Consider the following 63,955-nt stretch of genomic DNA (forward strand, 5'->3'; position numbering starts at 1 on the left):
AGCTGCCCGCACCTGCACTCCCGGTTACCTCCTGATTTCACGAAACAAGAGGTGTGTTCCGCCTGCTGGAGGCAGCCCCAGGAGCACAGGCATATCTCCTTAATGCTGCCCTTCTGCTTCCCTCCCATCCCACGCTGTTTTCCAATTGCCCTCCGGGTCAGGAGCTCCTCAGTGTGCTTCTGTCCTGCTTTTATTGAGCTTCCCTTGACAATTTTTTGGCATCATATGCATGTGACACCCCCCTCCTCGTGGAACAGAGCTCCACAGACAGAAGCATGGGTAAGAGTTCTTGCTGTTGTTTCATCCCCTGTGCTTCCACAAAGCACGTGGCAGGTCTCAGGCCAGCTTCCATAGATGCCCAGAGCTTGTGCTGCTGCCCACAGACCCCTTGAGGAAGAATACTAATGTCAACGGCAGTGACTGCTCAAACCACAGCCCCTTGTCTGAGCTTTTTTAAGTTATGGGAAGAAATTGGCCTCCTACGGTGTGTGTTTGCCCAGGACACCCTGTGGGCTCCCTCTCCACCATGATTTATTGATGAGACAAACCAGGAGGAAGCCAGAGAAGAGAGATTTGCTATCGACCTCGCTGCAGGACAGAGGAGGCATTTCGCTGTGCAGAGAGACAGGTTAGAATTGAAACCCACTGTCCACAACATGCCCAGAAAGAGGATGCCCACAAAGAGCCTGTCAGCAACCCCCATGCCCACTGCTTTGTGCTGCTAACACAGTCAATGCAGCACTGAGAGCGTGCCCCTCCACTCCAACACCTTCAGCTCCTACCTGTGCTCACCCTCAGCCAGTCACTGCGTGAAGGCTCAGCAACGTGGTCAGCATGGCCAATTTTTTGCCATTCTCTATCCAAGGCTATGCTGTGCCTGGGAGCAAGGGGTCCACGTTGCCCCAGCCACTGAGATGGCTTCTGGATGCAGAGGGGTGATAACGTTTCTTGTAGCCTCCTTGTATCCATTTCATCCCCTCCTCCACGATGGCAGGGTCACCACATCAGACTTGGCTGGAGAACAAGCACAGGGATTCTCCAAGCACAGAGGAGAACAAAACACCCAGGACTCAATGTAAACCAGAGCAGGGTCCAGACCAAAGGCACACTGCAGGGATGCTGGTATCAGAGTTCCAACACAAGCTCCACACTGGAGCACACCCACCCTAGACAGCAGCAATGATTATCAACTGATGCACTTGCAGCTTCCCAAACAAGTTTTTTAAGATTCACCTGTCCCTAACTGTAGCAGCCAAACAACATAGAGAGATGAGACAGGCATATATACATATATATATGTATGTATAATTTTCTTCTTAAAAATCAAAATATTAAAAGCACAGGAGGTACTGGGATTTCACTCTGGGCTGCATTTGACGAGCAGTGGGGAGGGAGCTGCCTATTGCCCTGCCTTGCTGTGTGCCAATTCGTTTCTCTGACCTCCAGTCTTTGCCTTGAACAGCACCTTTGTTTTGCTCAAGGCAACTCTCCCACTGCCAGCAAAAAAGAACTGAGGCATGGCAGAGGGAGAGCAGGCTGCTCTGTAGCTCTCTCTAGCAACCCATGGGGACCCTGGGGTCATGACCATGGGAAGACTCGGCACTCATAAGGTGATGGAGGGCCTGGGCTACTGCAGGGACCATGGGCTAGCCACAGGCAATTTCACAGGTGATTTAGGCCAGAGCCTGAGGCCCTTCCCCAGCTCCTCTGTTTGATCACAGCAGCACTGATATGGCATCAACACATCCCCTTCCAGCCCAACACAGATAACACTGCTGAAAACAGCAGACTCCTCCTCTCCCAAACACATGCAGACAAAGTCATGGGCCAGGCCCAGCTCTCTTCAGGATGATCTTGTGTTTGTTTGATTTCTTGAACGGGCTGAAAGCAAGTTGTGCAGAGTCAACGATGACACACAGGGCAATCTAAAAAAACAAAACAATAACCATTTGGGGCCTGCTCCTGCAAAGAACAGAGCCCATAGCCCAGCACTGAGGCTTGGACACGACTGACCCACAGCATTGGGTGTACTCTGGCTGGGAACTACACGTGACCACACCAACGCATCTGGCTCGCTCTCCTGACCAATCTCCATCATCAGCTCCCCAGTTTCTCTTAGGTTGCTCCTGGTTCACCTGCAGTGAGTAACAAGGGGAGGAAAAGCCAACATTTTGGCCACCAGAGCTCCACACAAAGACCATTGTGCTCACACGGATCACTACGTGGCACAATTCAATAGAATTTTATTTTCAATAAATATACAATTCTGCATCATACCAGACAATATGCTGTGTAAAAATAAAAGGTACTGAAGCAACCAACAGGACAGCTTGACCGCAGCTAAGTTCACTTGGTGACCTGGAGAACTACCTGGGTTAAACACACACAAGACAGAAAGAGCCACCGCAGTCTGTGAGAGGATGAAAATCGTGTCTTTTGGGTCATCTTCACCGCAAAAGCCCCCGCAGCAGGTTTCTTTTGCATGACACAGGTTTGAAAAGACACGAGCTGGGCTTCCCCGGTACAAATGCTATTGGCAACGTTTACTTTGCTATATCACCACTGGATCTACTTGGACACACACAGACTGCTATCGAGAGTGGCAGGTCTCGCCGCCGACGCAACACCGGGGCTGCTGGACGTGGGGCCAGGCACGTGCCCCGGCACACAAATGCACGTGTACATACTAACAGGAGCTTAATTCCGTTACAACTAGTACAAGGACAAAACTGGAGTCGGAATCGATTTCACCACAGGTTCTACCGCTTAAAAAAATATCCTAGTCTAATTTACCACGTTCACCGACGAGAGCACACGGGTACTTTACATCTCCGGGAGGATGAGCCATGGATTTGGGCTGGAAGGACAGCGGAGGCGATGCCCAACTCCTCCACCCGCTCGGCGCTTCCCGCGGCACCTCCGCACGCAGCCCACGCTGCCCGCCAAACAGATGAGGGTGGCCAGGGAATGGGGAACGGCCAGAATCCAGCGGGACAGGGCTGGATGGCCAGGCCACTGCTGGCCCCAGGGCAATGGCCAGAACCCAGCAGGACACAGTTCGCAGAGGCCCGTGTGGCCGGTTGGGTGCCAGCAGCCGCTTCAATCCAACGGAGCTGCCATGGGGTGCGTGTAGGGTGTGAGGTGGGGTGATTCTGTCAGCGGTTTGTTGTTTTCCTCTTCGCCCGCCTGCTTGGCCTGGCTGCTGTTAGTCCCCCACCTCATGTCACCTCCAAGGACGCTGGAGAGACGCGGTCGCACTCCTCCCGGGACCGCAGGCTGTGCCACTGCTCCACGGCCGTCCGGTGCGCGTTGAGCATCCGGCGCCAGTGGTTGGACTCGGGGGCACCCGTCGAGTACTGCCCGATCACAATCCTCCCAATGAAGTCATTGCTGCTCTTCACGTTGTGCCCGTACACTGGGGAGAGCAGAAGCACAGGTCAGTCACGGCAAACGCATCGCTTATGTACCCAGAGCCCTGCTGCCAGAAAGCCAAACATCCTGCAGATGTGCCCTCACACAGCACGTCAGGCTCTGGAGGTTTTGGTGTTTGAAGCCAGCACCTCAGAAGTGTTAGAGAGACTGAATCAGGAGTTTGGAAAGAATAAGATGAGCTGTACTACAGATTGAAAAACAATTCACATAAACAGGACACAAATCCAGCTATAGTATTTAGCAACAAGAGGTGTTCATGCTAGAACCATAGCATGGTTTGGGTCCATAATGATCATCTTCTTCCAACCCCTCTGCCATGGGCAGGGACACCTTCCACTAGATGAGGTTGCTCCAAGCCCTATTCAACCTACCTCTGAAGTAGAATTACACTGTGTAAAGAAATGCCAAAAGCTCTGCCTGGACATGGTGAAAGCAGCCAAGCAGCCTGTGCCTGGGTAAGAGATGGGGCAGCATCTCAAACTGTCCTCCTCCAAACGCAAGTGTCATGAACCACTCTAGTGCTAATCAACACCCTTCCTGCCTCAGAGACAGGAATCACACACATACAGGCCATCAGCAGGATGTTGATACAGATTTTTTTTGCCATAATTGTCACTGCAGCTACTTCTTAAGAGTCTAGAAAAGTAAACAAGGGAGAGATCAACCAAACACCCTGTCCTTTGGATTATCCCAGTCTCCTGGAACAAAAGATGGCAGCCAGGAGCAAACTCTAATGATGGGCCTGATCCCAGGAAAGGCTGCATGCCCCCGCCTCACAGGAGCAAAAGCACTTTGTGTTCTGTGAGTTCAAGCCTTGCCTCAGCTCATTAGAATGTTGAACAAAAAGTCTGTGCAAGCTGAAGCCAGGATACCCACAGGCACTGGCTGAAATAGGAAGGATTAAAAAAATCTTTTCAGGAAAGGGAGGGATTTTTAAGAACAAATGTCTGCAGGGGCTCCAAATCCACCCAGGCTTGTGCAGCAAGAGCAAGTTCAAAGGGGGAGTGGGGCTGGCATGGAGCCACGAACCAAGCACAGAGCCGAGAGCTGCCAACACTGCCACAGCCACGGCCCTGCTCCAGCACCAGCTCCCCAGGCTGCAGGGAATCAGCACCAGCTCCCCTGGCCGCAGGGAATCAGCACCAGCTCCCCAGGCTGCAGGGAATCAGCACCAGCAGCTCCCCTGGCCGCAGGGAATCAGCACCAGCTCCCCTGGCCGCAGGGAATCAGCACCAGCAGCTCCCCTGGCCGCAGGGAATCAGCACCAGCTCCCCTGGCCGCAGGGAATCAGCACCAGCTCCCCTGGCCGCAGGGAATCAGCACCAGCTCCCCTGGCCGCAGGGAATCAGCACCAGCTCCCCTGGCTGCAGGGAATCAGCACCAGCTCCCCTGGCCGCAGGGAATCAGCACCAGCTCCCCTGGCCGCAGGGAATCAGCACCAGCTCCCCTGGCTGCAGGGAATCAGCACCAGCTCCCCTGGCTGCAGGGAATCAGCACCAGCTCCCCAGGCTGCAGGGAATCAGCACCAGCAGCAAAGCCACATCGGGATCCCTTACAGCACCACTCCCCATCTTTGTTGGGGCTGTGTATTTCTTATAATAACATATCCCACAATGAGGTAGCATTATTTTAAGGTGGCATCCAGCATCTCCATCCTCTCCCTGCTTCGCTAAGGCTGGTTCCTAACTACTACACTGGTATGGAATCTTGCTCTGGCTGACTCAAGGGCCACATGCCACTGCAGTCCCAAAAAACAAGCTGTGCAAGGTTACCTCTCACTTTATACCTTTCCACAGCTCTGACACACAAGTTAAGGGTAGAGATCATAGAATCATTTTGGTTGGAGGAGACCTTTAAGATCAGAGTCCAACCACTAACCTCACACTGCAAACCCACCACTAAACCATGTCCCTCAGCATGTCAGCTATGTATTTGAAATGTCTCCAGGATTGGTGACTCCACCACCTCCTTGGGCAGCCTGTGCCAGTGTCAGCCCTCTCAATGAAAAAGCTCTTCCTAATCTCCAATCTAAACCTCCCCTGGCAAGTTACCTGAGAATAGCATTGGTAATGACAGATCTCCAAGTGCCCAAATCAGTTCTCAAAATAATTGCACTGAAAGGAATAAGAGTAGTCTGAAACTTAGAGCATTGTGAGTCTATCTTCACATCACCATTACAAATGTACTGGGGGTACATCCTCTTGTTAGGAAGACTGCATCTCTTCTGCTTGTTGCCATCACCTAGGGGTGATGCCAGTGTCTCTGTGTGACGTGCCACCAAGGATGCACCCCTGCCAAGAGGCCAGGTTGGTATTATTTGGGAAGGTCACCTTTTGAGGATGTGGTGACGAATTTCCAGCCATCCATCTCCAACTAGCACACAGCTTGTCAGTTACTAATGAGTTCTGCTACAAGGCAATGGATCACAAGTGTAGCAAGCATGCCTATGCTAAATATCCTGCTATGATTTATTATCCTAATGAAATAAAATGTGACAAAAATCACATGAAAGTACCCCCAAACCAAAGGCTTCCCTAATTTCTATATAGGACATTTTTTTCCCCAGAAGAAAAGATGATGAAGTCTAATCCTGGAGGCAGTACCAAGTAATTCAAACCAAGAAGCCTTAAAGCCCATCAATTAATCATAGATAAATTAAGGGTGGGGAAGTACCCCAAGCATACCAACTCTTCAAAAGTAACCCTTCTCAGGACTGTAAAAGGAGCAGGTGTGCTAAATAAGGGGACTTATTATTTTAACGTTGATTCAAGTATTCTGAACTCCTGTAAAGCATCTTGCTAATCTTATTGTGCCAGGTAATTAGCATCTTGATTCCTTTAGGGTATTAACGTGCTAATTATACAAGCATTGTTGTTTCTATCATTAACTAGTTTAGATACCACAGGGGTAGACTTATTGCTCAAGAACAGGGAAGATATTTTTCCAAGGCCAAATGCTTGTTCACACACAGACCATATAAGGTGGCACTAGGTTCAACCCCAGGTTTACAAACTCAGCTGCTGGGGTGAAGCTCTTTCTCAAAACATGAGAGTATGCCAAAAATCTGAGTTCACACATCACTTTACAAGCCTTTAAACCTCAAGGACACGCCTTTCTTGGAGCCTAATTGCTTTATTCCACTCTTAAAATGACCAGTATTTGCAGAGCAAATTTGCTGATGGTTGAACTGCACTGAGCTGTGGTGTGGACCTTACCCAGGAGAAGGTGCTAAAGTTGATATTGTGAAAACAAGCTCTTTGCTCACATTCAGAAGCACAATTTCCCCTGTTGCTGTCACTGGTTCTTCCAAGAACAATTTGGAAGTGAAAATTGCAGGAGCCCATAAGCCCAGGTGAGAAGCTGAGAGCAGAGATAGGTTTCTTGCTGCAACTCACTGCACCATGAGCTCTGTCTGAACCTGCTTTAGCAGGGGGCTGAACTCCAGAGGTCCCTTCCAACCCCAACCATTCTGTGACTCTGTACAATTCTGTGACCCATGTATCACAGCTATAGTCCCACCTGCAATGGAGCCAGTTCTACACAAGCTCATTCCTTCAGCCTCAGGAGGAAAAAAGCTCCTGCTCTTTCATTTCAGCTTCTTCCACAACAGGAAGAGGTGGAGAAGCCCCTGTGGTCCAGCCCACAGGACAGCGGTTGGGTGCTGCACCACACTGAGCCCTCGTTATGGCACAAGTAGAGTTCCTGATGAGCTGTGTTCCTGATGTCTGAGCATCCCCTTGCAGAGTCTGAAAGGAGCTCAGAGTAAATTTCAAGATTAAATCTCCTCTCATCCACAAAACACTCCTAGTAACTCTGTGGAGCTGCTCAGAAGCAGAAAATGAGGTAATTATCATATGGAGTTTTGAGACTGACTCAGATTCTGGTTGTGGACAGGTAGACACTGTTTTCCACTTAAGAAACCTATTTTCCTGACAGAAAACTACACACCTGATCTCATGAGCTTTTTTCCCACCATCGCAGTAATTTACACAATAGCAACATCCATTTCCAGGCTAACACAGAGCAAAAAGCAATTAAGGAAGCAGAGGTCAAACCAATTCCTTCTGCAGCTGCTCTTTACTGAGGGATGCATTTGGAAACAGAAAAGCTTCTTTCAAAAAAATGTCTCTTTATAATAGAAATGCTGAAATATAGAAGAAAATTGGGTTCACTTATGTCCATTAAAAGGGTTGGATTCTTGACGACAAGTAATGTGATTGTGGTGGCTTAACCCCAGCTGGACACCAGATGCCCATCAAAGCTGCTCTATCATTCCCTTCCTCAGCTGGACAGGGGAAAGAAAATATAATGAAAGCCTCATGGGTTGAGATAACAACAGGAAGATCACTCAACAATTACCATCATGGGCAAAACAGACTTGACTTGGGGAAATTAGCTTAATTTATTATCAATCAAATCAGAGGAGAATAATGAGAAATAAACTCTAATCTTTTCACATTCTATGCTTACTGATGCAATGCTCCTAAGTGATCCACACCAAACTGATGGGAGCCTGGGTGCTCATGTTCTTTACGGGACTCCTGTGATGAAGGGTGGCTGGGTCACACCCCAGCCTGGCTACTGTGCTCCCTGAAGGGCTGAGCAACATGGCACAGTGCCTACTGGCACTGCACAGCCCAGACCTGCACCCCAGCAGTGGCAAAGACTGACAGGAGATGTGATGGGACTTGGAGCTTCAACATCTGGCTCCATGTGCAGCTCCAGCCTGAGCTTTCCCATGTCTCCTACCAGCCTCAGTCATGTGGATCTACTGTCATTGTCCATCAGTATGTTGCTATGTAATCTGGTACTTGCCTCTGATCCAGGAGGTTGTCTGGGAGGTATCAGCCCTGGCACCAGTCAAAAGACCCTTTGCCTCTACACTGAGGCTTGCAAACCTGTGCAGAACACGACTGCAAAGTATTTGTGCTTAGGAGTTACGTGCAATAGTAAAGTTTAAGCTGGCATTTCAGGTACTAATTCACCCTGTGGCTGCACACATTAGCAGCCTTGAAATGACCAGGAAGGGGCACCAATACAGAAGATTTCCTTTCACCAGCCTATGTGACAGGAGCCAAGCTTTATGCAGAAGCACCTTGCTCAGCTGGGGCCACAGAGCATCTGCCATCTCCTGGCAGCCCTCTGCCAGACGTGCCGGGTGGTTACTCAGCAGTTATGGCTGTGCAGTGCCTCTGCTGCCACCCTTCTGCCACCCTGCTGGCAGCAGCAGCAAGAGCACCCTGTAGTCAATGGCAGCCCCAGCACAAGTAATTCAACTTTTCTTCAGTCATCTACATCAGTTACCCACAATGCAATTAAACCCATTAAACTCGGAGAGAAGAAAAATAACGGGCAGGAACGTGCCTCTGTTTTTCATCTGCCTTCCTACTCAGGCTAGACATCAAGCAGAACATCTTCACCCAGTTTATACCAGTTTGCCACGAGCTTATTTACAGCACACCACCACCCACTCTCTGACAAACCGCCCCTGAAGTCATCTTCTATTTATTCATTTTAAAATGCAATTTGGTTGCCTCCTGCATATTTTAAAATGCCTTAAATAACAGAGCACCCTGGGTGCAGGTCACATGCAGCCCTTCATCACACACCATTGCAGCCTGAAGTGCTGGGCTACCACTGCACAGGCACTTCCCACCGCCACAGCCAGCCACAGCAACCAGCTCCCCAGAGGAAGAAACCCTGGAGGAGTGACAAGGCCCTGCCCTTCTCCTTTACACTACAGGATAAAGATGTTCAATCGAAATACCAGAGAGCAAAAACCCAGCTTCATTTTTACAAGTGGCCTAGAGGAGAATATTGGGTTCTTGAGTCAAGTATCAGGCATGAATGTCATTAAAAAATATCCTACTTGCTACTATAAACTTGCAATTGCTGTTGGCACAGCCTGAAAAAGATTCATCTATACCACTGGGTCACCGAGCTAGGAACTGAATAAACACCTCCATGGTAAATAATGTCACTGCAAGGGCTTGGCAGCAGAGGCTCAGCCAACCCCACAGCCCTGGAATGTGCCTGCTGCCCACTGACCTTCTGCTGGGAGCCACAAACCCACCCCAGAAACCCCCAGCCATCAGCACCCATCAGCTCCAGCATATCCTTGGACTGCTGCCAAACCAGGGGAAGAGGCAAAAATAAAGTGCCTGAGGCCACAAACAGGCAATTGAGCATCAGAGTCTCCCTGAGGACATGGGTTTTGGGAGACCACTGGGTCTCTCTGGCAGAAACCACAATCCTGTTAGCACTGACCCATCAACACTCCCAGCACTTCCCCACTTCAGGCTCAGGGCTTGGCAGAGTCTGAAGAAGTGCCCTATTCCACAGGCAGGCACCACTGGTGCAGGCAGCGCCTCGGCCTCATCCTCTGTGGGCAGAGACACTGCCCAGGCTCTCCTCTGCTGCCTGCTGAGTGCTGCCTGCAGATACTGGGTCCGGGTTAAGCAGGTCTGAAAGCCACTTCTGAACTGCTTAACATCAATATTAAAAAGCTGTTTAGCACAAAGAAGGTGCTGCTAGGAGTGGGCAGCAGCAGGAATAATGATGCACACTGAGAAGGCCACAGGTATGGACCAAATTCTGCCCCTTGCTCCTTGAGCGTGACCCAGAATATTTAGTAGAGAGAAGCACAGGAGAAGATGTATTTCACATTTATCAATTTAATCTCCACCAGGCTCTGGTGCACACATAAAACTAATTTCCCAGCACCTCTTCCTTGAGGCTGCTCCCTCAGCATTTGCACCTGCCCAGCTCCAGAGGCAACTGGAACCAGGGAAGTGCATGACCGAGTCCTGGCCACACACAACCCCACCACTGCTCCAGCAGCCAGTTGCTGCTCCAAGGGGGAGAACGCTGCCACATCAAGGAAAATGCATTTGGAAAAGCATTTTCCTCCTGGCCCTCCTGTGAGGGCAGTCCCGGTGCTCTGGCTGGGGCAGCCTGGGAAGGCAACTCTGCAGAGGCGTCTGGTGGTGCACCCCGAGCCCAGCGCTTGGCTAATGGGGGAGAGGAAAGTCCCATGGGAGAGAGCTGGTCCCCAGGGAGCAGGGGAAATGCCCATGCACAAGCATGTCCTGCAGAGATCTCCTGGACACATGGGGAGCCCCAGATCCAACAAAGCACACGCATGGCTTCATGCACATTTATGCACCTCACACCAACACACCCCGCCACCAACGCTGTACAGCACCTGGAAACCAAGGCAGGGAGGGCTGTGTGGGACAGGCAGCCTCTGCCATCACGTTCATGGCCAGCACAATAGACATAGCCAGTTCACCTCCAGACACTGCCCTAACATCCAGAGTGGCTACTGCCACTGAGATTTTTCCTCCTTTGATAAACAGAGAACTGTGATCTTGCGAGACGCTTGAACAATTCCTTTTACTCTGGCATGAGCCAAAGGAGATGAAATGACAAGGCCATGAGAGGCAGGACAATGCTGAGATTTTGGCAAAACGAGCAAGCACTGACTATCAGCCTGGAGAGAGGAGGGTTTGCTCCTTTCTTTAGGAGAAAAGGATTCTCCAAAAATTCTAGAGAGCTCCAGGACAAGCAGTTTCTGCCGTGTCTTCAATGAGGTACAGTTATGAACTAAGCTGGTGCGCTTGAAGAATCTAATTTTGCCTTCCAAGCAAGCAACAGATCAGCTCAGAAAGCATCAGCACCTCGTTGCTCTCACCAGGATTAATAGCGTTTCACTCCTCCTCGTTAAAGCAGTGAGTCTGCTGCAAAAAGCTAAATCCATCCCTGAAGCATCTTCCCTGAGCGATCACGAACCAGGATTGGGGCTGCAGTGTCTCACTCCATGTCTCCGACCAACCCTCACTGTCTGCTCTAGGCTGACAAACAGCACCTGTGCTGGAGCCCAGGAAGCCACAGATGGGGATCTGGAGGATGGAGAGCAATGAGGAGGGATCCCACTCCTCCCAGGAGGGTTTTGAAGCCTGTGCAGCCACAGTGGAGGGCCCTGCCTGGCAGGGCAGTCTCCAGGTCTCCCTCTGCCAGCACATCTCCCTATGCCCCTCTCCCACTACCCCAAGAGCAGGAGATGTCCTCACAAGACAGGCTTACCTCATGACCTGGAGCAAAGCAGTTGGGAGCACTCTGCTCTCCCTAGACCCAAGCACAGACCATATGGTGTCCAGTGCATAAATACATGAAGTATTTTATAATGCCATACACAAAGGCCAAATTAAACAGGTATAAATCCCAAGGAAAAACATTGCTGACATCAATGTTTTTCTTCTTTCCCTTTGGCTAAGATAGGATTACACAGGTTTAAGCACAGATTAGATTCTGCTTCTGAGCTCCAGATATGTGGAATATACAGACAATCCAATACTTCAGAAACAACTGAAACAACTTTCTAGCAGCAAGTCACCTAATTATCTATCCAAGAGATATTAGTCCCCTCAACATGAGAGCATTTCAAAACAGAAACAACTTCCTCCAGTGTTCCAGCATGGGGAAAAAAAGTTTCATTAGCCTCATAGACTAGAGGACATTTTTTTAACCCATATATGTGCAAAAGACAAAGGATCTGAATATATGGGGGTTTTTTTTGCAAGAAAGAAAAAGCAATTGGAGAAAGGAGAGATGAGCTCTGGAAACAGCAAGTCAAAATGTATATGTGTAATGACCTCAAACACATCAGGATTTCCATCCCTGCAAACAGGCACCTAAAGATGTTGCTGGCATCTGAAGCTCATGCTCTCACATAGCCAGGCAGATCAAAATTCAGGTGTTTTTCTGGAGAAGCCTGAGGGCAAAACTATTGCCAGCCTTCAACCTGCTCAGCTAATTGGGACATTTGGAAATCAGGTTGTTAGTTTAAAAAATGCCATTGAAAAGCCTCACTATCTCTGCATCCCATTCATGGGACTTAGACAAATCTCATGCAAGTGCAGGCAAACATCAAAAGCATCACCTTGTCTCTGATGTCTACCTCACAAGTCTGAGCATCAGAGCTGATGGGGGGGAAAGAAATAGTTTTAAGGTCTGAGGAGCTTCCTATCTTCTCAACCAGGACTCAGGCCACCTGACTTCCCAACTTTAGGACTCATTCGGAGTGATTCCCCGTTAGTCTTATTTCCAGCTGCAATGGCTAAGTGTGGGTCTGTGAGCCTTTGGTGCAGCAGTTGCCCCTCTGCCTAACCTGGGCTCACTTGGAAGAGGAGGTCTGGAGCTAACATCTACCCGCAGCTTTAGCCCATCTCCATACAGCTTCTACCAGGTCAGGGCTCCTCCCTATCTCCACTACCAACGACTGCCTCAAAAACTCCGTCACATGGATCAAGAGCCTCCAAAATGTTTTATATCAAACAACCAAAAAATGCTCACTAGACAACATATAAAACCAAACTGGTCTGTACTAGAGCACCTTCAACATCCCCAGGAGTGAAGGGTGGCAGAGGGTCAGAGTTGTGCTCCCAGGGACTGTCTGTGCCACTAGCAACCACTTATTCCAGATAAAGAAACGTCCAACAAGAAGCTGGGATTTCAAGGAAGACCCAGTTCCTCTCCTCTCAAGCTGTGGTGCCATGAAAGGAATATATGTGCTCTAACAGGCAGTATTCCTTCATAATAAAATATTTCAGTGAAAGCAAATCAAACTAAACTACCCAGCACTCCACCATTAGCAACATGCACCAAAAATGACTTCTTTCCTCTCTAAAATTTCAGACTTAACTAAGAGGTCCTTTGTGCTAGTTTTGGCTGTGATAGAGTTAATTGTCTTCACAGTAGCTGGTATGGGGCTGTGTTTTGGATTTGTGCTGGAAACAGTGTGATAGCACAGGGATGTTCTGGTTATGGCTGTGCAGTGCTTGCACAGTCAAGGGCTTTTCTGCTCCTCATCCCACCAGTGAGTGGACTGGGAGGGGATACAGCCGGGACAGTTGACCGCAACTGACCCCCCAGTATGGACATTCCAAACCATATGGCATCAATTTAATCAAGTACTGCCTATTAACTGCAAGTTAATTAGAGCCCTGGGATAAAGCATGAAAGTTATCCAGGGGTCTGAAGACGTGCTGTTACAGCACTCGGTGGAGGGAGATGCCTGATGGTATCATCAGCCCTCTGCAGCTGAAACTCTGAGTACAGATGTGTGAAGTCTCACTGTTCAACAGTGCTCTCTGAGGAGCTCAGATACTTAAATAAATAAAATGGGGAAAAAAAAGGTCATAAATATCTTTATAGAAGTCAGAGACATGGTCAATTTTTAAAACATTGAAGAGAATCATATAAAATCCTACAAACGGCTGCATCCTCACTCAGTGTGTACGATAAAGATCCCACCAGCTGTCACACACACAGAAGGCAATCTCTCCATCACCAAGTAAACACTGTCCCAGCCCACTTTCCTCCCCTGGGAAGGGCATCCTGTCCTACTGGAGCCACAGCCATCGCTCACAGGTGAACAGTGCAGTGGGACAAGCCCCACCTCCGCTCTCCATCACACACCACCAGCCCTGAGGTTTGTCCTGGCTACACTCAGCCAGGTCAGACAGCAATGCAGCTTTTCCCTCTGCATTTGCACAGACAGTACCCAGAACACAGACATTATTTCTCCCTCTTTGGGGACCCTGCTTGCTTCACAAACCCTACAGATTCTGTCCTGTAAACATTTACAAGAGCTTATTTAGATGGAGAAGACTCCAAACAGTCACCACAGGACCTCAGGGAGATGTATATTCCCTATCTGTGAGCAGTGAAGGCTGTATTTTTTTTATGGGAAGTGATCAAAAGATGTTAACGAGTCACCAAGATGCGGTTTGCCCTGGAGCGTTGGCGGTTTTTATTGGGCCATCTGGGCTTTACTGCAATGCAAACAGCATTACCAACAACTGTTATTAACAACACCATAATCATTAACAAAATGCCACAGGGCTCGGATTTCAGGTGTCATCTCACCTCCTGCTGCACAGCCCAGGCTTTCTGAAGGTTTCTGAAGGTTAGGCTGGGATGTAGAGGGCAGCCTGACCAAAACTCATCAGCAGGGAGAGCTGCTGGTGTCTCTAGGTGCCCAGTATCCACCCTTCTGAGCCAAGAGGCTGCAGTCACACCTCAAGTATCTTTTGTTTTTCTGCTTGGAAATGACCTCTAGCAGTAGCTGACAGCCCTGCTGCCAGGGCCAAACTCCACCTTCACCTTAGTGTGGGACAAACAATAATTAGCACCTTTGTTCACAGGTATACATGGTTAGGACAATGCACAGCCCAGCCCACTTCTCTGCAAGAAGTGACTTCTTCCCAACCCATGACTTGCACTCAAGCAGAAGTTAGCACATGGGAGATATCAAGTTGCCAACAAACAAAAAGTGGGGAAAAAAAGAACCACCCAAAAAAGTGTGTTTCTGTTACAGTGTGTACAGGGATGCTCATTACCTACACAACATGTTTGATGGAGTGAATGGAAAAGATATCTCTTCTCCACTAGCTGTTGCCTCACTCACCATCTTTCTTGCATCGGGACATTACACTTGTCATGAGCATCAGTCACTTTCCTGGTTTTAGCTTCTTATGGTGAGAAGCTATGAACAGATGATAGCTGAGCAGTGATCCTGACCCTGGATGCCTCCTCCTGGAAGGGACATCTCCACCTGAGCTCATCTCATCTCATTTTAAGCGCTAAACTGGGACATGTGAGTTAGTGGCAGATTCAGTAAGCATCTGGGGTAAGAACAGAGGAGGAGGTAGAAAGACAGCATATACAAGGCGTCCTGCACCAATATGGAAAAAGCAGCATTTTGGTCTGTATATGCCAATAATTTGTGTTGAATCCTAGTACGGCTAAGGAGGAGGAAAGATCCAAGAACCATCCCAAATCCCCACCAAATCTTGGCTAGAGCAGAGCTCACTCTGTGCAGCCCATCTTGGAGGCACCCACTGTCCATCTAGTCCAGCTGCACCTCACAAAGTCCACTTCTCCAGAGCAGCACCAGGGAAGCAGGGAGCAGCACTATGCTTTACAGAAATCCCTCTATCCACAGTGTCTGCACACACAGTCTTTGACAAAGTCACAGCAAAAGGGTGCATAAATTCTTACTAAAGTGTGCTAAAACCAGACAGTTTAATTCAAGATGCACAGGAGAAAAACACACAAGGGAAAAAAAGAGATAATCTTATGTTGTCTAGATAGTGTCTCACTTTGCAGTGTGGTACCAGTTGTATAGAGGGAGCCAGGGGCCTCAGCTGACAGGGACTGGCACAGCTCCACTGCTTTCCAGTGAAGCCAAGCCAATGTAAAGACAGCTGCAGACTGGGTCCAAAATATGAAGCCACAAAAAAGGTTCCTTTAAATTATTGAAGATATACTCACCTCTGGCTCCTGTGACTGCTTTTGCAGCTCTCTCTCCATTCAAAGCATCACCACCCCCCTTTCAAGCAGGATTATTTTCCTTTTCAATTGGACTTTGACTCAACAGCAAATTTAATTAACTGACCTAATGGACTAGAGCTGTGGATTAAAAAAAAAAGAGAAATAAAAAACAAGTCCTATAAAACACCCAACAGAAAGAACCACTACTGCAGCCAAAAAAAACCAGAACAGCAAGTAAAATAATTAAAAAGAAAACTAGAGAAAAAAAAAATGTGGCTGATGCTCCTACTTGGGAGAGATACAAGATAATAAAAAGATCCTCAGGTTGTGAGGTACTGCTTCTCTCTGCTGGCAACCATTTCTCTTTATTGCCTTTTACCAGAAGATCCCAAAATGCTTTACAAGCTTTGAAGCTGTGTAATACCCTGACTTGCCAAGAAGGCAGCTATGTGGGGAATACCACCATCCCCATCCCAGAACTTCAGACAAGTTGATGCTCATTTTATTAAAACCTCATAGATGCAAGCGAGAAACAACTGGTGCTGAACTCCCTGCTGAGGTCACGCTTCCACCAACATCCAGAGCATCTCCACCACTTAGGTGAATGCTGAACATGGCTCAGCATCTTCACCACCACCACGTGCCCTGAACCACCTTACTGAGTCGGGATTCCAAGCTCCTCGCAATGAGGTGGGCTCTTGGCTCCTCTAACAACAGGAGACAGCACACATACCGAACCAGCAGATGACTGCACACACAACATGACCAACACTTCTGGCTCCTGCTAAATATTGGCTCCACAAACCAGTTATCTCAAACACCAGAGTCCCAGCCATGGCAGAAGCAGGCCAAGCCGTTCCAAAGCCATGTGTCACCCACCCTTCAGTGCAAGAGCAGCCATGAGGCCCTGGCCCTGCTGCTCCTCCAACAAGCTCTGCACACTTTTTCCCAGCTTTGGGGCTGCTGGTGACATTTCAGGCCTGGAATTATTTACTGCAACGTTCAAAGCAAGCAACCCACCCCTTAAAGTGAAGCACCACTTAAAAGCACACAGCTGAAATCCAACTGCATTTCACACAGTTACAAATCTGCTGACTTCCCAGGGGCTTCTGAGAATACACCCATTTGCCTGGGAGAGAAAATCATCAGACATCCACTCATCAACACCAACTTCATCAGCCGTGGCGAGGAGCAGCATATTCCACTCATGCTTCTGCCTGCACAGAGCTGCTACTCTGTTTGCCTTCTCTCCTTCTATTAGGGAAAGGGGAAAACAAAGAAAGGAGTATTCCACACCTGTCACAAGATCACCTGATGGAAGCCTCCAAGAACAAATTCATCATCACACATGCAAAGGACAGTCAGGGTGACATGCATGCAAAGCAGTGATTAACTATAGACTTCTTGCTGAGGGAATTTCTGGGTATGAAGGACAAAATTTAAACTGTTAGTCAGAGACATTTTTGTTATAACTTGTTTGGAAACTAATGGGTTGGGATGGGGCTCCTTGTAGCAGCTTTGACACCTCTCTCTGCTGTGTAAGAAATACAACTTAAAAATACTTCAAAATATATGTCCTTTCAGATGTAGATTCATTTCCAAGTTGCCAAAAAAAGTGTTTGTGAAGCATAGGAGCCCAGAACAGCATAGGTCCCACCACTGAGCACATCTGCTCCTCCAGAAGGCAAGAAGGTCTGGCCCTGCTCCTGGCAGTGGCTGAGCTCCACAGCACACACAGGCTGGGTGAAGTTACAGGGCAGGAGGGCAACCCACCACCTCCTCAGGGTCCCTGCAGCCCTGCTCAAGGCCTCACACTGAGGAATGGCAGAAAAGGCCACCAGGCACAGCGGGTCCATGGCCTCAGTGGAACCCCACCGCTGCCACCCAGCCCTGAGTGCAGCCAGGGACTCAGCCCCATGCTCTGCCACTCCTGCTCCGAGCAGCACACCCAATTGCCAACATCTACTGACTGGTTTTCTGCCTGAAGAATAAAAATAGGATATTTAGAAACTGTTTACAAATGAGAACTCCTGTCACAGACAACCATCTCTGGTGCTGACAGATGTCTCGAGTGAGTATAGCTCTGGGACTCCTCCTGGCCCATGGTCTGTGTTCTGGCCTCCCTCAGCTCTGCCACACCTGGCTTTGTACTGAGTGCCAGGCCTTTAAAAACAAAGGCATGAACAAACCTGCTTACAGAACAGGTGATGTCAGTGTCAGGTACCTACAGCTGCATCATCTCACTGGCAAATCCTGTCAAGTACCAGGAGTTATCTTTGCCAGTGGCTGGGCTCTGGGATCATTCAATACTTCCCTCTCATTCTTCTAATTTCTGACTTGATGCCCAAGTTGGTTGTTGCTGACAAGTACAATTAATACCTCCTCTTCTGCACAAAAGCATTCCCAATAGCACCACTGAAGCCCAGGACCATGAGGTGTGCTCCCAGTTAGGTGGCAACGCTGGGAACAGCTTCTGCAGATGACAGAGTGCCAATTAAGCTTCCCTGAAGACCCCAGCAATGGTCAGCCCTTGCAGGGTGGCTGCTGGGACACACCGTCCTGCACAGGCTCATCTTCACACTCACAACTTCATCCTTGTTCACCTCAGAGACAGCCACAACCGTGGCACCACATTTACCTGTGAACACTAGGCTGGCATTCTCCAGTTCTTCCTGTGGAACCTTGAAGCTGAAGGACTCGTTGTAGAAGGGATCTATCGTCCCCCGCATGCAGGAGGTCTTCTTCGTTTTTGTTAGCTTCAATCCATGGACAAGCTGGATTTTCACAAAGGGATCTGACAAAATACCACAAGACACAGGCTCTGCGTTATGGGCATCGTGAGTCAGCCCTTCAGGTTGGCACCACAGGGATGGACTGTGCTGGAAAATGGCATTTGGAAAGGACTGGGACTTGGACCACAGCGCTGCTCGTGGGGATTTGCGGTGGAAACTGAATCAGGCAGCTGGATTAAAAATGCACCCTGCCAAACCCACAATTAATGTCAGCCTTGATAGAGGCCAAGTGTGCTGTTCTTTTTGGGAAATGCCAATATTCTGGCAGCAGCAGTGGCTGGGGCAAGGAACATGGGAAAAACACCTGAGGACATACGCATGAAGCAGTTACCAGCCAGCACCCTCAGAAATGGCTGGGAGTGATGCACAGGCACTGGAAACCCTTCTTCCCACCCACAGAGCAGCTGGACATCCTGAACTAACCCTCTGCACCAGTAAGGCTCAGGAACACAGCAAGAACACTGCATGGGGCTAATTCAGAGCTCCTGGCTCCTCACTTAACCCTGCTTCAGAGATTTTTACTTTCAATACAGCAAAGGTGTTCACATTTTCCATTTTATGTCATGGTAAGTGTTTTGAATACTTCCATGATTTTTGGCTGTATATATAAAACGAACATCCAGAGCCTCATATTAATAGGAACTGAGCACCCAAATCCCCCTGAGTCCCCACAAATTGCAGCCTTGCCACTGATTTGCTTTAAAAGTGCATCCAATCTGTGCATGAGTAATGTGAGAAACGCACTGCCCTTTACCTGAACCTTGGCTCATGTCTGTCTGAAGAAGCTGTTTTGCTCTAATGATGTCCACGTTCAGCCTCCCAGCGCTGGGCAGGTAGTTCAGTGACAAGAGCAGCTCTCCCAGCTCCACTTCATTCTGCATGGAAAAGGAAACATGGAAATTCAGAACAGAGCCCGGAGGGGGAGGGAAGAGCAGGAAGAGCAATTAGATAAATCCCATTTGTCTAACTGCCTGAAAAATATATTTTAGTCACGCTCTAAACTGCAGAAACAATACTGTCCCCAGGTTTGGATGTTTTAAAGATTGCCCTTTAATCGCTGATCCTTCACCAGCTTTTCAGCAGTCATGCAGAGAGAACCTATAAGAAGGAATGAATATAAGGTCAGCAGTTTGTACCTGCTCCATTTTGAATGGTTCTGATCTTACCAACCTGATATCCTTATCAATGTACAAAATGCAGACCCCTTGGAGAAGACATCCTCTTTCATTCCCAAGCTCCAAGGTACACAATTGCCATCACTGCTCCTCAGATGTGACAGCTTAAAATAACCTCTCCCCCCTAGCACAACCTGGCAGTGAGATGCTGCTGTCTTCAGAAGCAAAATATACACAATGGATTAACTCTGGAGACTGAAAACAACCAGCCAGCTTGGGCAAGTCATCAAGCCTTGTCTCAGGTCCATGCAAGAGTACAGGGTTTGTTCTTCATCTCAAGGAGCCAAACAGTTCAAAACCAAGCCTAGACTAAAAGGTCACAGCCCATTTCCAAAAGGAGCTGCAGTAATATTGCAATCATAACAAAAGGCTTAAATATCTGTACTGATGCCCCAAATATTAGATTACAGAAAGTGGAGACTAAAGGACCGGGTAAACAATGAAGAAAAAAGCTCTGAGACACAGTCACAGCCTCAACTGACCCAAAGAACCAGGTTCATTAACAAACAGTCCAATACATGGAGGATCCATCCCCGGCAAAGCTATCAGTGGCTCTGGGGAAACTGAGGCTGGGGCTGCTGGGAAACTCAACCACTTTAGTGCTCTTCAGCTGCAAATGGAAAAGCACAATTTCCACCGGGTGCAGAAGAACCAGAGGGCTTGGACTGAACCCGAGGAGGCACTCAGAGAAAAGCCCTGTCCCTCTGCCAGGAGCAGCATGGCGTCTCTTGCCTGGCTGGCCAGCAGCACAGAAGGGCTCCTGCAAACCACAGGCCACTCAGCTTCTCATCTAATGAGCCAAGCACCAAAACTGACGTTAAGTAATGGTATTAAAAGTTTTCCCTGAGGCACTTTGTCTCTGTTGTTCCTACTGACTACTCCCAGCAAAACCAGAGGGACGTGCATGGCATGCAGGAGCAGGTGGCAGGCTCAGGAACTCCTGCACCTCTGATGCTACAATACAATTCAATTTAACTCAATATCTCTTTTTGGTTTTGGCTTTCCAAAATATGGCAGCAGGCCACCTGATTTCACATCAAACATCCCTGCGTTGCAGGAGCTGGCAAAGCAATTCCTCTGCCTTTAACCCCACATATTTAATGAGTGAAAGAGGAGGGAAGCACCATGCAGGGAGCAGGGTGAAGGCTGCCAGTACAGCAGCATCCTGACTTATCTCCAGGGTGAAAAGCATGGATCTACACATCATAGATCCCAAGGCAAACTCATGTGCTCTCTTCACATACTCAGCTGCCCCAGGAGCCAGGTCCAGAGCCAGCCTGGCTGCATCCATACCAAGCTGGTCCATCTTCTGCCTGACCTTCCACACAACCCCTTTCCCTGCAAGGGAAAGCATGTGACTTCTTACCTCAAACTCCTTTTGTCACAGCACCTCTTGGGTGATGTTACGTGACAGTATATAGCTACACAGCACAAACATATTCACCATGTGCATTTTCTTCTGTTGCTACAGTAATTTTGCTCCATTGAGAAGGTATCCCTCTTCTGCCAATCTTTGCCAACTTCCATATCACAGTTTTCCACATATGGTAATTCAAGTTCTTTCCATCAGAAAGCCATTCCCCAACACAAACTTGACCCAATCTGCACACAACACAACTTTTGCAAGGTCAAGCTACAGCTACATACACCAATGGGGGCACAACATAAGGATCCCTGACTCTCACATGCAAGGAGATTTAAACATCATCTACTGAATTTAAACTATGGTTTCCCCAAAACCACCCCTCTTGGGGTTGGAACAGCCTGAAGACATGTTAATCAAGAAAAGTCAGTGACTCTAAATCCATTACCAGGACAGCAACAAAGCATCACAGCACTCAGAATGCCACCCCCAACACACCCACCTGAGGCACCCCTCAAGCCAGTTCCTCTCTTGTAGTATATTAACCTTTTTAACACATCCAGAATTACTTCCATTTGCATTGACTGCTGCATCAGGCTTTAATTCCTAGAAATTCAGGTACATTTGGACAATACAAATTAGGAAATTAATTTGTGTTATTATTTCCTGCTGGGAAGAGACAAACAGCTCCAGCTGAAAGTACTAAACTTCTGGCACAGCCAGGAGGCAGGCTGGCAGTGAGCAGGGATGTAGGACCTTCCAAGTCACCTGAAGCTTGGAGTGCTGGAAATCCACATGAAGATTTGGGATAAGTACTTTTGGATTCATCCACTGACTTTATCCAAGACCTGTAGGAACTAAGGGGCTTTCCTGGACCAGGGAGAAGTGGTGAAGTTGAGCAAGGGAAGGTAGATCTCCACACTTCAAACACATCTATATTTATGCTCCATTTTAAAAAGTTGCCCCACATTGCACAGTTGTCAGACTGGGTATGCAACAGCCACTGAGGCACAGGCAGAAGAACCAGATCTCTACCCTCACATGAACCCTTCCTTCCACCGTGTCCCTTCACCCCTGCAGACCCTGACGAGCCTTCAATGGGTAAAGCTAAAGCTACATTCCTGATTTTCCATAGAATCTAAGCTAACAGGGATACTGGCTCCTCTAGAAAAATCTTTTTGAGTGTCTGGGCTTAAATTCGTGTAAGGTGAGATATAAGATAATATACTGTGTAAGTGTGATACACTGAAGTCAGAAGACAGATTACCAGATTTCAGATCAAGCCTAATGAAGCCAGAAGACAGATTACCACATCTCAGATCAGGCCTAATCTCCCAAATCTCAATATCACTTTCTGCCCCTTAATGTTTCTTCAAGGGTATCCAGGTTTCTGTTAAGGATGATGCAAACCAACCCAGAGAGGCCATGCTGTGATAGGGCATGCTCAAAGCCAGCAAGAAAGCAGCAGCCCCATTACAGGCAGAGCACCAGCAGTGCCTGCAGCCACAACAAAAGGTGTTTGCAGGAGGAAACCCAGCTCCCCAGATAGCTCACCTCCCTCTAAAAGTGACTCAGCCTTTTCAAGGCACTTAACTCCAGCAGTGAACTGCCTCTGATCTTATAAATGCTTTATGTCTAGCTCAGCCACAAGGATCTAGGAAATGTGCTTAAAATCCTGCCACAGTGCCTGAGGGGACATCAACCATTCCTCCCCCGTATGTCAGGCCAGCACTGCCTCAACCACATCATGCTGCACCACTCTCGCTGGCTTCCTCCTCTTCTTTGGTCACCTCTCATCTGTAACAAACAGGCAAGGAATGAGCAGATTGCTCCAAGAAGCCCAAGGAACAAGGCATACCTCCACAGATGTTAGCTCCCAGTGCCTTCCCCAACAAGTTCATGTCATGGAGTACCTTTGCTGATGTGACAGTTTTGCTAAGAAGACACTCTAGTGACACAGTTTGTGTCAGAGATGAAGATGAGGATGTAGACAGAGCTGCAGCTTAACAGACTCCCTGTCTCAGCAAGCAAAACAGAGATAACTGGGGAGCCCACTGTAAGATGGAGAAACAGGACTCTCCATTATTTCAAGCAGAAGACTCAGCTCAGGGAGGGCTGAGTGGCCACAGAAGTCTTGGGTGCTCATGGGGCCATAGCAGCTGTCCAGGGTTGCTTCTCCAGCCCACAGACTCCCTGAGTACACCTGCAACTTGGACACCCTTTGTGTTGCCATAACCAGAGCTCCATACCCATCACATCATTTACAGGCATCATTATCAGCAACAGCATCAAGACCCATGTTGCTGGGGGACTGCAGGCAGAGAAGCACAGCTTTGGTTTGGTCACACACAGGAGCCTGTCCAAACCTCAGCCTTGGGTAGGGGCTGAGCTGAGCTGCAGATTTATGCATGAGAGGTGTCATTGGCACCTCGTTCTCTGCAGGGAAAGGAAGTGCCTGAATTTTACTCTTCCTAGGTCTTTCATCAGGAAACTAAACCACTGTTGCTTGCACCGTGTATATTGTGTTCCCAGAACACAGTGTGCAGAGGTGCTCCTCAGGCACGGCCATGCAAAGGCATCATTTTAGTTGCCATTATTATGCTGATTTGTGCTGAGATCCCAGATGACCCTGGAAAAGCAATTTCCTGTTTGATGAGGTGCAGGAGTGATACCAAGTCTGGGATGTCCAAGACTCTCCTGAATCTCTGATTAACATTTCACCCCTGACTGTTCCTCTCCATAGCTGTATTACACAGCCAGTCATTTGGATTTGCAGCCTTGGGCTCGCCTGTGATCCAGAACCTTCTGCAGTCACAGTTTGGGTTGAACCAGACACAAATAAGCAACTTGGGTTTGTTGTTTTTGTTTTTCTTTTCTGTCATTTCTGAAACACAATGATGGTACCTCAAGGGAAGAGGAGTTTTTAATGAATACCATTTGCACAGCTTGTTTAGATCAGGGCAATTCTTTCCTCACAGCACCCCCCCCCAGACTGTTTGCTGTGTGCTGCTACACCACCAGCAAAATCCTGCAGCTGAAACCCTCCCTGGCTCCCGACGGGAACCAGAGCACATTACATCAGCACAGACATCTATGCAACGCTCCTAATGAAGTTTCAGATTGATTTTCCTCCTCAAGGTTATCTGTGATGATACCTCCAGGCACATTAGAAAACTGGTGGTTTGCTCTAACAGGCTTTTTACAGCATCCTGCCACACACAGCTCAGGAAGGCTGAGCTATTAAGGAAAAATACATACTTACCACTGGATAAGACAAGTGTTACCTATGTAACAGATGCTGAGTAGAGTCATAAAATCCCTTCTCAAGTCTAACAGGTTTCCCATCAGTTTGGACAGCCATGAGAAAGCCTCTCCTGTGCAAAGACCTTTGGGAAGAAGATTTCTTACAGACAGGTCCCATCCACAACCCCCATCAACTCCTCCTCTGGGCAAAATACACACCACAGCATCCCAGTCCTCTGCAAAAAGGGCAAGGAAACAGCACTCGGGAGAAGGGATGAGGTGGCCAAGATGACAGCTGGAAGCAGAAGAGAGAGATAAGGATAAAGAAGAGAAAATGATCAAGAAGAAAAATTTCTCAGTGATGGAGCTTTAAAGACTGGAAAAGGAAAGGGAGGGGGAAATCTACTGAAATGGATCTGGGGAAAAAATAGATACAGAGTGAAAGAAAGATGGCAGAACTTCATAAGCCAAAATATGACAACAAACTACAGATTAAGAGCCAAAAATGTCACCATGATGGACAAGTGCCCCTCACAGCATCCCATCAGAGCTCCCTCAACTCCAGTGACCTGTAGGACTGGGGCATTCCACCTCCAGCTCAGCTTTGCCCAGGGCATCTCTCCTACCAGACACAGGTAAACTGCCAGGCTGATTTTAACAGCCTGCTCGTAAGCAAGCACAGCCCCACCTAACCAATTCACATTCATCAAAAGCGACTCTGCATCATTCCCTTAACTCAGCAGTTGCTAAGGTCTGCCACAGCTGAAAAGAAAAATCTAAAAGGAAGAAAAGGGAAAATCCCTGACAACATTCACCTTCATGTTTAATTTGCAGGACTGTTGTGAACATGGACCTCTATTCCATGCTAACACAGTCCTAGGCCAAGTGACACAATTGTCACAGAATCACAGAAGGTAGGGGTTGGAAGGGACCTCTAGAGATCATCCAGTCCAGCTCCCTGCTAAAGCAGGTTCACCTCCATCAGGTCACACAGGAACGTGTCCCTCCAGAGAAGGAGACTCCACATCCTCCCTGGGCAGCCTGTGCCAGGGCTCCCTCACCTCAACAGCAAAGAAGTTTCTGCTCATGTTCAGGGGGAACTCCCTGTGTTCCAGCCTGTTCCTGTTTCCCCTTGTCCTGTCACTCGTCCCATCCTCTCAGTACCTGCCCTTCAGATATTGATAAGTGTTGATGACGTTCCCCCCTCAGTCTTCTCCAGGATAAACAGCCTTTCCTCAAAAGAGAGTTGCTCCATTCCCCTGATCATCTTGGTGGCCCTGCACTGGACTCTCTCTAGAAATTCCCTGCCACTCTTGAGCTGAGGAGCCCAGAACTGGACGCAGGATTCTGGATGTGGCCTTACCAAGGCAGAGTAGAGGAGGAGCAGCACCTCCCTTGACCTGCTGGCCACACTCTTCTTGGTGCATCCCAGGATGCCATTGGCCTTCTTGGCCACAAGGGCACGTTGCTGGCTCATGGTTAGTTTATTACCAGCCAGGACTCCCAGGTCTCTCTCTGCAGAGCTGCTCTCCAGCAGGTCAATCCCCAGTCTGTACTGGTGCAGGGGGTTGTTCCTTCCCAGGTGCAGGACTCTGCACTTGTCCTTGTCGAACCTCACAAGGCTCCTCTCTGCCCAACTCAAGCTGGTTGAGATCCAGCTGAATGGCAGCACAGCCTCTGGTGAATCAGCCAGTCCTCCCAGTTTTCTTTACACACCATCCCTTCATCCAGGTTGTTGACAAAGATGTTGAATAAGACTGGCCTATGTTGAGTAAGATTGACCAGCTCTCTGAACCAAGTCTCTGCCTATCCAGTGCTGTATGTCTGTACAGGAGATGGGTGCTGGTGTTATTCTCAATAATACGCTGTGCTACCAAAAACAAGGCACCATCCAGCCTCCTCAAGGACAACTCTTTCTGAGGGCTGCAATGGATAAGCCGATGAACAAGGGTGCCAGGAACACACCTGGTACAGGCACAGCTGGAGGCCTCCAAGCCACACACCATAACCACCCAGTGGCATAGCAGAATTTAACATAGCACCCAAGAGGAACGCTCCAAAATGAGTCACTACCTGAATTTCAAACTCTTTTCTCCCTTTCCCTTCCCAACCGAGACATGGTAAGAGCAACAGCACTTGTAGGCTTACCCCTGAGATTGGAATCAAAATCTGCAGAGAGCTGCCACAGCAAAGTCCATTTGTGGAGCACACATTCTAGTTTGAACATAAAAAGCTGACAGCTCGTTCTAGTGCACTTATAGTACATAGTTTAAGTAGTAAGTCCAACATGTATCTCTCCACTATGAAAACATATTCGAGGGGAGAAGGAATTTTTATGCTATTTTCCCACCACAACCAGGCAATGTGTTTTTTCTTTTGCAGAATGATCTCCAAGCTCTCATTACTGCTAGTCTAAAACATTTATTCCTGCCCACTCAAATCTGCCAAAAGAGAAATGAATCATATGTCAATAAAACTTGGGGTCCTGAGCATGTGCTTCAGAACTAATCTCAACGGTGAATGTGAGCCCAGCTACAGCAATGCCTGCCAACTTCATTCATGGTAATTAAGCAAAGCCACACACGTTTAAGGGGATATTTAAGGAACGTGGAGTGTTCCTATGGGGACTGGGCTCAAGAGCTACTCCATGTGCAGCTCCTGAGCTTTAGAAACACATTAATTACCCTCCAAGAAAAAGCCTCCCAGAACTACCAAAGATAAAGAATTTGGCAATACCTGCTCTGACATTTTCTACAAGGAATAACTCCTTCTGCTCAGTTGCTGGCTCTGAGGAGACACTGGACAGCAGCTTTCCTGTGCCTCTGCTTTGGCCTCAATCCCCATAAGCTCTCAGTGCGTGATCCAAATTAAAGAAGCACTTATGTACAGGTGGAGTCTTTTACCTGAAGCTTAGGATCAAGTGGTTTCCTGCACTGACTCCTCAGGGTTGAAAGGACAGCATGCTACTGACTCATATCAGGTTCTCTGACAACCTATTCCTGACATAATGAGCACAGCCCACCTCGTTACACCCTGGGTAAGTTCTCAGGCTCTTAGTTAACAAACAACTCTATGAGACAGCAATGAAGTTACGCTGCTATTAGTGATGATGGGCTTCCCCAACTCAGGAAGCTGCATGACCCATCCACAGGCCTTAAGAGCTTATCCTGGTTCAGCTCACAGTGGCATCATGAAGTTCTTGGCTGCAGAAGCTGGAGCATGCTCAGGTCTGGGAGAAACCCGCCCAACCCTGCCGACACTACACACACCAAAAGACTGCTGGCATCCCCTGCTCTTTCAGTAGGGCTAACTTGTGCTGGCACAGTCCTGTACTAAGGCAATGTCCCAGCTCTGGGCTTGATGGGGCTCAGTATGACAGTGGGACATAGACTCAGCACCTGATTTCTCAGCACACTCTACAGCAATAGCTTTCACATGGATACAGCAAGTGGAAAACAGATGGCCAGCTTCAGCAACACCATTCAGGCTACCCTCTCTGCTTTTCCACCAACCTTGCTCCATCCCCCTCCCACCGGTAGGAAGAGAAAACCTTCTCCAAAGCTCCTGCCATCTGGATTCACTTTCCTCCATCTCTCCAGCTCATCATGTTTCTGTCTATAAATGCCAGGGGAAAACAACAAAAAAAAAGTATAAATCACATATTTTGTGCCTTTCATCTTTACATCTCACAATTATGACTGTCTATTTTTCTCTCCTCCTGTCACTGGTTTTCCAAGCACCTGCTTCAGCATTTTCTCCATCCTATCTGTGTCGCTGGGGGACTGCTGCTGGCAGCTGCTGCTCCATGTCACAGCCCCAGGGCAACCAACCCAGCCTGGCAAACCTTCACTGACTAACCATCAGCACCGCACTGCAACATCTTTGCATTGCTCTCCAGAACCCGAGGACACCTTCTGCAAAATAAAATGCTACTGCGTGGAGATGATTTTTTTTTTGCCCCATCTATCACGATCTCACAGACAAAGTGCACTTCAGCAGACTCAGGTTGAATCCAACAAGAAACTGAAGGCTGGCTGTCCCTCAACTCATGAAGCAAAAGAGTGAGAAGCATAAGAAGTCAACACGTGAAATCTATCATTCCACGGGCAGACTCTTACAACTAGAAATCAAAAAACCCTCACAAATCTCTAGCACAGGCACCACTGTTACTGAAAGACATTAAAATGCAGTTTTTCTGAGTAATAAGCTTTATTGTTTTACTTCTTGTAGGATTTATTTCAACTCTTTGATCCACCAATTTAACTGCAATCACCACTAAGATAAAATATACCTTATTCAATGAACTTCAAAGAAAATCATCAGGAAAACAAAACAGGGGAAGGGGATACCAAACACCCTCCCTGGATATCCTAGCACAAGTACTGTTCTCTTTGCAGTTGCAGTGTGCCAGTTAAGATAAAAAGAACAAGGAAGTATGAAAAGATCAAACTGAGGCACTTTGCTAATCAGGATGCAAAAGGACTTTTTGCTTAAATTAAGTTTTCCCACAAGATAGCAAGAAGATAAACACAAAAGTCTTGTAAGGTTAGGCCTGCCCATGCAAATGGAGTTTTCTCTTTTTCTCCTTCCTTTTATAAACACCAGAAATGCCAATTTTTGCATAAATAATTTATCTTGAATCTGGTGAAGCAGACAGCACTGCTGAAAACAGCAACAGCTTTCAATGAAACTTTGGAGAGAGAGGGAGGGCTGGCTCTGAGCTTGGCACACAAAGGCAGAGATGATCTTGTCTAATCAACGATTAACTGTGGAATGAATCCCTGTTATTAATAAAGAGATGCATAATACAGGGAAGTATTTATCATGTAAAAACAGAGGGGTGGGGAGAGCAAGGCTGCACGGTGTGAATCACAGTGGAAAATGGAATGCAAAGAGGAGAACTCTCCTCAGATATGCAGAGCCCACCATGAATGACAGTGCCAAAAAAGAGAAACGTTCTTGTGGGCATTTTAAAATAAACATTTAGGGAAAAGGAATACCTGTCCTAGATCATTTTCCTTATGAACTGCTTCCTAACACAGCTGTCTCCTCACTCCCCCACTGCCATTTCAGCGAGCAACATAGATCCCGCTGACATGAAGACATGTCCTACCTAAAGACACACTCAGGCACCCCATCGTCTTGACTCCTTTCAGAAGCTCCCTTTTTGCCCAAGCATTGATCAGGCTAAGCTTTTAATACTCCTGCTTCTACTACAGCAAATCTAGCCAGCTCTCTTGCAGTTACCAATCTTGATCTTCTTTCCCCTTACTCACTGCAGGAAGCCCGAGCAAGAGGTAAAAGTGCTCTCTCACACACAGGGGGGCCAAAGCAGAGCCACAGACTTGGATAGCTTCACACACAAACACTGCTTAGTGGACTTTATTTCCACAACTATATGATCACAAGTTTCCACTCCAAACCAGACTCCTGGACCCACACGGTAAATCAGCAGTGAGGTCAGTGATTTACTGTTCATCCTGTCTAATACCTCTGGCTATACCACCCTTTTGTGAACAGATAAAAATCAAAGAACATGTGAACCATGCAAGTTCACACAGGGTTTTGATTCAGCAAAGGCTCTAAAAGTTGGAAATTGCAATCCCAGAACAGGCAAGGAAGTGGGAGAGGCAACCCTGTTATATCAGCCTGGAGCAGTATTCCTGTCCTTAGCACAAGCATTTGAGATACTGCTCCTGCTTTTTGCAGAGTCCTGTGCCCCTGGCTAGGTGAGTGATACTGCTAGCAGCAAATGTGGTAGCTAAGCACTGCTCCTGGTTGCAAGGATCAGATCTTCCCATTGAACAGCTCCTTTCCTGGCTGGCAAGGGGGGACCACTGACCAGGACCCTTTCCTGAGAACAGATGTGGGAGCACACAGACCTTCTGCATCTTCTCTTCCCATCCTATGGTCCAAAACACATGCTCAAACTTGCAGGTTGCACTTACATCAGACAAAATCTATGGCAAGTCTATTTCCTTCAGGGACATGATGGAAATAAATCTACCACTACCTTGCAATCCTTTTTCCTCATGCATTATGCCACCAGTCTGCAGACATTTTGTCTTCTATACACTTTATTGAATCAAATCATTACTGAACTTGCACCTGAGGTTCTCCTCTTGTCCCCAAAGCACAGTCATGTTAAGCACCATGGGAGTGACCCAGACAGGACAGTGTCACTGCAGTGTCTGGGCATGGGTGCAGCTCACAGCAGTGACAAGAAAGACCTTCCAAAAGCTGCAGACTTCCAAAGCAGACTTTCTCATTAAAGCTGAAAGCTGACACGGCATCTTTTGTCATGCCACCTTCTTTGAATGACAGCTCCTCTACCTCACGATATTAGTTGTAAGACCAGTCATAGCCCCACAATATACCAACCCAGCAGATGCCGTATTAACAAGAAGACAATGACTAATTAGAAACAGCATTACTTGCCAACAAGCAAAAGAACTGCACAAAAGACACCCCACAGCAAGAACAATTGTGGCAATAATCTGATAAATTCCGTTACCTGAGAACTAGGCACAAGGGCTTTCCACCAGTGTCCACCTTTCACAAGGTCCACGTCACCCAAGGGCATTGACACTTTGCCAATGACACAGTGGCGTGAGAATTTGTCAAAATCCACTACAGTTAAAAGCAGAGTTCTCCTCTGGGCTTCTAAAAAGGGGATTTCAAATGTGTACCTCTCTTCAAACACCGGGCTCTGCGTTTTGCGCTTCACTCCGGTCTGCTTGGAGTTCTTCTGATCGGGAAGGAGGCAGATCTTCACGTAGGGGTTGGAGTGAGCCATGTCTTGCCTCGAGCCGTCGTAAGAAATGGGAGGAGGCAGATCTTTAGCCTCGATGACTCGCACTATTAGGTAGTTATGCAGCAGATCGTACTGCGTGCTGAAGTGCAGCATGCCCAGCTGATACTTGGATAAGATCTCCTCATCCGTCAAGGAGTCCATGTCATCGCTATTCGAGTCAAGAGAGTACAGTCTGGGTTCAAATTTCCTAAAATAGTCATCTGGGGTATAGGTTTTTCGCAGGATAGTTGGCTGAACTATTTCCTTCTTAGCTCCTATTATCCCAAACTCGATTGGCTTAATGTCAATCAACGGAGAACTCGGCCTCCTCGACTCTAAACCTAAACGAGAGAAGCAAACAAATACAATCAGCAGCAAATCAACTGAAGCCATTACAGGCACATGTCAGCTTGTGCTTCTTTTGAGTACAGCTATTCTATGTCTGTGCAATGCCCAGCAAAGCAGGACTTTTCACCATCACACAGCCAACAGTTAATAGCACCCATAGCTACACTGAAGTGCAAGCTCAGCTACATTTTCTTCCCTACTTCCCATTCATATTTACTTGGAGGTATCGTGCTTCAGACAGAAAACCAAGGCTGGCCCCCTCCAGCCAGTTCCTGCCAACCAAGATGAGTTTTAATCAATGCACCTTCAACTTGACTTGATTCCCTGTCTAAAAGATGAAAGAGCGAGCACTACAGTTTGATTTTTCTTCCCCACAAGAATTACATTAATGTGGGAAGGATGACCTTACTTGAAATCCGCCTCGTGAGGCTGTAAGTGGACCGTGATGCATCTGAAGACGACCGCCTTCTGTCAGGGGAAACATCCTGAAGAGTGGGAGGCAGCTCACTGATTGTATTATCAGAGTCTCCATCTTTGTCCTCATTTTGGCTGCTTATCCTGTTATAACGAGAGACCTTTGGGTGATTCAACTCAGTAAAAGGAGCAAATACAGAATAAAAACCTGGGTATTAGCCTCGGTCTAATCTTGGGTGCACAGCCCTGGATGCTCTGGGTTATCTCCTAATTTATCTGGGAAGCAAAAGGCTGAGCACCTGACTTCAGACCTATATGAAAAACAGAATCTTTACATCTCTGCTCATCTTTCAAAGAGTTATACCAGTATTAGATTACAACGCAGGCCACTCGGGCAGGTGTGACTCAGAACTTCATCAGAAGTACTGTATTTGTCCTTAAGAAAAAAAGAAAAGAAAGAAAAGCAAAACCCCACAAGCCAGAAAACCCCAAACAGTAGTTTATTCCTGTAAATTCACAGCTACACTTTGGAAGCACAGACTTCACTAGGAATGAACCAGCATGGGAGATCACCACACTCAGACATCTGAAACCTACCACACAGCTCTCTCAGTAAAACACTGCTTTGCCACTAGTATGCCACTAAGGTTTCAAAACTCAAACCTTACAAATACAACTGATTAAGAGTTATTTATGGGCATGCCTTTTAAAACAACTGGCTGCATTTTATCCACTTCTGTAAACGACAGGTGATTCTCACCAGACAGTAATTTTACTGCCCAGGAGTCTTAGTGGGAGCAGGGAAGTTGTCAGGATCTGAACACTAAAGCAAGCTTTGATGAGAGTTGTAGCATCTTTGAGAAGACTCAACAGAAGACTGGCATCATAAAGAAGTCCACGTGTCATTCCCATTTCAGTTTGCTTTTTATATATTTATATATGAAACTATGAACATGTATGTATTTATTTCACATGAAACAACATTCTGGTTAAAATCCTCAATGTGCAACAGCTGAAGTGGCTCACAAAAGCAGTTAAGGACCTCCCACCCCTGACTGAGAGATGTGCAGGAGCAGACAGGAACCACTACAGAGATAAAGTCTCCAACTGTATGTTCACAGGGGAGCATCTACCAATGGAAGTGAAATCACACACAGTGGTACATGACACGCAGTGCATCACACAAAATAAGTCTTTTGGTTAATCTATGAGGCACAGTACTCCAAATAATAGCAGCACATCACAAGGAAAGCAAAATGAGCAAAGTAAAGGTGAATACTATGTGAGTTTTGCTTCTGATTCACCCTTTCTACATGGATGGCTTGGCTGGGTATAAACCAAGTATGTTGAATCATTTGCATTAGTAGCCAATGACTGGAAAAGAGTATAAGCATACTCTGCAAAAAGCAGTAAGCTCACAGAAAAGGATCCCCAAATATAAAATAGATTTCAACTGGGAATTCTAATCCAAGCTAGAAAGCTCACCGTGGGACCCACACAAATGTCACCAGACCAGAGTCACACAACTCACCTTAAAGAAACAAAAAGCTGCTAATAATCAAAATCAACCCCTTTGCCTAAAGGGGAGCACACTATTTGCACAACTCTGCAGCCCATTAAAGGTAGTCCAAATCATGCAGAGCTTGACATATAATCAGTACTTGGAACACAAACAGCTTTTTCATGCCTAAATGCATGTCTCTACCATCACAGGTAGCATTTGGATACACTTGTGTTTGAGAAGCAAAATCAGAGAGGAGAAGGCCGGGTGAAAAGGGAATCAGGAAGACAGGCATTAAGGATGTTCTACAATGGGTAAACGTAATAGCGAGCTAATAACATACACATGACCTTTAGTAAGGAAATTGCTGCTGAGCCACAATATTTTTTCCTCAAATAAACTTTGGCTCCGGTTAAAGCAGCTGTTTGTGTTTCATCCCAACCTTTGGGAAGAGGAGTCGCATCCTGATCTCAGTTGAGTCTCACAGAGTGCACCATTTATGTTTAGGGTTTGTATAGAACACTCCATAGCGGGCAGTCCCAGCATACACCCTCGTTCCCAGCCCATTTCTGCAAAGACCAGGATGCAGGTGCTGCTCAGGAAGAAGCTATCACACATTCAGGCCAACACAGTTCAGACTCACTTCATGAAGACATTTCTTTTTCCTAAATTGCCACTATAAAAAAAATCCAGAAAGTGAGAAAAATCAACAGGCTCCCAAAAGGAAGGGCTTAAACCTGCAGCTTGAACATCCCACCCTGAATTTCCAGGACAATGAGGTGTCTCATGGTTGCCAAAGGGAAAACCTACAGGCAAAAATAAAGGGTGCATTACTAAGCACAAGTGCTCAAATGTTCACTAGTAGGCTGATGAAGACCATAAAAGCAGCTTTCCCCTGGGGACTAACTGGGGAGGTGAAGAAGGAGCAAATTGCATTCTGCATTACAGCACTGTCCTAGGCCTATGAACAATCATAGAATGGTAGGGGTTGGAAGGGACACTAAGAGACCACCTAGTCCAATCCCCCTGCAGAAGCAGGTTCACCTAGATCAGGTCACACAGTATCATGTCCAGGTAGGTCTTGAAGCCCTCCAAGGAAGGAATGGCAAGATGGAAAGATCTCAGCTGAAAACCTAGATTTATTTGTAAAACATGTTCAGTCTGTTAGCAAGGAATACAATAAATTGATTTGTTCCCAAATTCGATGCATGCATCTAAATGCAGAATATGATGGTGTCAAATCTATCTTCCATTGTAGGGAAGAGAGATTCATTTCCAATGAATCCAAAAGCTCTCTTTTCAAAAATATAAATGAAAAGGATGAGAGATCAATTGGCATATACAGATCTCTGAGCACTTAAAAATATACCCATTAAACACCTTATTCTGAGACTCTGCTCACAGATCTAACTCCAGACATTGTTTCCCACCTCCAAAAATGCATCCAGAGACTTAAGGCTAACAGATCAACACAGTGAAAATAGAAATCTTCCTTGGCTTCTGAATTCTGAGCCAGCAGAGGCTGCATGGGATCACTTCCACCTTACACACACAAAAACCGTGGTGCTGCTATTGATTACCAAACAAAATACACCTTTTCTGTCTCCAGTCTTTTACCCTCCTTTCCTCTTCATCTTCTGGACTCTTGTTCCTCCACTGACCCATTTTCCCCCCCTCTCCTCTCAGTTGCATCCCTTCAGCTCCTTCTCCTCGCCGTATCAACTCTGCTGTCCTTGCTCTCCTCACTTGATTCATTTCTGGGTTCCCTCACCATTTTCCAACAAAGCCACAGTGGAACCTTAAAGCTTCACTGTATTCCCTGACACCACCCTGGTTCCATCCCAGCTCAAGAAGAGGAGCCAACAGCCTTTTCAAGCCAGGTAGCCCTGATCTCCAGCTTCCACATCAACATCTGTTAACAGGCATCCTTAGAGATCACAGGATTTGCAACCGTGCCAGACGAGACTGTGACTTCAGTGACCCCAAAGCACGGCAGCATCCATGCCTCCTTGCAAAGCAAAGTTACTTCTCTCATGTGTCCTCCTCTTTCATTCCTGCTGCCACTCTCTTTTCTTAGCACTAGAACAGAGCAGGGAGACAACTGCACCAAATCACCCGAGCAGGAGGGAAAGATGGATACTGGATCTCAGGTAGGGTCCCAGGGACCCTACTCAGGGCTGCTGATATGAGCAGGTGCAGCATAAAGCACAACACGGTTAAGAACTGGCCTCTTTTGTTTTTTTCAGAGCAGTTGTCTTCTGCATATGACTATTCCAGTAAGTTAACTGCACAGGCTTTCAGATGGAGCAGGACTGGGGGAAAACAATACAAGCTGGAGAGAGCCATTTATGAGTCCAAAGGTCTCCATGTTCTCTGCCTGTGGCAAAGTCCATCTCATCTGCAAAGTCACCATACATCCAAGTTTTGAGATCAAAAGAACATAGCTTCAATGCTTACAGTGTTCCTTTAGCCAGACAGAAGGATCCAGCAGCCAAAAATGACACCATGGGACAATCATCCTTCACACCCAAAAGCACTTGATGTCCCTTCTGCTCCTCAGCAAATCAGAGAAACTCTGAAGCATCCTCTCACAACAAGCCTAGTGACTTTTTTTCCAAGCCTGTAATTGCTCCTGCAGCAATCTTTCTATGTCCAATACTGCAGCCTCATCACCGTGTTCTCCTGTGCACAATGCTTTCCTATTTAGCATTGATTTTGTTTACATTCCCATTAATTGTGGGTGAGTCCATTTCTGGGCATATATTAGACTTCTAAATATGCTGCATCACACTTAAAAAACACTCTAACCCACATTGAACATCTCCATTTGTAATGCTCCAGTATCAATTACCATCTTGTTCTACCTGGACTCAGAAGAGTATATAGACAAGTCTGTGATTTAAACGTGAGATCATCAATCTCATGTAGCACCGAGACATGGACCTTCCAGACCTGACACAAAGCAACAGCAGGTACTCACAGAAGTAGATAAACTGAGTGTCTCAGTGTCTGGGTACCCATTTCTGAGCATCATATGATGCACTAAATAGGCATCTCCTGTGCCACAGAGGAGCTGTGTTCATCAAACAATCTGCTCTCACAGAAGACAGTCCAGCCTAAAGAGCAGCCACTAAAAGATAAGAGACCTCTGCTCCCTTCTTGGTTTCACCAGTGCCTCCTCCATGCTGCAGACTCCCAGACAAGAGGCAGCAAAACATGGAAGACTTTACTGACTTGCTTTGCAGTAGATTTGCAAATACACTAATCAAAGCCCCAGATAAAATTCGGTGCTACTGTTGTTCTTTAATGATTCAAGAGGAAATTTCAACAAGTACCAAGATGAAGCAGGAGATCAAGTCTTGCTAAATGAAACCTTAAATTAGCTTCCCCTGTAGAGCACGTCCGAGGTACGCCTTTCATCTGCCTACTTGGTAAGCACCTTCACGCTACAGTAAGAAAGGACTTCAAAACCACCTCATCAGCATTTCAGCTAAGTTGAAGTGCTCCAAGGGCTGGTCCATTTGAAGAGGAAATAGGACCAAAGATAAAAAGTGTCTTTAGAAAAGGGTGCACAGCCAAACCAGTTATCAGTTTGCTATGCTTGCTTAAAAGCTTTTACCCATCAGAAAAGTGTTTTACAAAGACTAACCTTACTACCTGAGCTAGCAGTGCTTCCCTTTTTCATCTTGCCATTGAGTGAGTTACGTTCCCACCCTCAGCAGGAGGTTTTGCCTTTCTACGTGGCATCCTCTGAATGTCTATTGCCATTCTGTGTCAATGCCCTCATCACAGCTGAGCAGCCCTACTCCTCAGTTAAAGCTAGGAAACAATACATCTAAACTTACAGCCAGGCTGGAGTTTGAGCAGGAAAAGGTCCCAGGATTTCAACTTCATCTTCATTTGTTTGACAACAGCTACAGTCGAAACACTTCTGACAACAATTTCTACAAGTCCACCGGCACAGCAAGAGATCCGAGATTCTAGCGAGCAGACCCTGAAGCCATTGGAAACCAAAGTACAAGATTACAACCCATCAATAGCTATTGAGGAACAACATTCAGCTGTATTTATGTTTGTGTTTCTGCAACAGAACATTAAGAGCTATATTTATTCCATCTATATCAACAGACAAGTGCTACGCAGTTACCAGCCCAACTTCACTGATGCCATACCAAGACAGGACAATAAGCATTCACCACAGGTACTTTCCCTCTAGTAGCAATGTATTATTTTGTAGGTTGGCAAGAGGGTGATTTACAATACACTGAAGTGGAAACATGCATCTTCTTTCACGCACATCAACAAAGTAACAGATCAGCAAACGCATAACAGAAGGCATTAAAAACAAAAGGTAAGTGAAAGCTCTGAATTAATCCAGCAAGGGTCTATTTAATTAACCCAGTATCATGAACACGTTTGGTCCCTGTAGATGTATCAGTATGGGCTATTTGGATGATCTACACACATACAGCATTACAGCCCAACAAACCTGTCACCGAAATGGATTAGCAAAAGCACACCATCCACATGCCTCCAACCTGCTGTGATGATTAATTTAATGAAGAATCTTCAATGATTTTTTTTAAAGGAAGTTACCTGACCAAGAGCAGCATTTCATTTCCTAGGTTTCCACGGTGGCACTAGCAGCATCAGCTATAACAGTGCTCCTCTGCTGCTACAACCATGGGGTGTGAGCACCCCATCGGAGGGGCAGCTGGCTGCTGCCCCCTTTCCGTGCCATCCCTACAGCCTTCCCTCCACTTCAAAGCTCTGCTTGCTTCAAGAGGAGCAGAAAGCCAAACCTCAGCCCATTTCCCACCCACGCCAACTCCAACTTCTGTGGCTCATAAGAAGGCTCATTAAGCAGCACAAGGGCACTGCAAATAAAGGGCATCACTCCATAGTCATGGGGAGAGATATGCAGCTGCAAGAGCACAGCACATGCACATCCTGGGGAAAATGGCTTTACAATTGTATGTGACCTTGAAATGCTCCCAAGAAGCTGAAGAAATAAAGCATGTGAGGCTTTCTCTGAAGGTACCCCCCCCAAAAATACTTCAGACATTTACAGCATCTTCGAGTGTGCAGCTAGAAGGGCACTGTCACACCACACAAAGAGGTTTCCTCTGAGGAAAGCAGATCCGCAGAAAAGACTTCACAGGAACATTCTTTTTGCTCCAGTGAAACACACAGTCTTTTCTATAAACAAAGTCTGAACACTGAAAAACCAAAAATTACCAGCCCAAAATGCAGTGCATTACTTATATCTAGGACATCAGTAAAGAGTCAGAAAATACGAGACAATCCCCTCAGGACGGAGTGAGGAGACAGAGCGGAGAGTGAATCATCAGATTAACTCACCTCATTTATTGGTTCCAACTGTCCTTTTAGACATCCAAGATGAAGCAAAGGGGAACAAAATGAAAAAGACAAAAACAGGTTAGCAATGCTCAAATAACTTTAAATTTTCTGCCATGACATGCCCTAGCCTGGGATGAGCTTGAGTTTCTGGCAAGACAGCACCTTGTAGACACTGGAAGAAGGAAAGGTCTCCTCACTAGGCATCAGCTTCTCCTGTTTCCAGTCCTTCTCCACCAAGCCTCCTCTGCTCCTCCTTCCCCAGGAGCTGAATTCCCAAACCCATCCTGGAGCACAAAAAGCCCCTTGCTAATGGAGCATCACATGCAACCACTTATTTTCTTGTCTTGAGTAACCTGACTCTAATTGCAGCAACTACTTGCTGCTGACAGCAAACCATATCCAAATTGTCCAGTTAAATGCCACAATGGGGAAAAAAATGCTTTCCTCCAGATTCAGTCCATATAAATGCAGTTTCAATGCCAACTCATTAAAAGCAACATTTCTAGGAAAGGACACAGGCTCAGAATACTCTCCATCATGTTCACATCACTTGAAGTAGCCAGGCATCTTCAGTCTCACCCTCAGATGGGACTTGAAGAACGCAAAAAAATAGAAGTGAAGTGCTTAAGACCCGAGTTGTGCACTCCAGTTCAAAACTATGCACTGCAGGCCCTTCCAAGTCATGGAGAAAATCTACAGCAAAGAAAGATATCATCACAAACCAGTGTTTTATTCACAAAGCCACCCTTGGAATGTTATACTTGACCCACTCCATTTACAACTGGAGAGTCAGTAGCATTTCAGATGCCTGCTGAAATGTCTTTCCCATCACTTTCCCTTGATAATGTCTACATTTCCTAATTGTCTTGGTTGCCTTTCTGTAGGGGGAATCCCTAAAAACAAAAACAAAGATCCAAAACAACACAAAACCCCAAAACCAAAAAAAAAACACCCCACCAAAAAAATCATTCTGTTCTTCCACATGTAGAAATTGTTTCCTAAGGGGAGAAGAGCAGCCTTTTATAAAGAAGCTGGGATGGGGAAGTTGCCTTTAGTTCCAAGAACTCTCCCATGGACCTTGTTTTGGCTCAAGCCTCCCTTTTAAACTTCTTGGAACCTAGTGCTTGGCAAAAAGGCAGCCACTTGTTAGAAGAACAAATTAAAAGGCTGGAAACGCTGCAGTGCAATGTGACAAGACAGTGATTACAAGATACCCATCGACCAATTGTTTAAGAAAATTCTAAATGGTTTAAAGGGCTTTATCGTTCCTTATTAATGCAAAGTGGCAGCCAAAGCACGGCAGCCAAAGCTACAGTGGTTTAGCAGAGCTGCCATGAGAATATTTAAATGGCTGTGAAATGAAGCAGCTGGACCCGTGCCACACGATCGAACGCCGCAGCACGTGCCGTGCAGAGGAAGTGGCATTTCCAAACGGCCCGCAGGGACACACGGCAGGTTTGTGTCAAACAACCCTCCTGCTCAGCATCACCCACTGGGCTGGGGAAGGGCAGAGGTTTGGGGAAGAATGCACCAGCTAGCAGGCACTGGGAGCAAAGCTGCTGTGATGTGCTCAGCACCTCCTGAGGAAGGGCTCAGCCCTAGGGGTCAGGAAGGCACCATCATGCCCTGCCACATCCAAGCATACAACCCAACTGGGAGCCTCCAGCCCTGAGTGAACCTTCATCAAGGGCCAACTGTGGCTGCCTCAGGTGCATCCCCTCATCCAGAGCTGGGTGCGAGGCAGAACATCCATTTCCCACCTTGCTACAAGGGCCCAGTCCCCCCACTCTGCCTCGGCCCATGGCGGGGGGGGTCACCTGCTCTGAGTCTGCACAGTCACTGATCACAACTAGAGCAACACACCAGCTTTCACAACCTGCCACGGTAGTGTCCCCAGGGCTGCTGCAGCAGGTTGGGTACCCACTGGTGACAGCCTGTGCTGAGCCCCTGCCCCAGGGAAGGCTCAGACACCCCACCACAGCAGACACCACGGTCCCCTCAGCCACACACCTGCGGGTGCCCCACCACCACCCCACCGCATTAACACCACATTTAACGGGGTGTCCCCGCTGCCCTCGTCCCCACCCGGCTAACACCGCCTCGCACACGGGGGCTCCGACGGCTGCGCTGCCGGAGAGCCCGCCCCGGCCGCCGATGGGCCCCGGGGGGCGCGCAGCCACCCGCGGCCGGCGCCAGCCCCCCGCGCTCCCCGCTTCCACCCGCCGCGGCTCTGCCCCGCGTGGGAGGGGGCCGTGGGGGCGCGGCGGGGCGGCGGGAGGTGGACGCGACCCCGCGGAACGGGGAGGGTCGTGGGGGGTGTTGGTGGCGGGTGTTTTCATCAACGCCCCTGCGCCCGGACCCTCGTAAATGCTCCGCTCGTGTCTATCTGAGAACTGGGCGGCAGCCTTCGGAGGTACAGATGGAAAACAGGCAGCCGGGGACCGCAGGGCCGGAGGGGAAAATCGCTCACGGTTTAAATCGCCCCACAATTTAATTCAGCCTCACACGGCTGGGAGGGAGCCGCATCCATCAGGCCCAACGCTGGGGCTCGCCGCAGCCCCGGGCGCCTGTGCCCCCCGCCTCGCCGAGCTGTGCCCAGGCTGGAGGAGCCGCCTAAGTGCCCGGCACGTCTCAGTCTGCCCGCGGGGTTCAGCATCCTCCTCCCTCCGAGGAGTCCTTGTCCGGGCACCGGTCAGGCTCGCGCGCACCCGAGGTCACCCCACTCTCCCCGCAGCAAAGGGAGAGGGCTGGGGGCTGCTCGCCACCCCCTGCGGCGACCTGCTCCTGCCCCCGCACCTCGCGAACAGCGGGCTGCGAGCCCCGCTCCTGCCCCATCCCCGCCTGCGCCCCTCGCCGGGGGCTGCCGCCGCCGCCGGGAACTCCTCCCTAGAAGTTAACCCGAAGTTGCGCGCCCGCACCGGGCAAGGAGCACGGAGATGGGAGGGGAGCACGTCGCAGCACCGGCACCCGTCCCGCACCCCGCGCAGGGGGTTTCCCTCCCCGGGCGCGGATCCCGCACCGCTCCGCACCCACCTGGATATAGGCCATCTTCCGCGGGCGCGCACGGCGCCTGCCGCCGCCTCCCGCCGCGCGGCTCCTCCCGCGCCCGCCGCCGCAGTACGCCCCGCGGTGCGGCACCGCCCCGGGCCGGGCCGGGCGGGGGGCGGCTCCGCGGCCGCGCAGGCACCCTCGGGGCGGGGAGACCCCCCCCCCCGCGCCCGAGCGCGTCGGTAGAACGCGTGCGGCGTTCGCGCTCCGAGCGGGCGGCCGCTTCTCCCGCCCGGCCCTGCCCGCGGAGCCTCCGCGGGGCTGCAACAGGTCCGCTGCGGCGGGCGAACACTGACCTCCAGAGGGCCCGGCGCGGAAAGCCAGGGCTGGAAACCCCTCCCGGCCCCGCGGGGAAAGCCAGGGCTGGAAAGCCGCCTTCGGCACGGCACGGCCCTCGCGGAGCGCCGGCAAAAGCCTGGGCAGGTATGTGCGGAGAGGCAGCGGCTGGTGGAAGAGCGGTGGCCTTGTCTGGTAAAGCCATTTTTACAGCAGTTTTCCTCTAAAGAGTTGACTGGCTGAGAAGATGCTGTGAACGCACCTGAGTTTCGTCAAGGATGCGGTTGGCTTATGAGCTTGAACGAGTAAAGTTGAAACATACATCCTCACATCTTCCCAAGCCAAGATGAGGAACTGGAGTAAGGAGCGAGCTTTTAACGCATAGACCACGCTGAGCAGCATGCTGCTTGGCTTCGTATACCTGTGCTGACACCTCAGAGCTCAGCCAGCAGCAGGGCAGGAGGGGATGTGGTTCAGTCATGGCCAACATGGGTAGGTTGGACCTGGAGAGCACAAGTAGGAAAGTGCTCTTCTGAGGTCAAACTTTTAAAATGGGAAAGCACAGGAAAGGTGGAGATTTAGGGCTGTTCCTTGATGCCACACAAAGGCTTCCCAACATGCTGCTCTGAACAAAGGCTTCTGTCCTCAGTTTAAGGGGAAACTCTCCTGCTACGCTTCTGGCACCTTCCTGTCACATGGATTTACGCTAAACCCTAGGTAGAGGAAAGAGGCAGTGGCTTACGGCTCTAGGCCAGATGGACAGTCAGCAGTTGTGTGCTATAGGGCTCTTCTCTGGTTCACAACAGCCCTGTTATGTTCCAGTTTACTGTGGTGAACGGTGAAAACACTGGAATGTTGCTCGCTGCTCTGGATAAGGAGATATGTACAGCTTCAGCTGTTGGCCAGCCCAAAAACACTGGTCACTACTGCTCCCTGTGGTAAGGAGGGAATTGCTGAGGCAGGATGGCTTTGGAAAGCTCTTGCATTACTGAGCTCATTAAATGGCCCATTGAAGTTCTCATCGGATTCAATGCAAGACTCACAATGACTTCCGTGGGAAGGGCCGTGCTCTGAATTAGAAAAAATGAATTCTCTTTTTCCCCAGAGAGAGCAGCTACAACTTTAGAAGAATAATTGCCACAGTGAAGATAAGCAAGGGAAAAAAACCCCTAGCCTGGAGTACTTACTGTTTCAGGCAGTTTTGAGCATACGATTAAACTGTGGTACAAGTTGTTTGTCAATTTTTTAATTCCACTTCTTTCCAAGTGCCAGTGTTTAAAATGTCAGCCTTTGCTTTGAATATCGTTGCTGTTTTCATCTTGACTCACCACCACCTTGATGCAGCTTGCAAGTAAGGGAACACATGGGGGGGTTACTTTTAGATATTGCAACATAGTGGAGAGAAGTTTAAACTTTCCAGATAGATTTTTTTTGACTCCTTAAAGGTGGAATGCTGTGACTCACAAAAAGCTATGGCATGCCTCACTGTATAAACATGGTGTGCAGATTTGTACTTACTGCTTTAAAAGCATTTAGGACAGAGAAAGATCAAGTACTGCATCAATTGTCAACACCTTTTTCATTTTGACATACAAGCATTATGAACCTGAAAAGAAGAGCAGAACAAGTTTTATAGGGGAGTTCACTAATGCCATTGATTTTTACGTGGAAAAATACCTTCTTTTTATCCCCACATACTTTAGTAGCAGACTGTAGCACAAAGCTATAAGATAGATGTGCTTCTCTTGCACACTCACACATACACATGCATTTAAGTGCCTTTTTACACTGTTGCATGAAGGCTTTTAGATGACATTCTCCCAGCACATACATCTGCTGAGCAAACACAGCTCTAACCCAAGCAATATGATGGATTAGAAACAGCAGACAGGTGGTTATTGTACAATCTAATTTCAAATCTGCATATGGCTGATGCTCTGATTAAGCTCTGCTTTTACAGCACTCAGAATAAACAGACCCATTTGACATGATGACAACATAACCTTTGGATGTCCTTTGCTGCGCGCTCTGTGTCTGATAAGACACATTCCATACTTCCCACATGTAATGGCTGCAATGCAGATGGCGAGGCTTGAAATGCAAAGTTTCCATGCAGAAAACAAGGAAATTAACACTGCTCTTGCAGAATACGATTTTAGGATACATTTCTATTCTTATTCATATTCATACACATCGGGAATAACAACAGCTACATCCAGAGCATGGGCTCGAATCATTACAACCAGCCCAGCAAGTAGCAAAATCTGCCTCCAGCACAGCAAATCACTTCAGCAGCTTCTCAGACAAACCAGACCCAGGGCTGCTGGTATTCAAAATGCCACGTCTGCATGTGTTTTCTAAACCTTAGTCAAAGAATTTCATCTGTGTTGTGCCTTGAAGTTAAGGGAGAGGAACATCACTCTGAAAAAGTGAAGGAAGGGGAAGAGGAAGAGGAAGGGGAAGGGGAAAGAAATGTGATGGCTATTTCAAAGGATTTCCATTTGAATCCTCCCAAAGCAATTGGCAGTGCTTTCTGCTGCAAGGGGGAAAGTGAGGAGAAAAGTGGTGGTGCAAGATAAGATGAGATGTCTTACTCTGCTGTTCCTATGCCAAATCCTTATCATCATCACTTGAGCCTGCTGGAATAGCCAGCTACCATTCTGACTAAAAATAAGCTTCTTATCTCCAGATGTGTTTATAGATGACAAACCATTGTAGCTGTGCTTCCCCACTGCTGTTGGCAGCCCATAAAGGTCCAGCTTCTCTCATCATGACAGGATTAGCTTTGTTTCCCCACAGCATCATCTCTCCAACAAAGGCATCTTGCATTCACTCTTCCAGAGCCATCTCAAGTAACGTGTTTGTCTCCTTGCAGGTTTCATGGAAATGCAGTTTCCCCTCTGTGCTTTTTCAGGCTTTCTTCTGCCTTGTTTGTACCTCGAAGAGGCAAGTCCAGGAGGTTTTATTCAAGACGTTCTGGGCAACCAGGAGCAGAACTGGCCCCACAACCTTCACTCAAGAGAGACAAAGGGCTAGTGGGCATTGACATAGAGCCCCTGAGCAGCAAACTGGCACACAGAGCAGAGCAAACTGGGTAGGTACCTCTATCTGGCAGTGCAAGCCAGGCTCTTGCACTCTCAGTAGATCTGAGAGCAGATCTGCTTTAGTTGCCAAAGTAGAAAGCAGAAACTCTACTCACCTGCCTTTACCCAGCTGTGTACCCAGCAGAGACCTGGCACATGGTGGGGGCAAGAGGGATTGCTGGGTTTGCAGCAGGACAGCTCTGCCTTGCTGGCCCCACACCCCAGGCTTTCGGCAGCACAGATTAGCTTTGACTTTACTGTAGAAACCTGTATTTATTGTAGTTCTAGGGCTGACTCAGTGTCAGGGTCTGTGTCATGCTTTGTTACAAGTGCAGAAGGTGCTTGATGTGAGCAGAGTTGTGCTTCCTGCTGCTGGCAAAGGTGGACACTAAACCTTGCCAGCTGCCACCCAAGCTCATCTGCTGATCCCTTCAGTGCCTTCTCCCAAATTCCCACCTAGCAGCATGGCCAGACAGCTTTGCTGGGAGTAGAGAAAGGCTACCCTCTTCTCCCATACCATTCCTGCTGTGCTCCAGGGCTCAGCAAGAAGCTTGGGCCCCAGCACCTCCAGCCCACGCTCCAGCCCCTTGAGGCATGCAGAGGTCATAGCAGCGGGACTTGTGCCAGCAACGATGCAGTTTCCAGCAGGAACCGGGCTGACATCAGTGTGACTGACACAGATTCCAGCTAGTGACAAAACGGGAACCTGCTACAACCCATTTCCATGATTCATCCAGCCTTTGGTCTCAACTGCCTTTAAATCAGCTCACCAAGCCCAGTGACACCTGTGAATCTGCCCGATTTGAAGCCATGATACCATTTCCCAGGCTTCTGCATTTTCAGTAGCCAACTCTTCTTCAGATTTCATTGCTTTCACCTCCTCCTTCTCAGCAGTATTCCTAAGCTCTTATCCCTTTCTGGTTTGGCATTACCTACCCCAGGATCTCCCTCTTGTCACGTCTGCCCCAGTGCTGCCCTGGGCTGTTTCTGTGCCCTGGGGCACACTCTGCTTTGCTTCAGAAACAGCAGCTGCTGATGCTGCATCTTCTGCTGCACGCCTGGGTTATTAACTGGCCACCTGGCAGCTCCCTAATTGGCAATATCAGTAAAAGCACATTCTTCTCTTTTCTTAAGTCTCCAGCTAAAGTGGCTAAATTTGAAATCCTCAGATCCTCATTGCCTCATATAATTTATAATGGCCTTGCTTATGCCATAAAAAATACAGGTACCCTTGCACTCACATGCTTTCTATTTTGTCTTTAACATCTGTGCTGGCAGGGAACCGAATAACACAGCACAATCTACTAAAGCTATTCCTATAGTAAACAGAGATAAAAAGCACAGCCAAAGGGCAGGCAGCCTCTGAGGAGGCAGGCACTGCATATTATTGTATCAAGCCCTCGAACCCAAGTCGCTGCTCACAGGAAGCCTGTCCCTGAGAGAGCCCTCACTGCTGGGTTCCAACATGCTGACCGCATCTCAGCACTGTGGCAGCAGAGCCCTCAGCGGTGTCCCATCGTGCCAGGAGGGTCAAGCAGCTGAAGGCAAACGGGGCTACAAAGATGATCAGGGGATTTGAACATCACTCTGATGAGGAAAGACTGCAGGAACTGGGGCTGTTTAACCTGGAGAAGATAAAACTGAGGGGGGATCTCATCAACACTTACAGGTACCTAAAGGGTTGATGTCAAGAGGATGGGGCAACATTTGTTGTGTCCAGCAACAGGACTAAGGGTAATGGACATAAGCTGGAACACATGAAGTTCCACTTAAATACAAGGAAAAACTTCTTTACTGTTCAGGTGAGGGAGCTCTGGCCCAGGCTACCCAGGGAGAGTGTGGAGTCACCTTCTCTGGAGGTTTTCAAACCCACTTGACAACGTTCCTGTGTGACCCAATCGAGGTGAACCTTGCTTTAGCAAGGGATTGGACTGGATGGTCTCTGGAGATCCATTTTCAACCCCAGCCACTCTGTGATTCATGAAGCAGTGACTGCTGGGACACACGTTTAAAGATGAATTTGAGGTCATGTTCTTTCAGTGACCTAATTATGCAATAAGGACAGGGCCTCTGTGGCCTGTGACTCAGCGGCTTGCAGGGTCCCCCCACCCCTGATGTGGTACAATTTCAGCAGCAGGAGAGTCCCCTGGAGACGGCACAGCACTGCCAGGACTCTTCTGCTTTGGAACTCACTCCTTGCATTGAGGCCAAAAAAGCTTGGATACGCTATGCTTTGGGTCATGCTAAAAAGCCTGGAGTATTTTGAGACTTCCGAGGAGAAAACATTGTATTTATAGGGAAGTTCAGTTTTTCAGTTGCTTTTGTAATTCATTTTCTTTACAACTGGTTTATTCAAGCTGTGGGGCTGTGGAATTAACTGCTAGATTTCTTTTCCAGGCTCACGTGTCTGTTTGCAGACATAGGAAAGAGCTATTTTTGTCATATAAATCATTACAGAGAGAATATCTCACGGTCCCCACTGAAGCAAATTCCTATGGAAAAGACTCTGTTTTTAAAGACATTTTTTACTTAGTATTTGTTTTAATCTAATGACTGAGAAATGAGCAACATCAGCCATTCTGAAGCTGAAAAGTAGTATCCCAGCTTCTCAGGAAGACAAATTCAGCAGAACAAAAGTCATTCCTACCAAGAGGAGCCGGGTGGGAGCTGCAGACATGGCTTCCCAAGCTCTGGGGGATGCAGTGTGACCTTGACAAGGAGGACTGAACAAATAGGGGACAGAACCCACGTCCCCAAATTGACACAACTTTAGAGGTAAAGATACTCAAGATACTTTCAGTGCTGATCTTGAAAAGAGGATATCTAAAAAGGTCAGAGTGTGGGATCTCTGTGAGGCTGAGGATAAAAGATAAATGTTGAGAGCTCTGGTTGTGTTACAAACTCAGGAATTACTTATTTTAGAACAGTCTCATCCCCTGGAAGTTGTTCAAATGACTGTGGTACAACTCTACCCATTTGATTAACACTAATTTATTGGCAGAATTTTAAATGTTCCTTTCCTATTCAGATGAACATTGACAACAGTATCAAACCTTCAACGAGGCTGGGGAGACATGGGCGTTTGCAGTTTTCTCCTCTCCAGCAGTGGCCTAAAGACGTAAGTGAACACAGAAACAGATGTGGTCAAGCACGCTTTGTCTTCAACTACCTCAGCAAGGCTTTGTAACTGAGCCCTGGGGCTGTGCAGCTGCAAAATGTAGCACAAGTTATGCAAAAACATTTAAATATGGCTGGTAAGAGAAAAGCTTTTAAATTATGAAACAAATGACCAAAGCAGAAAAACAGAGATTGCTTAAAGCTCGTGAGAAAAAGAAGCAAACAGTATTGACAGCAATAAAATCCAGTTCTGAGCTACGAAGGTTCAGCTATGGGAATGAGTTTAGGATCATTCAGCTGCAAATACCAAATCATGATTTACAAAGACATGCCCATGTTGACTTCAGCATTCAACAGGTTCAAAAGGCCAGGACTATTTTTACTACAAAAGGTTCCGTTTCCAATTGTCCTGCTGCAGCAGCAGAGACTGTTACATCTGGTTTTCTCATCTCTTTAAGCAGATGTGCAAAATACTGTTATTACACAGTAGAGCTAAACTTGGTGGGTTAAAGGAATCATTTTCATTTTAAAGCATTGAAGTGCTGCAGCTGAGAAATAAATGCACTTACTAAATATTTCTGCCTCGCAGGGACCTTGGTTTCACCCATCTGTTTCTGTTGTTGGAATCATTTTCCCTCCTCCCTATTCCCATGTGTTTGGTCTGTGGTGTTTTCACTGGGATGCAGCTCTGCTGAAGAGGGAGGCTGCAAACCCAGTTAAAATGCAACCAATATAAATGATGCGAGTCCTTTCTGAATTACAATTTCCTTCTCATGAGAGATCTTTTCTCGGGGCACTAATGGAAACCAAAATCATTACACACAGCAACACACTGTGCTCTCTGCCATTCAGATTCAGAGTCACACTTGGAAAGCAAACCTATCTTCATCACAGACTGAACCAACCACACGTGCACAAGTCTGCTCAGCTCCAGGTGACAGAATTCCTCCTTGCCCCTGGGTATCTGACTGAAGAAAGCTGTTCTTGCAGATTAGAGGGTAACATGTTTGCTCTTGGGTTTGCACCCTGTTTTACACAGGCAGCAGTACGTTCTATTCCTTCCCCCCACATCATTCCCAGCAACTTGCAGTTGTTGAAGTGATGCTGTCAGGGAATCACAAGTGTCTGTGCTCCCGAGCAACATCCTGTCCCTACCTGCTGCCTCATCCCACTGTGCCAATAGCACGACCTGCATCACCTGCCATCACAAGTGACAAATTGTATGCCTGCTGACCTCAGAGAAGCAATATAGTTGAGTCAAGGACTGCATTAGTCCTTTCCCAAGGAAGGAAGCATACTTCTCTTCCCTGCAGCATCTCTTTTATGGCATTGAACTGGGGACCTTCTTAGCAATGCAAGTTAAGTTTCCAAGAAGAAAGGGGAGGAAAGTAAGTTGTATGTGAGCCCTGGCTTCCTCCCCCACTGGCAGGAGCTGAGCAGCAGTGGCCAGAGAACCATCACCACCTTGGCCCTGCTCTGCCAGTGAAAGGTTATGAAAATACTGTGCAGTGGGAGAAGGCAGTTATCCATCTGCTCTCTCTGCTGCAAGGGCCTGTCTCCTCTGCAAGCCCAGAGCCATCACAACAGGGAAAAACCTGCTGAAAACAAACCCTTGCTCCTGAGGGGCAGAGATGTTGCCAGAGCAGCCAGGACAGTGTATCCCAGTGTGTGCAGGCTCGTACCTGAATGATGAATTTCACCACCAAAACGACCCTTTTTCAGGCAGCAGACATTGTACCCCTCCAGCTGCCAGAGATGGGTGGGCATCCCTTTCACCAGCTGACATTTCAGAAGGCAGAAAGCAATGCTCAATCCACATCTTCTTCCACAAAAGCTACAAGCCTGGAATGCTTTGGCTGGAGAAGTTAATGCAAATCCCAGTCAGCCCTTGGAAAAGCCATCATGTTTTCCATTGAGGGCTGACTCTTCTGATGATCATCCAGTTAGCTGCCATCTTCTCCAATGTGATGTCCCTGCCCCCTCCTTGCAGCATAACTGCTACATTCCCTGCTCTCATCTTTCTCCCACCATCTCCCCACAGATTATCTGTATGGATGCTTCTGTTGTCCCTGTAAGTTGGATACTAATTTCATCCAGCAGCTTCTCATTATAATTAGCTCCTAATTGCCACAACACAGGGATAGTTTTTGGCAGGCCATTAACAATTCTTCCTTGATGAATTATTTGAGTGTCAAAAGCTCGTTATGTGCCCCTATAAACATTTTGGGTAATGAGAGGCAAACTTAAAACACCACAGCTCAACACAAGCTCTGCACAAAACATTTCTATGGTTTCCTGGAGCACCAGTAGCATTTCCAAGGAGCAAACCACAGGATTGTTTTTTGCATTTTCCTATCAGCCTCCCTCCCTCTGGCACCCACCATTTCTCTGTTCTGAAAGTGGGAACATTTTAAGGAGCTCTTGTAAAATGTGGGGGGTAAATGCCATGTTAAAGTTGCATTGCTGCTGCTCTGCTGGAATTGGTGCACTCACCCAGGTGCAGGACATCAAGAAGACTCTGCCCTTCAAGGTAGACTCTCAAAGAACCCAGAAATAAGTGGACCATTTGAAGAAGGTCATCCTTAGGCACATACAAAGCTTTGGCCAAGCCTTGCATTGTTCCTGAGCAAGTTAAAACTCCTGCAAGATTTGAAAATGGCCACTTTGCCCAATTTGTACCAAGATCTCCTGTGCTCTCACAGTAGAGGTTACAGCTGAGTGCCAGCGCACTTTATTTAGTCATGTGCCAGGGCAGCAGTGAGGAGAGAGAGGGCTGATGGTGGTTTACCAGGTAATGCCTCCCAGGGACTGTGCCTCCTCAGGCAGCCAGCCTGCCAACACAGGCACTTCCAGGTCTGTTTGCAGCACTCTAGAAAACACCACACTGAAATGAACAGGGAGAAATGGGTTTATTGGTTTGTTGGAGGCTACTGCTCCTGTTCTCCTCCCCAACAGCATCTTTTTTTCTTTTTTATTGCTATCCAGGAGATGTCTTTAGTTTTGGTAGGGTCTGGATGGCTGCTGAGCTCAAGTAGCTTCTGGGAAAACACTTACGGGCTCTTATAGAACTAATTTTTTGGAGAAGTGCCCATGATTCACAGTCCTTATGACTAGCAAGCTTCTCCTTTTTGAAACACACTTGAAGAAGCCTCCAAGGGTGTAGGACAAAAGGAGATGCTCAGAAGGCACACTAACACCCCCATAGGACCACCTCTTTAGCAGCAGCCCCTCCACCAGCAGCCAGACCCAGAGCTGAGAGCCCTATGAAAAAGAAGCTGGAGGAAGCCGCTGACCAAAGGTCCCCACAGACACCAAGCCTGCACAACCTCATCAAAATGAGGAAAGGTCTGTAACCTGCCCCTCCACTGGCTGATGTCTGTGTGCCTGAACGTGGTCCTAGGAGGAGAACTTCCAAGAAGCAGCAAGAATATATTCCTAAATGCATTGCACAGCCCAGAGAAGTCTTTTGCAACAGAAATAGAAGAATGACTCATTTCCTCTGTAGCTGCTGCTCCGGCGCTTCGCTTGCACAGGCAGCGGAGCAGCTCCTCGTGCCATGCCAGCAGGACCTGGGAAACTCAAGAGCAGCTCTCAGGATGTGTAAAGCTAGCTGAATTTTGACCAGGACTTGTCTTTCGAACCACTGATCCCAGCCTGTCATCTGAGATAGCACAGGAGACAGATCTGCAGTGTACCCAAACGCTCCCTCCTTTGATCTGAGTTCTGCATTTCAGCATTTGCATTTTGCATGGAGTAAACCACTGGCAGAGCAAGCCAAGAGTTGCCCTCTCCTTTGCCCTCCCCTGAAGCATGGCTAGTAAGCACACTGGTTTGCCAGTGAATTCAGCTCTTATCTTCTCCCCTAGTTAAACTGGAAAGAAGCAGATGGAAATAGCAGTGGAGAAGTGGGCTATCTTGTTGGATTTTGCTACTGTACTTCCTCTGTTTCTACAGCTACCAGGTCTCTATCAGAGACTCTTGAAAGCAACTCTTCCTCTTTCTTCACTAGGAATCCAGCATAAGGGTAATTTTTCTTTTGTAATTTGATAGCTAGTAACCTTCACAGCATAATCCTCCTACCTTCTGTCTCCTCCTCACCTCCCATTTTTTTTTCCCTGCTCAAGTCATTGTATGGACTCTGTGACAGGGACAGAAGCCAACAGAGGATCACAAAAATACTAACAGATCTTTATTACATCCAGTCCAGAGAACTGAGTATTCTCTCTGCAGCTTTGGCCCTGGTTTGGGGGCAGGGGGAATTCCCAGGGGTCTCAAGAAATGCAGCCTGTAACTTGAGTCCACAGAAATGTTCTGCATCTCTGTACCAGCGCTGCTCTCCTCTAAGAGGAAAAAAAATAAGGCTTCCTTAATGCAGCAGAGTGGTGCCCGATGACATTTGATGCATGTGCATTTGTAACAACCTTTAAGAGTTCTGCATGTGTATGGTCCTTTGAATCCTAGCAGGCTGCTGCACAGGCACAGAACATACGTTACCTACAGCCCTGCTGCCCATCAACTGGTTTGGTGCTTTGAATCCCTCATGAGGTCGTTTCAAATGTGCTAAGTCTTGGTTACATATTTAAAAGAAGACACTACAGGCATAGACATGAGAGCACAGGTAGTCTCTTAATTGGTAGTCTCTTAAAAACACTCAGAAACCCACAATGGTAATATGATGTACAGGCAGCTCTACGGGCAGCCCTCCACATCCTGCTTACTTCAGAGCTGTGAGCTACTCAGAGCCCTGGGGAAGCAGAACACTGTGCTCTGAAGCATCAGCAAGGACTCAGGGTGAATCCAGAGGCTTCAAGGAGTGCAAGTCCTGGGCTCTACATAGACCACCAGATTCCTAGTGCTATCAGCTCAACAAAAGTAGGGCTGGCTGCTTCTCTGGCAGCTGCTCAGATTGTCATCAGTGAGAATGGCACATACCTCAGGGAAAGCTCAGCAGGCAGTCAAAGAATCGACATAGGAAATAAACCAACCTAGAAAAGCAAATTTCTTGTGCCTGAACTCTTCTGGAGCCTCATGAAAATGGGATGCACAAACAAGAGTCCCTTCTGCTCCAGGCAGCAGTAACTTGCATTAGCAGTACTTAATCAGCAACTTGCTACTGACCTTGGCTGCGTTACAAGGAAAGTATTTGCACAGGGATGGAAATGTTTTAAACAATTTATCCAATGAGTTGGATGCAAACAGGCTTCCCTTTAAACACCAAGCATGCAAGTCCTTAAGGCAGTTAATTTCTTGTTAACAGATTTATCATGACAGGAAACCCCCATGTTTAACGATTTTCTGCTGAATAGAAACTTGGGCTTCAAACAGAGAAATATTTCAAAGCAAGGAATGAATGGAGACCAGAGGATGGCTATTGCTTTTAAAGGAAGCCATTAATAAGAGATAATGTTATTAAAGAGGTGAAGATCTAAATATGCTTCCTTGGCGCTGACTCGGGTGACTGAGTGTTGACACTGGAGGCATGACATTCCTCCAGTCTTGGCCAGCGAGAAGGCCAGTGCCAGCTGGCCTGCCTCAGTGCTGCACCAACTGCTGCCCCTCCTACAGAAGCTACTCCCTGCAAGGCAAGAGGCAGGCACACAAAGATCTGGAGATAGTTATTTTCGGTACAGCTTTGATTTAATGATTAAAAACCTTGGGGTCTTGCTGTTAATTCATTCTTCAGTAGGGTACACTAGTGTGTGTAGTTCTGGCATCTTACCAAAGCCTAATGAAGCACAGGTAACTTGATGGCCCATCCACACAACTCCTGCTGCCTTCAGCAGGACTTTTTCCATATTTAATAGAGCGTGACCTATGCAGTTTGGAAGGGAGATGAGTCTGTACCTGCCACACTGAAAAGCTCCCACAGCTACTGTGAAATGAAGTCCTGGGTCTTCATTAAGCACCAGAAAAAGCAGATTTTATGTAGTGACCTGGAGACAAGAGAAACAAGAACTGAATCCTTCTTCATCTCTGATGAAAGCAGCCACAAGCACTCCATTTCAAAAGGCAGCGACACCACAGCGGGTGCCAGCCGTGCTCCTGGCTCTCCTCCCGGATCCCTCTGCTCAAGTCCCAAGGCGTGCACTTCCTGCTTTCCCGTGGCTTTCCCACTTTAGTAGTCTCCTCCTGAAGAGCACAAACCTGCCCATCAGAGTTTTGTGGCTGCAGGGAGCTTTCACTGAAGAAAGATAACAGGGAAATGAAATCTCGAGGCAGGGATGCTTTAAACAGCTGTTTATTACTACAGTGAAATATTAAAACAAACCCATCAGCTTTTTATGGAAACAGTAAAAAGTGCAAAAATACTTTGGAATTAAATAGGAAATGAATGTATAAACGTTTCATTAACATGGGCTGACACTTTGAACCTATAAACACTTCTTTTCTAAAAAAAACAACCCCACAATAGCAGCTGAACACTTTAATCTTTGGTCTGATTCTTAACCAGCAAAAAAGAATTGTACCAACAATGTCCACTGCAAACAGGCACTTAGAATTTACATTATTCTGCAGAGATTCAAAATCAAAAGAGGAATGTTTTTGAGATATTCAGTCAGGTAAGAAATAATGATGTCTTTGAGAAGTACAGGGCGTATTTTGATACAAAGTGAAGTCACACATACGTATTTTGGTTCTGTAACTAAACTTATTCTCTTGCAGGTGTGACTCCCCAATTAATATTGATTAAACCCCACTTCATTTGCACTGTCTTTGCAATCAGGCTGCAGATAGAGAGAACCAAGAACTCACATTAGTGCTAGGTCACATGCTCCTTCTTCTGTGTTTGTGTTTCAGTTTCCACACACAGAAGCAACCATGCTGAGCCTAAGATACAACACAACAGTCACGACCTTGACAACTATGCATTCGTAACCTTGCTCTGTGTACAGTATCCACGGGCTAGGAGAGAGGGAGAAGGCAAAAGGCACACAGAATTCCTCACATAAGTCAAATTCTCTGTACACCTCCTCACAGATAAGGCTCTGTAAGATCCCCAGCACACTGCAGGTACTAGTGATGTCATGGTTGTTGTGGAACAGGACGAATGCTGTAACAGAACCCAACTTTTTATCAGCTCCTTTTGTGAGTCATATTCATGAATGCATGCTTTATAGCAGATAAAAGAAAACACTCTTCATATCTCAGTTGGACATCAGAGCCACAAGTTAGTCTAAGAGATTTTCTCAGACCTCCCACCAACTGCATGCACATTGCCCCCTCTCCTCAAGAAAGTCTGCCCAAGCCGAAGGTTCTTAAAACAAATGCATACATTTTCTCCCATCACTGGCCTCGCTGAGCAAAAGCTCACACTGCTAGCCTCCAAGGCTAAAACAAACTGAAAGTTTGTCTCAATGTTCAGCCCTGATAAATTCAACCACGTTGGAAATACTGTCAAAGCAAAACCCACTTGGATCTCTTCTTCCAACACTCCAAATCCACCTTGCTTTCAATAGCTCTCCTCCAATTTTATCTCTATGTCCTTTGACTTGTTTACAGTGTGTCTTCACTGAGACTTTACCATCACTCTCACTCACTCCACAGCCCAACTTTCATTTTCTAAACTATTTATATCCTCCACCATCTCTCCTTGTCATGCACTTCCTGGTGCAACTGTCTTTTCCTGGCATGACTGCATTTCAGTGAGAAAGTTCTGTTACAGATTTCCATGTCTTGCAGCAACACTAAACACATGCCAAATGTGCATCCCTTTTTCAGAGAAAAGATCACACTTGCCTGAGGTGTAAGCAAACTAATAGCTGACTGAAGTGGTTGTGATGCCAGATTAACAGCTAAAGGGGTTTTACATCACGAATCCAGGCAGCCACTGTACCCTGGGCTGGTCATCTAGTCCTTCTTTGGGCAAAAGATTCAATGGCACTGATTGCAGAACTGCATCTTATTTCAAATACCAAGTAACACAAGTCTGCAAAAAAATAGCACAGATCATGGTCTACTACCAAAAAAAGAGATAAAACCAAAACACCAAGGTAGCTCACTTAGCCTTAAATACCATGTGCAAAGATCATTTGATCAATACTACCTATAAATACACTGTTTGTAGAAAGAAGCAGAGCTTCATATATAAAAATAACCCAACTTGCGGGTGTGACCTATGCTATAATTACCTGAAAATACGACTGCAAGAGCAGTTGAAATAGACAGGAGTAGGCAAACATCTGCCTAGGGAGTGTTTCCATTTACAAAAATAGACTTTTATAAAGCTTCATAGATTATGGAAATATTTGGTTGGTGCTCTGATGCACAGAACTCTGAATAAAGCACACTGGTATCTTTGTGTACATCAGGGAACATATCAGTAACTTCAAGTTATCCTAAAGCTTCCCAAAACTTACACTTGGTCATTTATAATTCACTTCTGGCTGCTCACCTAGGACATGGTACAGTGGGTAGTAAGGCACATGGTCCTGAAGGCCAGCAATTCAGCAACACACTTTGGGTCTTAATGTATCAAATACTTATCAGGTGACCCAATAAAGCAAGGATTTGAAATCCTGAATTTGCTGAAACCCTGGGACACATCAGGTTCCTGTACACTAGGTACCTGCCCCAGCAGCTAAGGACACTTGTGGAGCTGGTTGTGTTACAACTGGCCTGTCTACTCCAGCAACTGGGATACAGCCAGGCAAGAAGTGCTGATGAATTATCTGGCTGATGTTTGTATTTAGAAGACACCAAAATCCATAGCCTGAAACTGCCACTGTACCATGAATCAGTGCTAAACAATTCTGAAGTACCCTGAATTACTTCACTTCCTCCTTCCCACAAGAAGACAACAATTTGGTCATAGCACAGCATTCGAAAAACCCATCAAGTTATTTGGTCAAAACACTGCCATGATCAGACAACTGGTTAGGCAGTCATCCAAAAACCCCACCAAACTCCTACCGGCGAGCAGGAGGGCACAGCAGGCAGCTTACAGCACTGAGACTGGGACTGGTTTAAGGCTTGTTCCAAAAATAACACAGACTTTCTTAGTTTTATCATTGGTCCTTAAGGCAAGGCAAATTCTAAAGGAAATAATACTTGGAAATAGTAAAACTCACCAAAAACCTACAAATAAACAAACATCAGGGCAGTTCCTTAAAGGAAGCTCTTTTTTTCTTGGGATGATTCAAGCATCATTCCTTTAACAAAATACTAATACCTCCTGCCTAGCAACATTTAGTGCAGCCAATTATCCCAAAAGTAAGGCCTTTGTGAAAATAAAGTGCTATTTGTTTCCTTTTCTCTGCATTTCAATCCTTCAGTATAACCTTCACATGAACACTGGAACATGCAACTACATTCTGCATGTTGTTACTGGAGAGGTTTTGCTTCCCCCCTCCATTTGACGTTAACACACACGTCGTTGTTTCTGTTCAGCACAACGTATTCGATCGCACAGGGAATTCAGAGCACATCACTGAGCATTTCAAACTGATCCACACCCGTGCTCTAGCGCTTGCCATGGTTTAAGAGCACCTTGGTATGTTACGGGAGGGTGGGTTGGTTGTTCACACTTACAGGATTTTAAAACCCCACGTGGAATTTGCATCATAAAAGCACATCTCAGGAAAACGTCAGTTTTGCCACTAAGACAACAGTTTAACACCAGTTTCTGGAAACGACACCTTGAGCCTGTTAAAGTCAGGTTTGCAAACAGGCGACTGAATTTAACCCTTCTAAATTAAGGCATTTTCCTAGAAATGTCACAATTTTGCAATCAACAACCAATGAGATCAAAGAACAAGAATCACAACTTCATTCAGTCTCGGCTTCTGGTTTCTTAAGTTTTCTCAGGTCAGAGACAATGCCACAGGACCATATTTAAACGGTCCCCACCTTCCTCCGGCAGACACGGGCTCTCGACAGACCAGCAGGCTGGGAGTGTGCTGCCCTGGCAGGGCCCATGGCTGACACCGGCCCACGCGGCCGCCGGCTCACTCTCCCGGTGGCTCCTGCTTGGCCTCGGCGGCGTGTCGGCAGGGGGTGGGCACCGGTCGCAAGTACCGGGGGCTGCTGTACATCCTGATGACATGCGGGGCCTGGATCCAGGTGTTGATGAGCTGGAAGGCGGCCAGGTCCAGCGTGGGCCCATCAAAGGCAGCCAGCAAGTTCACAGGGGCGGCCTCCTTGAGGAAGCGGGGCAGTGCCACGGCCTCGGGAAGGCTGCCATTGCCCAGGAAGAAATGCATCAGCGCCTGCTTGCGCAGGCAGTCCCTGAGGTACAGCACCAGGTCCTCCAGCCGCTCCACCAGGAACCGCTCGTCCCAGGCCTCCAAGGGCCCCTGCAGCAGCAGAGAGAAGAGAGCCGTCTTCAGCACGTAGGAGGAGAGCACCCGGCCCCACTGGGAGCTGAAGGGCTCCTCCAGGCCCTGCCTGCGCAGGTCTCGCAGGCCCTTGAGGATCTGCAGGCACTTGAGGTGGCACGAGGCGGCCGGGGCCTGCTCCTTCAGCCAGCTCAGCAGCCGCTGCTCCTGCCGTGAGGTGTTCAGGACCCAGAGCGCCTCGGGGGCCGGGGCTGCCGGCGGGCCCTCGGGAGGCAGGGTCACGAGGTAGAGCGCGTCGCCGAGCGGGATGGCGGGGATGAGGCGCACGGCCATGGAGATGTGGCAGCAGACGTAGTCGGAGCAGGGCAGGATGTGCAGCGTGGGCGGCCGCCCGGGGAGCACCGAGAGGCTGACGCGGCAGCGGTCCTGCAGCCGGTACCGCACGGCGCCCAGGCACCGCTGCAGGTGGCCCTGGAACCACCGCAGCACCAGCCCCGACGAGAGGTGGCAGCGGCCCTGCAGCTCCACGCAGAAGCCGTCGGCGAAAGGCCGGTAGCGGCGGGGCCAGCCGGTCCGAGCCCGCAGGCCGCAGGCGAAGGCGCCGGAGCCGCAGAGGCCCGGTCCGTCGGCGCGGCGCGGCTGCGGCTCCAGGTGGGGCGGCAGCCGCAAGGGCACCAGGACGTCGAAGCAGTCGGGGCTGCGCACCTTGTGCTGCTCGTAGGCGCTGCCGACGCGCACGAAGTCCCCGCGCAGGCTGAGGGCCAGCGGGCCGGGCTGCAGCCCCTGCGCCTTGGCGGCGCGCACCAGCTCGGCCACGACGCGCCCGACGTGCGCCTTGCTGTGCCCCAGCACGTGCGGCGACAGGCGCAGCTGCCGCGCGTACAGACTCTCCAGCACGCCGCGCCGGGCCGCCGCCGCCGCCGCCCGCGCCCCGCCGCGCCTCGAGCCGCCGCCCGCCGCGCCGCAGCAGCGGGCCAGCAGGCAGCCCAGCAGCAGCAGCGCCGAGCCCTTCAGCAGCGGCACGGAGCTCGCCTCCGCCGCCTCCTCCTCCGCCGCCGCCCCGTCCCCGGCCGCGCCGCCGTGCAGGGCCTGGTAGAGGCAGAGGAGCGCGGTGCAGACCGCGGTCAGCAGCGGCCACAAGGCCCGCACGGTGAGGGTGTAGACGGGCGCGGCGCGGCGGGGGCTCGGGCCGCTGGGGGGGCAGCCGCCCGGCCCCGCGGGAGGGGAGCGCCCGCCCCCGCCGCCGCCCCCCTCCTCCGCCGCCCCTGCCGCCCCCAGCGCGGGCCGCGCCGCCGCTCCCCCCGCCCCGCCGCCGCCGCCCGCCCGCCCCTCCTGCCTGCCGCCGCGCCGCTGCCGGCCTTCCTCTTCCGAGGGGAGCGGCGCCGCGTCAGCCGCCGAGTGAGCTCAGAGGAAATGCCGCGGGCCCGGCGGCGGCGTGAGGGCCGGGGGCGGGGGCCGCCCGGGGGCCGGCGGGGCTGGGCCGGGCCGGGGCCGCCCGCGGGGCGGGGTGCGCCGCCGCCCGCCGAGGGAGCGCGGCCGCGCTCGGTGTGCCCGAGGCCCGAACCGCGCCCGCGGAGCCCCGGCCCTCCGCAGCCCGGGCGGCTATTTCCCTAAGGGCAGAGCCCGGCCGCCGCTTGCCGGGGGTCTCTCACCGCGGTCTGTCCGTACTGGTCCCGAAAGCGGAGCGACAGCCGCTCGGCGGGCACAGACGCGCGTTGCCGCGCCCGCCTCACCGCAACAGGACACGGGCGGGTTTGGGTGTGAAACTAGCATCGTGTATCTCCACATCAGGGAAGGGCTGTGTCGTTGAGGAGCGCTGCCGCCCGGGTGCTGGTGCCGTGTCACAAGCTCCATGTTACATGCTTTTCCTCAAATAAAAGCGTTTAAGGTCTGTCCCACTGCAGGGAGTCTCTGACGTTCACGGCTCTCCCTGGGGGTCGGGTGCCAAAGAGACCGTCACCATTAATTCCCCGAGGTGGGTAGGGTCGGCTGCTGTACCAACAGCTGCTTGCAGCTGTACCATTCAAAAACTTCATTTACTTTTATTTGTGCCCGAATAATTCAGATGCTGACAAAGTATAAGGGAAGAGAGAACCCCGTGAGAAGTTAACCTCTGCACAAACCAAATGGAAGAACTGAAGATCCATCAGAAGTATACACACAGGGCTATTTCAGGCATCATCCCAAAGCCCCAGTTATCAGAGCCAAACATGCAGGTCAGTACACGGGCACAAAAACATCACTGCACATGCAAAATCTCCAGGTACTGCTGAAGAGTTGAGCAGTCACATTAAACCTCATAGAAATCGCTGAGGCCTGACTATCACTAAGACTTCCTCACCCAAACTGCTTCTTCAGGGCATTGCAGATCTGAAGAGGTACCTTTAAGACATGCATTTCTTCATATCTTGTATGACGTGTCCTTTATGGATTGCACTATCCTCACTGTAGCTGGGCTGTATTTGTGGATGTGCCTTTGTGTCCCAAATGGCTTTAGCTTGAAGAATCTTCTACGATGGTGATGACGATTAATCCTAAGAAATGAGCTCCTGCTGCTGTAAGTCTTTGGAGAATCCAGTTACCTGAAGTTGTGAAGGTGACATTTCAAATTCATAGAAAAGGAAAATTGTGCCACATAGTATCACACAGATGAACTTATCAAGGTGTGCTGTCATTTTTGCCTACTCAGGACAAGACTCTTTTATAATAGCATTTGTCTTCTTTCTAGAATCCACTCCTCCTTGCTTCCTGCACAGGCACAGGAGATTGTTTTTAAACATGTATTTTGATGGAAGTATGTTACCTCTATCTCAGATGTTGATGGGAGGGGAATCGTCATCCCCAGCTTCTATTTGTTTGATAAATGTTCACTAAGTTTTCCAGCTGTTTGCTGAAGTTTAAGGAGCACCTATGTAAGCACCCTGCTGTGGTTTAATTTCAGGTGATCAAGTTATTACTGCAACTTGCTGCATATGCATCCTGTCATAGGTGGCCCCATGAAGGTGAAGGAGCAGTGCTTGAACATAAGAGACCAGCAAGCTGAAAGTGCTGTAGCAAGGAACAGGTCAGAGAGCAAAGTGCAAGAGAAAGGCTGTACAAATGTTTAGTTATGTGATTTGTCTTTATATGAAACAAAACATGACTTCAAGTACCTCAGAGTCATACTTCACAGAAAGAAGCTTATGTTTTATAGCCAAGATGATGCACTCAAAGTCCAACTATGTAACCAAGGTCAAGCAGTGTGAATTAATTCACAGACAAGCAAACCAGGGTGACAGTCAAGAGTACACGTAAGAGCTACAGAGAGATGTCCTAACCACTCCAACACTGACTCTTAGAGTTATAATTAGGAGTCGTTTCAGGAGGTTTTAAATTAAAAATAAAGGAAATGTAAAGGTAAGAAGCCGTGGACAATTTTATAGCGTGTCAACCAGCACAATATTTCGTGCCCCATGACCAGGAACATATTTTCTGACAGCTGTGGGACAGGGGAAGCCACAACCTTGCTGCTCAGCAACGTCATTCCACAACAGCCATATCTTTGAAAACAACCAGGAAATGAAAAGCATCTTTCTTCCTCACTCCTTGTTTCATGTTTTCTTGCATTTTTTTCACAAAGCCAGATCAAAAGCCAAAAACATTCATAGGCTGATTATTGCCTGGGACCCATCACTTCAACCACTTTGTTCTGCACCCCCAGAACTGTTTCAAAAGCACAGCTATGCTGGTATGAAACTGATCCTTCAAGATGTTCTATTGAAAAATACTGTTGAATTCTGTGAACCCATTGGCCCACACATTTGATTTTTACTAGCCTGTGCTGTTTTACACCCTCAAGCCCAGCACATTTCACGTGCCTTCAGGTCTTGCAACAGACATACTGATTTTGCAAAGCAGCCTGTGCTCTCACTCCATGCAAGGTTGATTTGATTAGCTACACATCCACGCTCAGGAGACAGACAGCTACATCTGCCCTTCGTGCCTCTCAGGCAGCTGCTGCCCACAGGGTGACCTAGAGCTTAGCAGCGTCGTGATTATCACTGTGGGAGCTGCAGCCTCCCAGCCAGCCATGGGCCCCACAGGCTGGAGAAAATGCAGATGTCACCCCAGCCACTGGGTCTAGCCCAGGGGCCAGCTGGCAGAAAGCATGTTCCCAGCCATGCCAGACCCACCAGTGCAAACATTGGCTCAGCACGTGCTTCTTCACACCAGACAGGGCTGGTGCAGTCTCTCTTGAGCTGCAGAATAACTGGTTGTACACTGATGACCACAGGGCCAGAATGAATCTACAACATTGATTTTTACTACCACTGCTTAAATGACCAGCTAGTCCTTTCTCACCTCCTCATCCAGTGGCAAGATGGGAGCTGTAGAGCCTGGGGCTGATAAAAGATGCCCAATGGCCTGTTTTCCAGAACCTTGGCTGCTTCGCAACCCCTTGAGCACAGGCTGGGCCTCTGGGTAACATGCTGAATACATCAGAGGTGGGAGACTTCACAGAGGTGCTCAGCTTTGCTATCTGGACCTTACTTGGGAAGAGCCAGTTTAGGAGCCACTCCATCTATCTGCTTGCACAAGCTAAGGACATCCAGTGGCTGCTGTACCAGAAATGAAGTGGCCCTAAAGACAAAACTGCTTTCAGTTACCAGATAGCAACAAGCATCATTGCTCATTACCCATCACTCCACTCTTACTGAAATGATGCTGCAGGGGCTTTACTTTGAAATGGATACAGTTCAGCCACATGATCACAGCTTATCTGTAGTTTGCATTTTATAACCCCTCACAGAGGAAAAGAAACAAACTGATTTATCTTCTCTGGAGTACTTTGTTCCTCTTGTCGTTTCTAATAACAAGAATACATTGAACTTGAGAACAAGTGTCAGTGATGCAACTCCTCTACAGCCCAGGAGCTGGATCACCTGCAATACATTTATTTCTGTGGTGGCTGTTGGATTTGTTTTCCTCTTTCTCTGTCTACCAAAGAAGGAACAATCTGTTTGGCTTAAAATATCTATAAAATCCGCTGCTGGCAAGTTATAATGCTGATGCTCCTCATTTTTCACTTCAGCAGTGGTCTTCTTGTTCCTATGTAAAGCAAATGAAAAGTTTGCGATGTTTTTAATAGCAGTTGCATACTCTAGAAAAAGAACAGGTTGTACACTAATAACCATGACCTCAGCATCAGGACCAGAGGGAAGTCACAACATCAGTTTTTACTACCAGTGTTTACATCACCCTTTGTTTATATATACGTTATCTAAACACTTGTTTCAGAATGTCCCATATCCAGGATATCCTGTTCACTAAATAAAGAATAATGTGACACTTAATTCACACACAACTCCAAGCTAAAAATAGATATCCCAGTATATACAGTCTACACCATACCTCTGGAG

At 48.1% G+C, this 63,955-nt stretch overlaps 2 protein-coding genes across 4 annotated transcripts; both read right to left on the reverse strand.

The window, feature by feature from the left end:
• Positions 1–2,068: 2,068 nt before the first annotated feature.
• Positions 2,069–41,871, reverse strand: SYT17 (synaptotagmin 17). Of its 3 annotated transcripts, XR_009818463.1 has the most exons (9): positions 41,792–41,871; positions 38,759–38,776; positions 37,243–37,391; positions 31,892–32,040; positions 30,856–31,475; positions 19,315–19,435; positions 18,407–18,562; positions 2,794–3,415; positions 2,069–2,135 (listed from the first exon to the last, which is right to left on the reverse strand). XR_009818463.1 is itself a non-coding variant. In XM_061993116.1 (8 exons), exons 1-8 carry the CDS (start codon positions 41,804–41,806, stop codon positions 3,219–3,221), a joined length of 1,425 nt encoding a protein of 474 aa, XP_061849100.1. In that variant the 5' UTR covers positions 41,807–41,871; the 3' UTR covers positions 2,220–3,218. The 3 variants fall into 3 exon arrangements, 2 of the variants coding, with proteins under 2 accessions (XP_061849100.1, XP_061849102.1); XM_061993116.1 differs by lacking the exon at positions 2,069–2,135 and having other exon boundaries at positions 2,220–3,415; XM_061993118.1 differs by lacking the exons at positions 2,069–2,135; positions 2,794–3,415 and adding an exon at positions 15,867–15,906.
• A 12,633-nt stretch (positions 41,872–54,504) lies between these two features.
• On the reverse strand, positions 54,505–60,329 carry ITPRIPL2 (ITPRIP like 2). The gene is made up of 2 exons (XM_061991997.1): positions 60,209–60,329; positions 54,505–59,821 (listed from the first exon to the last, which is right to left on the reverse strand). The coding sequence occupies exons 1-2, from the start codon at positions 60,327–60,329 to the stop codon at positions 58,227–58,229; spliced, it is 1,716 nt and encodes a 571-aa protein (XP_061847981.1). The 3' UTR covers positions 54,505–58,226.
• Positions 60,330–63,955: the final 3,626 nt, after the last annotated feature.

Source organism: Colius striatus, chromosome 3 (genome assembly GCF_028858725.1).
Source record: "Colius striatus isolate bColStr4 chromosome 3, bColStr4.1.hap1, whole genome shotgun sequence".
Lineage (NCBI taxonomy): Eukaryota > Metazoa > Chordata > Aves > Coliiformes > Coliidae > Colius > Colius striatus.

Bases quoted from the DNA above. Each gene is read 5' to 3' on its own strand.
- SYT17 (XM_061993116.1), bottom strand. The intron at 32,041-37,242 runs GTAAGTTTAGAT...TCGTTATAACAG, and splicing joins GCTCAAACTCCAGCCTGGCT to GATAAGCAGCCAAAATGAGG. The intron at 18,563-19,314 runs GTAAAGGGCAGT...GTATTTTGTCAG, and splicing joins AGACATGAGCCAAGGTTCAG to ATCCCTTTGTGAAAATCCAG.
- ITPRIPL2 (XM_061991997.1), bottom strand. From the start codon at position 60,329: ATGCTAGTTTCACACCCAAACCCGCCCGTGTCCTGTTGCGGTGAGGCG. The intron at 59,822-60,208 runs GTGAGAGACCCC...TGGGGGCGGCAG, and splicing joins ACCAGTACGGACAGACCGCG to GGGCGGCGGAGGAGGGGGGC.